Source organism: Porites lutea, chromosome 13 (assembly GCF_958299795.1).
Source record: "Porites lutea chromosome 13, jaPorLute2.1, whole genome shotgun sequence".
Taxonomy (NCBI): domain Eukaryota; kingdom Metazoa; phylum Cnidaria; class Anthozoa; order Scleractinia; family Poritidae; genus Porites; species Porites lutea.
Genome location: NC_133213.1, coordinates 20,973,131 through 21,044,368, shown reverse-complemented (window position 1 = coordinate 21,044,368; position 71,238 = coordinate 20,973,131). Strand labels below are relative to the sequence as shown.

Sequence of the window (71,238 nt, the reverse complement as noted above, 5' to 3'; positions counted from 1 at the left end):
ATACCTGGTCTCCAGTCCATAAGCTTCTCTGCTGATCCTCACTCAAACTATAAATGTCAGAGACCAGCTCCAAACATGGTGCCAAGTTTTTTTTTGTGGCTGTCAGCACCCTACCTCTGTGGGTGTGGCCACTATTTTCCTGTATGCACTTTCTGGCGCCAGTGTGCGATTGGTTTGTATATAGTCTCTCATTTCCTCACGTTTTGTAGAAAATATTTGTTGAATAAATATCTCTGATGACCAAGCATCTCACAATCACCGTGCACTGCACAATGCAAGTCGTCTTCAGTATTGGATAAAAGCCCCACTTTCAAACTGATGGGCTGATTTTCCTCGCTACATCTCCAAATTTTGTGGCATTAAAAAAAACCACTTGGCAGAGAGCACTTCTGGAATTCTGACCCAGTGAACTCTATTGTAGTTTGTAATAGTTATTGCTTGAATTTTGACTATTATAAACAAGTTTTTTACTATCATTTTTTCTGCAATATTCTTATCAGTTACCGGATTGCTTTTCATGATTTTTGCCAACAGTTCAGTTGTTTTTTGAACACATCTCATTCTACAACTTTCCTAGCCAGAAATAATGTTCTTCTTTATAATTTGCCTGAATTTCATTTTCTTGAAAAACTTTAAATTATGGTATGCGAACCTCTACGGTTGTTACAGTTTTCATATCTGCGATTAGCTGCACTGTCATGGATGTTGTTCGGTACTGCCACGACAGTTTCATAATCCGGCATTGTCACAATCGCCGATGTTGTTATGTTGTTGGGTTGTTTTTCGTGGTTATGTGGCTTTGAATTTGCCTTATGCTTGCCTTTTATGTCATTCATCTCCAAATGATCTGGCACAAACGCATTCTCATGTTGATGTGCAGGCTCGGAAAGTGATCTTGTTCGTTTCATGCATTTCCCTGTGTAACTATTTCGATTGTAACAGGCATTGTCGCACACTGCTGCTAATGACACTGATGATGATATTGGTGAGCCAGAGGGTGTGCAAATTGGCGAAGACTGCTTGGGAGTTCTTCTCACAGCTTCTCCTTTGTAAGAGTATTCCATTTCTACAAACTGTCGTGCCTGCCAAAAAAAAAAAAAAAAACACAAATTGACTCATTTTTCAACATAACATGTCAAGGCACTCAGTCAAGTTGCACAGCAGATATACAAAATAATTGGACACTAGATCCCCTCAATAAGAGATTCAGTAATTTAAGTGGTCTTTTCTGATGTCAAATTCTTTTTAAACAATTGCATTCCCCAAATAAAATCAACTCTAGGCAAACATTATTCACAGAATTAATTTTACCCAGATTTGCAAAATTAGAAGCTCTCCCTACTAAGGATGTATAAGATGATGGGGCAGATCCCTTTGTAAGACATTCAACAAGTGGTCTTACGTACGACTGTAAGGGGGAATTTTCTGCAGCTAGCGTTGCTCAAAGTTGACATTTCTAAGGCTGCAACAATTCTCTTACATTTTTCAAGAAAAACTGCACAGGATTTATAGAAGGCATTAATGTGTTGTGAATCTTGTCTTGCAATGGTGTCTGGCAGTGTATATATTATTTTAAGTATCACATGCACATACTGTTGCTTTCTCCAAGCACTGTAACAGATGAGTGTGTTGTTCATCAAGATAATTTTTCTCTTTATTGCTTACTGGAATCTGCGTCAACTCTAAACCAGCCCCCTGCATAGACAAAATCAGGAAATAATATGTTTATTATATTTAGTGCTGGTTTGCACTTTGATGTCCTAGCAGCCATGTTGGTGGTTAAGAACAAAACCATTTCTATTTCTCTGGGAACTAAACTCCGTTTTCACAGGGGTTTCAAAACAAGCCAGTGACTGCTGGAGTTCTGCCGGCTGCTTGATTTTAGGTCGCTGGCTACTCAGACCCCTCTACCCTCTGGGGCCTTGCAGCCCCTCAATTGTCGCAGCTGCCTACTTTTCCAGAGTTGGCCACCTGCTTTAAGACATTTTGAATCCCCTGTTTTTCATGTAAATAAATAAATAAATAACAATTTTTAGGTAGCACATCCACATAGTGGATGTGCTACCTGATTCCTGGTCGAATTGGAATTTGGAAATGTTGGTTTTTGAGGAGAGGGGAAAACTGGAGTACCTGGAGAAAAACCTCTCGGAGCAAGGGAGAGAACCAACAACAAACTCAACCCACATACGGTGTTGATGCCGGGATTTGAACCCGGGCCACATTGGTAGGAGGCGAGTGCTCTCATCACTGTGCCACCCTTGCACCCTGTCACCCTGTGAAATAACTTCAATTGTCCCACCAACCTGGCTGCCATGTCATATGGTTGCAAACCAACTAGAAGAAAGCTCCATCCATGAAACCAGTTTTAGAAAGACCCATTTGTGGAACATTATTTTGTTATTTCTCATTGGTCCACATTTCTACTTCACAAGATTGGCAAGAACACCAATGAGGCAGCAGATTGCATCAATTTCTGTGGGTCCAATTAATGCAGTCTTTCCCTCTCTTAGCCCATAAAAGATGGACCACACCACTTTTGGGGCTTAACCCTCTTGCCCTCTGGAATAATCAGTGTTGTTTCTTTTGCACCCCTTTGTAGTATTAATATCTAAAGGAAGGATGAAAGGGACCAGGGCCTTAGCTAGGTTTTTTAAGAGGGGGTCATTATTGCGAGTGCCCAAGGCATGAGCCCTGTAGGGGGGTCTGAGGTTTTCTAATTGGGAGGCTCTAAAATGCTATTTTCAGCACTTGTCATGAGATATGTCTCTGAAAAATCGACCCCGAATATGAAAATGGCAAACAATTGCAAGTCACTATAATCAAAATAACTGAGTTAAAAGAAAACAAATCCATCCAAAGCCTTGATGTGTCTGGCTCAACAGGTCAAGGAGGGGGGAGGGGGCAGTTGCCCCCCCTTGCCCCCCCACCCTCCCCTCCACTACCTATGGCTCTGGAGAGACACAGCTTACAGGGGGTCTGACCTGAAGTTAGGTCTCAGTGACCATGATTTATTATGTCCAGTTTTTTAACCCAGTCAGTAAGTGGCCCAGTGGAGAAATGCTCTATCAACCTTTTGATAGGGTGGTGGTGAAGGAATTATACAGATGTGCAACTGAGATGGTCATATCTTCATTTAGATTTGTATTTCTGCAGTTGACATTATTTGTCTCATTCCTTTCACGGGTTAAGATGAACTCAACAAATTAGCCTGCTCCCAATGTATTGGTCTTCAAAGCTCAATTGGAGACCAGAGGTCATGGGTTAATATCCTTTTGAAGCCCTGAAATTCTTTTTTGGGTTTAATTTAAGATTGATTAAAAGGCTATTACAACTGTAATGGTCATCCATTGTGTACTATCTTCATTTAAGAACACATCACTACTAGATACCCAAGTATTGTCTTGGATAAAAGGGATCTGGGATTCAATCTATTAACTGTATAAACCTCTTTTAAGTACCAATTTATATCACCATGCATTGATATTTTTTATTGAGCTGGTTCTTACTTACCAATGGAACATTGTCTTTGTCAGGGGGTGAAACCAAAGCAGTACCAGCCATTGTCTTTGAGATTGACACTCTTGCTTTCTAAAAATGAGTTACATGATTACATAAATTATACAGTCAGTGACCAAATTAATGGTGATAGCTTAGTTGTGACTGTACATTTTGTCAGAAATAAATTACAAATTATTAAGCAATTTATTATAAATTCTGCGTGTATTATCATGATAGTACATTACTTGCAAAAAAAGGACTGTTTATTTCAAACATTTTAAAAATATGTTCGAAACTTTTGCTCCAATTTTGGACAAAGTTGAACACAGTGATTTATCCATAATTTTTTTATTTTTGCCAGTTAGCATGTTATTTTATATTTCTTAATCATCTTAATTTATTGCCTTGGAGTAAAATTTGTATCCTTATTTTTGCGTACAAGGTAGGAATTACAGTAAAAAATTAGAGAATCTGTGAAAATGGTATTTTCACGTCTATTCTTGTATAAAAAATGTTTCACAATGGATAAGAAAATAACACAAATATCACTTGGAGGTGCTTTTTGTCAGAGCCTAGTACTTCTAGCAATTTTAAAAATTGATAATTTTAAAGTATAAGATCAGTGGCAGATCCAGACCTTTCAGATACGGGGAAGGGGAGTGGTCTCTAAAAAATTTTTTGGGGCCTCAGTTTGGTCTAAAAATAAGGGGGGCCCCCTGGATCCTGCCCCTGAAAATGGAATAGCATACCTTGTGGGCTTTTCGTTTGTCTGCTCTTTGGTTTTGTAGATATATCCTACTGAAATTTGATACAATAACTGGCACAGGAAGGGCAATCACTAGCACACCACTGAGTGAGCACAGGCTGCCAACTATTTTCCCTGGGGTTGTCTCCGGAACCATATCCCCATACCTGAAAAAAGTATAATTTATTATTTGAGATTAAGCTGAACTATAGGTTATCTGAAAACACACTGAAACTTTTATGAACACCTTGTCCACAGTACAGTGCCCATGACAGGTTGTTTAGTCATTGACAAGCTGTGGATAAAGATTAATCCCGACAAGCTTGAACTTTTTCACAAAGGCTTTATTTTCACAAATGCATATATAGTTGGATCTTCAACTAGTTGCATTCATTAGTTCATCTTCATCTGTCCCGGGTATATTATGAACCAATTTTTAAGCTCCCAGTTGGCTTGCTAGCTAAATTAGTTGGGGCACTGCACCAGTATTGCAGAGGTAAGGGTTTGAATCCTAGCAGGCCTTAATTTTTCAGGCTTTCTTTTCCCAACTGTAATGGTCTTAAGTAATAACATTTATTTGTTTATAATTTCTGCAGTTCAAATATATATGAAATTCATTTAGTCATTATTTCAAAGAATGACTTATAGATTGCTTGGATTTTTCATTCCTTTTTAGGAAGTTCCAGTTATTTCTTTGATCAGGATTCAAGATGAAGGAGAGCTTTTGAGGATTGCTCTCCTGAGTAACCAATCAATTTTCATTTGCCTCATCAACCTCTTGACTGCAGTTTTGCTGGGCTTCTCGATATGTTCATTGCGGCATTAACATTGGCCAGTTTGACAACTTTGTATGTACACTTAATAATCAATAGAAGTGAATAGTTTTAAATGATATGGTCAACTCTATTTTAACCCTTTTAAAGGCCAAGAGTGGCCAACATCAATTTTCTCCAAGCAATTCATAATAATATTAAAATTAAAAGGTTTTGGGAATTAATTGAATGATCACTTAGGGGAAAATGCTTTGATCTTGTAACAAATTCTCCCAACTAATTCTTTAAATGAATGTATGAAGATCAGTTCAGAGAATTTGTATGTGGACCCACGGGCTTAAAGGGGTAACAACTCCACGGACACCTGCCTGTAGAGACAGACAGTTAGAGTTGGTCCCTGACGTCATCCAGGCATTTACTTCCTCTCTTTATGAGGCTAACCTTAAATCAGGCCAAATTTTAGCAACAGCCAGTCATGAAAAAAATTAACATTTCCAGATCTCATGGAAAATTGTGATGAAGACTGAACAAGGTCAAACTCTTCTCAATTCAACCTGTCAACACAGCTCTCAGCAGAGTTGAGTGGGAATGACCCTATACGCAAATTATCAACAAATATATTGCCTTATGACGACGTTGTGTCCTTGGTTCAATTTTTTTTCTTTTGTTTTTGATATTTTGTGCGTTAATACACATGCACAATAATGAGACTGAACTAAGGAGAATAAAATTTGAACCAAGAATCAATTGAACCATAGCAAGAACTCTGAGGTAGGCATAAGTGAGTGATGATTAAGCCAAACAATTTTACAAAGGCCTATTATTTTCACTTTCACTTAGCCTTGATGATATCTAGCCTCATAATATTTATATAATTTTTACTATCTTAGAAACAAAAAAACACATTATGTAAGCATATTTATATGTTAATGCCATAACAAAGAGGTTTCGCAGGGTGAAATGAGATGAAAATACTTAATTGTTCTTGGATGAATCATTTCACAAAAGCACATCTATGTGTGACAAAGAGTGATGAAGATTAAAGTTTTTATATATCTATCAATATCATTTAATATTTGACGTGTTAGCTGACAACGCGGTATTGAATATTACAATGGCAATGCAAATGAAGGAAAAGAAAACGTTGTGAAAATCGAAAAACTGTGTAAAAATATAAAATATTCATTAAGGTATACTTTCTGTCATTGCATATGAAATGAGTTAAAACGAATCAAGAGAAAAAATAAATAGGAAGAAATGAAAAATTATCGAGCAAGCACTCAGTATAAATGATATGCAACAAGCGAGGGCTGGGAAAACAAAAGCCGACGTTTTAGAGTAATACCTTTCTCTGATCGGTGCTTAAGACCCATTAATTAAGTGTTGTTGCTAATCCATTTGAACGGACAAAGTCCTTGAAGTGCTTGGCTGACTTTCATGGTAGGATGGTTTTAGGGCCTGATAATTCATTTTGAAAAATTCTAGCGGTTACAGCTAAGCTCACCGAAAAACGATTCAAATGCACCTTAGTTAAAAGCTTGGAAGTAACCGCGAAATGTCACATTTTATTGGTATACGAAGGTAACTGAGAAGCATATAGAATTTAAAAAAAATAAAACTGAAAATACCTAATAATAATAAAAAACAACTGTGAACAACATGAAAGTCGTGAACAGTTTCATTTCGTTTTTTCCTTTTAAAAGTTTAAGTAGGGCAACTAAAAAGCTGAATATTTTGAACGCACAGAAATCGATTTAGAAGCCACAGTGCGGCATAATTTTTTAAGTATCTCTGTTTCTCTGTTTTACTAAAAAACCTGTGTTTCGCTGTGAATTATACACTTCCATACATCGGGACTAAACAATTCCTTACAGCTGCGCGCTAAATGTTCTTGCTGTAAATAAATTTCCTCGACTTCCTTGTTAATGCAATTCTGCTGCGACTGGTTCTTGTTTTCAATAACATCTATTTTTGCATAAATTTCTTGTAACATCTAATTGCAAGAATCTATCGATTTATAGTCATATAGTGGCCCAGAGGCCACCTACAGAAAATGAAATGAATTTGGCAAACACGCGACTTCCTTCTAGAAAATTAAAGCAATCGGGCGAAAAGATGTGCAAAATTATAGTCCTTGTTGTCGAGGTGATGCGTCTATCATAACGGTATACATAAAATTTTAACCCAATTGTCACGTTTTCGGCGCGTGGAGGAAGTTCTCCGAAATTTCATCAGAAATCTTAGCGGATCAGTTTCAAAAGCACCGAAAGACATTATCGCCGTTTTAGAACCGTAATTCATTAAGCTCTTATCTCAAAACCTATCGAACAAATATCACAAATAAACCAAGCTAATACACTGTTAGTAGATTTCATTCGAAGCGAGCCGATCAGACGTTCTTAAAAGAAGAAAAAAAAATAAAGTTGAAGAACGTACTTAAAACGCAAATGGTGCCCGCGCTTTTGTAATACAATACACCAGCTTTAAAGCATGTCATTCGACTATTAATTTTTTAACACAGGAAATTTTAAATTCGTCTTTTGCCATAGTATTTACCGTGTCTTAGCTTCGATGAACGAATAAAAAAAAAATAAACGTAGTTTGAGTCTGTTTTTTAGTTCGAACCGTAACGTGCATAAACTGTACAGAACATTTTCTGTTCAAGTTTTCATTATATGAGGATGTTGGAAAACAACAAGACGTAAATATATGCATTTTGCTTCAAAACATTATGTTTTGCATGCAAATTAAGCCATGTCTGTTCTTGCGTTTAAAAATATTATCTCTACGAAAGTGAGTTGCCCGTGAATTGTAACTTTTTTACGCTAAGTGTAATAGTTTTATCCATGGTAGACTGAGTTGTATGCGTCGATTAATGTAAGCTACCCGAGAAACAAATGTATTTCGTCTAGACCTCTAAATTAAAAGGAAAAACAGACAAAGTTAGTTTCGTTTTGGTAGACAACGCAGTAAAGAATGACATGGGCAGATTCAGATAATTTGCACAAGGACTTAATGTCTGTAGACAAATGTAAACACAAAGCTAGCCGCCGAGTTTATATACGTTTAGTCATGTGTAGTTCATTGAGAAAAAATTTTAACTTACCCTAATGTAGTCATTGTGACGATGGTGTACCAGAAACTTGCAGGAATACTTTCGAATTTTGTGTCGGGTTCTCCTTTTTCCACGTAATACATGACAGTAGCGAATATGATGACTGCCATAGACAGAGAAAATAGCAGGAAGCCAAGTTCAGAGGCACAGCTCTTGAGCGTGTATCCCAAGATTCGAAGTCCTCGCGAATGTCTGGAAAATTTGAAAATTCTGAAGATCCTAAATACTCTAAGAGTCACAAAAGCTCCACTTATCGAATTGTCAGGCATAAATAGACCAACATAGAATGGTAGTATAGCAACAACGTCGATAATGCTCATCAGATCTCGAGCAAATTTACATCGATCAGGCGCGGCGTATAAGCGGGCTAAATATTCAATGGTAAAAACTACAACACAGGCTGTTTCAAGCCCAAAGAAAATACTTTTATTGACTTCTCCAATGTTTCCACCATCCGCGGGTAGAGTTTCAACTACCGTGCTAATGACGCTCACAGCTATGAAAAAGCCCGTGATGTAATAAGCCAAAGAAGCCAGGGGACCGCTTTGTGGATTTTGAAAAGCAGTCCACATCTTCTCTCGGAAAGTCGAGTCAGTGTTCTCGTCTCCATTCTGTGATCCACCGTCTTCCAGTTTATCAGGCTCAAAAATTCTCTCTTCGCATTCTTTCTTTCTCTCTCGAAAATCTTCCCAGCAACAATCGTACACAACATCTTCGGAAATGCCGAAGAAACAGAGTTCGTCCTCGAAAGACTGCACGCACTCTCCTCGCGGGTAATGCAGTTTTCCATTGCGATAATAATTCAAAACATGCCGGAAAAGGTCGGGATCTCGATCAAAAAAGTATTCCTTTGTTTCCGAATCGAAAAAATAGTCTTTTTCGTCACTGCCTAGGAGAGTTTCCGGGAAACGGGACAATGTGTTTTGCCAAGTTTCAAATCGGCGTCCGCTAACGTTAATGGTGACTCGTTCGTCGTTTTTCTGTGTCTCTGGCGGCGGCGGCATCGGAGATGTAGCCAGAGGGACCCATCCTACAGCAGCCGCTCTTGCAAACGGCAACCACGCGCCTACATCCGTAGCCATGAGGAATTCGGAACGCCTCACATAGATAGAACAGATCCAAGTTCACATGCAAGTGGAGCATCTACTTCGGGCCGACAAGCGGCAGGTGAAAAACGGATGTCGCTTTACTGACAAACAACCACCTTAATTTATGCCAACGCTTGCATGGCCGTCGATGGAGCTATTTGCAACATTTGCTTCGAAAGAGGCAGCTATTCAGGCTATTATCGGCCCATGAAGCGTGTCGATCCGAGCACGTTGCTCGAGAGTAATTTCGATCAAACGTTCGATCGAAACGTGGAAACAAATTGCTTTTCAAATCAATCAAATGTTTTGCTCGCGGGGCTCAAATTGGAACGGGTTGTGAGAAGCCAAAAGCGTGAAATTACGTTAATCCGGGTATTGTCTTTTCAAAAACGAAACACTAGGTTCCTTAAATGGACGCAGCTTTAAGGCTAGCAGCCATTGTGCTCTCTCACCAGCTAGCCGTAACAAAGAAAGCAAAAACTGCTTAACAGGACGTTTTCACCAGGCGCTGGACTTGATGTTATTTTCAATTCTTGTTACGCGACTTGGGTAAGACTTGGCTAATTGCAAAGGATATTGTTAATTAGCATTGGATTAAACAAATTTAAAGTCCGCAACCAATGAATTTCAAGGAAGACCACTGCGTGTTTGATTGTTTATGAAAAACTGACAGGGTTTCTATTGTGCACCTGTCAAATATTCGCGCCAAATTTGCAATCGAACAAAACGGTTTAAAGAGTGAAAAAGATTCTACTTCATATTTTTGGGCATAAAGTATCTTTTCTCCGAAAAATGAAAAAAAAATTATTCTCGGTCATTTTAAATTATAGAAAAATGAACGTAATCGAAATTTCTGCGAACAATTTGCGAATTAGCAAGACCTTTCGTGGTTTTGGCTGGATTTTGTCTTCTACTGCAATCCAGGCTTAACAGTGCTAAATAAATAATGGCAAAACATTTCGTCGAAACCAAATAGAATATATATATTTGAAAAAAAAATTCCATGGGAGAATCCTCCCTTTTGTCTTTTTGTATCGGTCGCTAATCAATGGGAGTAAATTCGCCTGAATTCAATTACCGGAGATTCATCGTGTGGAAATTTGAAAAGGAAGTTGAAGTTGAAGCCCCTATAAAAATTTTATTTTAGTGGTATTTTTTTATGAATAGCTTATTCATCTTTTACGTTTTCTGTTTTAGTACAAAGAGTCCAGTCCGGTGAATTTTGATGGTTATTCTTTTTAATCCTTTCTTCGCTTGAGGTATTTAGCAAAACTGCCCTTTTTTGTTAGATGAAAAAGGACAACTTGTTTACTGATTTTTATAACGGTTTGCATGTAAATAGCTTCTGATGAAGTGTTTAGCATTCCGCATAATTTGAGGGAAGTTATATACAGCGAACGTTTGGTTTTTATACAAAACCAACAATAATATTTAGCATCTCGGCGAAGCTCAGTTGAAGTTAGATAAAAAAAATAAAAATAAAATGAAATGAAGAATAACAAAATAACTCAAACTTGTGAAGTCATGTTAATAAATTTGAAATTTGCTTGTCAAACATTTGAGAGATCTGATTTTTTTTTACTATTCTCAAGCGTTAATCGTGAAAATGACACGTGTGATATTTCAATTTAGTATGTTAAAAGATGCATTTTGATGGCTCTTAAAAGTCATTTAACGTCTTAAGCGTTCTTGTCAATTCCAAGATAATACAGAATCGGCAAATACAAAAGAAGAGATTACCGTCCTTTTTCGCAACTTGAAGATTTTCTTGTATGTTTGTTTTGTCTCGTTTTTTGTCATAATAAGTCCGTTGTCTTTTCAGTATTTTATCAGCCAAAATTTTGACTTAAGATGGTAATTAGTACCTCATGTATAACGTACAAATTAAAGTCTCCACCACATTCATTATGGTATAATTTGCTTTCAAAGTTTTGCTGCGTAGAAAGAAACATGTGGTTCTCCGCAACGGCTTGAAATTGATACGTTTGTTTTGCGGGCGAAACCCGTTATCATATAATCACTATAGAGGCCAATAATATGAGAATTTTTTTAAAAAAAAACAAGTTTATTTCTTCCATCGTGTGGCTGTTGAAGTTTTATTTTTCAAACACGTGCGTCCTTAAGTGTTAATTAATGTGTATTGCAACATATTACGGAACTAAATATGTCACCGCGAAGAAAAATTTTATCTCGTAGCTTGCGGGCAATCACGTAGAGACAATTTCTCCTGCTGTTAATGACGACTTGACAGTGACAAAAATAAATATCAAAAAGAAAAACAACAAAAAACGCACTTTATACGCTCATTTTTGAATACTTAACTTTCGACTAGCTTATGCACATATGAGCGTCTGGTAAAAATTGTCATATTGAATATCTACCTTGAATCAAAACGTCATGAACAGTGAAATTTCCTCTGAATAAAGCTCTTACGTTTCTCTCTATAATCTCAGAGTTGCAAGTTCTAAACTGAAATATTTCTTTCTTCTAATTTGAGAATACGGTCCGTGAGACGTGACCGACTATGATAGGTACCTGTGAAGAATCCCGTTACATTCCGTTCAGATGGGGGGGGGGGGGGGGGGGGTGGGTCATCCAGACCCTGAGATATTAGGGAGCTTAAGCAAAGACGTTTTTTAGCAACGGACGTCAACCGGAAGTGAGGACTTTTCCCTTGTAATATGCCTTGACGCTATGTAATTTGTATTGCTTAGTTTCTTTACTCTTATAGAGACGATTTGACTGAAAGTTTGGGCAAAACCATCGCCCAGAAATGAAAAAGGGCAACTTCCGGTTGACGTGCGTCGCTCAAAAACGTCGTTGCTTAAGCTCCCTAGTGGTGGGGTGGGCGCCGGTCTCAAAAAAAAATTTTGCTTATTTTTGAACGTTTGACAAGGTGCTGAGAATAGGTTTTTATTCATTATGCTAGCACATTTAGAAGATTATCTTTCGATTTATTAAAACCATTAACTAAGAACTTTTAGTAAAATCCAGCTAGTGGTCTATTTTCAATGCTGCGTTCTGATTGGTTGAGCTACTACTAGGCTATATGTCATAGCCCTCTAGTAGCGAAAACCGCGGGCTTTTTGGCGGCAAAAAAGACTTAAAGTCTAGCTGTTAACTAGCTAAAAATTTTTCATTCTCGATATTTTTGACCAACTAGTTGGATTTTACTAAAACAATTATTCCTCGAGCCATTCGGGTTCGAGGAATAATTGTTAAGTATACGTTGTTGTTATACCACTTACACGTTTTTGCCAATAAGCGTTAAAACTAATAAATAAGCCTCTGTATTTTTAGCATAACGAAGCATTTTTATGAACGACTTTTGGGGGAGACCGAGCATTTTAGTAAAAAAATGGAGCAATATGGTGAAGCATTTACTGGGGAACAGATAAAAGCATAAAGTAGGAAATCCTTGCTAAGAAGCCTTACCTTTTATCATTTTCTGTAAATTATTACTGGGCCGGTGAAATAACCACTATGATCAGTAGCCTCTCCTCAATTGCGGAGATTCGTTTTATATTAATTCGTGATTTTGGACAGTCACTATCCACAGAATTCGTAGAAAAAGCTTCAAATGACTCAAAAATTCAACAAAACGGGTCGCCATAACTCAAATTACAACTGCTTGGATCGTAAGTAGCCGTTTTATGATATTTGAAAAATCTTTACGTAAAGACGTAGCTTTGAGCAGTTTTTTCTCAATTTTAAAAAAATCCTTTTTCACTTTTTTCAGTGACTAAAGAAACGTCTCAAGAGAGGTGTTGAAATACATTTTAGCAATTTTGCTGAACTATAAATTGACGCCCATTAAGGAACTTGGTGAAGAGAATGAATTGGCTCGTTCATTGTACGCAGTTGAAAAGAAAAATTGTATTTATTCTTTGTTTTCTATTAATTTAAATGCCTCTGTACACACAGTTAGGACAAGACGCTGTAGTGACATTCATATCCCGAAAGTCAACTTAGAGTTCGCCAAGAGATCTTTTTATTTTACCGTTGTGATAAAATTCAATGGTCTTCCTCAGCATATTAAATTAAAAGGAAACCTTTACTCATCAGAGGGACACCAACATGGCGCTTCCATACAAAGCTCTATAAAGTTAGGTAAAACATTTCTCCAAATATCTCGCATACGAAAAATTGCACCGACCTGAAACTTGGCGAAGTTCTTTGTATAATGATTTACCTTTTTTTATTTCCCAGATTCTGGACTTAATTTAATCTATGACATCTATTTGAGGGCTTTAATTTTTTTTCGATGGCGTGACAGTGAAAACCAGTAACTGTGATGGGTGTGCAAGTACTGTACGTGAATTTCTATCACCCAAGTGTTTCATGTTTTCAATGAAAGTGTTAAACCTAACTGACAAGATGTTGATTCTTTTTTTCAAAAAATGCACTGGCCAGGTTCGAACATCTATTTCTTAAAAGCCATATGACCAACCGAACTTTAAGAATTTTCCCGAAATTAATCTAGTAACATTTGTATTGATAGTGGTGACAGATTTGTGTTCAAGACATGATAGTTCCACATAGAATCATTTTTTGATAGGTGTCTTCGACCAATTTTGTTCATTTTCATCAATAAAGACAATTTTTAATTTTGATAAACTTTGCCCCTAGTTTGACAACCTCGTTCCCAGGGTTCTAGGATGATAAAATGTCTCAACTGTCGTTCCCAAATTAAATTGCTTCTTTATCCTTTTTTCTCCTGAGATCAGTTGAGTAATTTGCCCTCGGAAAACGCCGAAGCGGAAACAAAAAGTTTCTCCTTGAAATTTTAGAAACGTTCTCAGTATTTTCCAGTGGTGTCGATTACTATTGCCATGCAAGGTTTTGTTTCTGTGGATGAAAACCTAACGTGAATCCTAATTCAAATAAAAGCTACCGAGCAGTACTTTCCTGTGGTACAGTTTATTATGCTATAAAAGGTGGTTCTAACTTAAATTTGAGTCTCCCGAAGAAATCCTGAAGTGTGACCATTCAAATGAAAGCTACTGAGTAGTACTTTCCTGTGGTTCCGTTTATTACACTGTACATGTACAGGGTGGTTCTAACTTTTAAGTCTGTGGATGAACTCCTAAAGTGTTACCATTCAAATAAAAGCTACTGAGCAGTACTTTCTTGTGGTACTGTTTATTATGCTGTACAAGGTGGTTCTAACTTTTGAGTCTGTGGATGAAATCCCGAAGTTGATCATTCAAATAAAAGTTCCTGAACGTCACTTTTCTGTGGTTCTTTTTATTACGTTCGCTGTACGAGTTGGTTGTGGTGAAAATCCCAAAGTGTGGCCATTCAAATGAAAGCTATTCTGAGAAGGACTTTCTTGTGGTACCTTTTGGTGGGTTTATCTTTTGAGCCTGGGGACAAAACTCTAAACTTTGACCATTCCAGTGAAATCTCCTGAACAATACTTTCCTATGGTGTTCACATTTATTACGCTGTAAAAGGCAATTTGTTTGTTCCCTTTGGTTTTCACTTTTTGTACCTTGAAATTTCAATACGAATCGTGTTCACAATAAAATTGCTTGTGTGCTGATGCAATATCTAAACTGAAAGCCACTGAACAGTTCTTCATGTGATGTTGTTTAATACGCTCTCAGTTTGGGTTAAGGTGTTGTTTCTTTGATCTCACTCAGTTTGGATCTAGATATAAAACTGATTCAAGTTTTGGCCATTCAATTACCGAAAGCTACACTGAGCAGTAATTTCTAGTCTACAATGTCTGGTGCTTCAGTTAGCTTTTCATATTGAGTATGACATTATTTATTTATTTTTTATCTATATTCCTTTATTTTTAAGTACCACGTTTTCAAAAAAACGAGGCTATGGGCCCTTTAGGCTGAGCCAGTCGAGAAGGCCTTCAACTTGACTGTGAAATGTCTCGAAATGAGCCTAGTTTAAACAAAAATAAAAAAAAAATGCAAATGTTAACGGTGCCGTCTGCGGACATGTTCGTCACGTACACCTTGTGTCAGTTATATTATTCAGTTATATAGCGTTTAGGTTCAGGTCCCGAGAAAAAAAAAGGGACAGACATATTTATAAAACGAGCTTTCTACAGTATGACACAATGTTTTTTTTTAGTACCCAACAGGTATCAGTTAAATTATTTTCTTTTTACTCGTTTTGTAGTCTTCTTGATAACAGCTGTCTAGAAATAGCTACGTGATGTACCGAAAAACATATTCATTTTTTGCGTTAAGTAGTTTCAACCATTGCTCGTTGATTGTGGTTCAGCGGCGACATTAATTTGGCACCCTGCCTCCTGCATGACATCATAGTGACGTCAAGCGTGGGCGTGCAATGACTAGTTGTTAATTAGACACGCGAAGTGTGTGGTTTGTAAATGGGTTTTGCGGTCATGTCGTATTAATCCACTTTGCACTTTGCGGCATCAACGAAAATTGAAAAAGAATTGGGTTAAAGAGACCGATGTTTTGCTATGACAGGTGAATTTTGTTGGCAATTAATGATCGTTTGCGATGCATAAAACGGTTAAAAACATTGTTTTTGTATAAAACAACTTCTTCGAGTTCCTCCTTTCTGGTTCGTTCGATAGATGCCTGCAGATTGTTGTATACTTAGTTTAGTAATTAAAAGCCCACAAAACAAAACGCATGTAGTACTAGTCGCGGGATACGTCAAGGGAATAAAAACAGTTTGGAGTACAGCCCGAAGTTGTAAATTTTTTTGCAGTCTGCCTGTTGACCTCTTTTATGTCGTTTGATTTATGTGCTTGACTTTGCAAAGGAAAGAACCTGTGAGAAGCCTAAATCAGGTTTTATTTTTATGGAGAGTCACTCTAATAAATTCAAGCTTTTTTTCTGAAATATTATCTTGCGGACAGCTTTATTCGTGAGTAATGAGGTAAAGGGGGAGGAAACGACAAAACTGTGGCGCGTTTTGAGGGTGAAAATAAAGTGCATGGTTATAACACCAATTTAAAATTGCCAAATATATTGTTATCCTTCGTGATTATTTTCAGTTAATGGCCCTGTTGACATGCTCCCTTGCAATGAAATCCTTTCGTTGCGTCAGGACTTTCTACTGAAGTTAATTTGAGAATAGGTCCTTCCTTTTGAAATCGTTTCCCACATGTTTTCAAGCTCACTTACGAAAGATGTAGGTGCAGGATTATGTAATGATGAAAACAAATAAAGCATTTTTTGAGTATGATTTTTTTAAAAGCCATCATTACTTTTGAAATATCCTTCCACGCTTACTTGCGAAATGTGTAGCAGTAGGATTATTTGATTATTTAAACAACGGAAGTATTTTTTTTTGAACGAGTTATAAAACCATCGCCATCTTTACCCTTGTCAATTTTAAGAATGCGCTTGTCTGATGCACTTCCCCCAACAGGAAACGCTGTTGCTGACTTTTGAATCCACCTTGCGAACTTTCACCAGGCGCTACCTACCTTATAGGGCGCGGAAAGAGACTGAAAGCAAGCCTGCATGGTTACTAAGCCAGTATGAACCAGAGAGAAGTTCTACTCAAATTGCGACAGAATCTGTACATGCTGCGCGTTTTACCGACCCAACACAAACTTGATAACTTCTTTGCAGCAGGTGACTTACATCCCGTGCGTGTCTGTCGTGTGACTCCCGCGTAATTTTATCCAATCGGAAGTAGGTATTCACGCAACTTGCAGCAACCTGAGGTTTGAACATGGGTGGTAAAACGCGCAACGTCGCTATTAAACTCGTTTTGCAGTGATGTTGCCAAAGAAGTTGCACGTTCTTGCTGCCCGCTTTACTTTAGCTTCAATATGATTTGACCAGGAGCGTAGATTTGACCTAACCAAATGTGCATTTGTAGTGTCTTTACTCGTATTAAAAAGAGACGATTTGCCCAAATTTTTGGGCAGAACTGCCAAAGAATGTGATAAGGTTACTTCGGTTGATGTTCGTCTATCGTAAATAGCCTGGGTGGCAAGCGTCTCAGTGCGGTTTCGGAGCAAACGAGAGATAAGACCGCGCGAATCATTTTTTGGATCTCAGTCCATTTTACGCGCGACCAAAACCGAAAATCTCGTTCCTCGTCGTTCGGCCCCTCGGTTTTTCTTTGTCCCGAAACCACACGGAAACTCTTCCTGCGCTGGCTATATCGTAAAAAGCGCCTCTTGCTTGTTGGATGTGCGTGTTATTCGCGCCACTGAAGGTATTTTTATATGAGAGGCTCGCATAACACGAAGACTGGTAAGTCTACAACAACAACACCAAGCGGGACGCAGGTGGTTCCGCGCGCGCTACGTGCAGTGGACTGGTCTTTTATGAGAAGCTATGACAGACGTGCCAAACACTCAAGCGGGAGTGTACAACAACATCAACGAGGGAAAGAGACACCAAGGACTTACGTAGCCTCCATCGCAGACGGTCTTTTGGCTCGTCACGCAGTCTAGCCTGAGCATCAGGCCTTCCTAAGGGGCTAGGGGAGAGGAGATTTTAGACGGGGGAAAGGGGAAGAGGAGCTCTCTCCCATCTTTCCCCTTTTCCCCAGAAACGCCTGATGCTCAGGCTACACGCAGTCCTCCTCGTGGGGTAAAGAAAGTCTGCGTGGGAGGCTAGGAGTTACGCAGGATGACCACGTTGAATATGCCCCGTAAAATAGACAAGGAACTACTGTAGGTCTTTTGCAGCGCACTAAAACTAGTCCTGCCTTCCACTAAGTTCCAGGATTAAGTTTTTCAACTCTTTTATTTAACCCCTTTTCGACTAAGAGATTATGTAATTTGGCGAGACAGGGGTAACCACCACTCTTATGGCTAAATTACAAGTTCTCCACAATAAGGCTGCGCGACTAATTTGAGATCTTCACTCGCGCGAATCTGCAAGCGACGCACTTCAGGGATTTTTACAGCGCCTGTCATGTCGGTCTGCAAAATAAAGGCCCAACACGGCCATGTGAAAAAGTCGAGGAAACGTTCTAGTTTTGTGGTTAATTCATATTTTAAAGACAGGCTTTTACAGCAGTGAGCCAAAGAGATGAAAAGTTCTAAACTATGTATGTGAAAGGGGTATTATTTCGCATTTGTCAATGAAAGGTTTACGAAAGGCAAAGGCTACCTTTTCTGTTAAAGAAGTGCCGTATCCAGACCTTGAGGTAAGGGTGGGGCCAGTCTCCATAAAAAATTTTTTGGCTCTTCGGTCCTCAGTTTTGTCTAAAAATAAGCGGGGGGCGGCCCCCCCAAGTCCTCTCCCCTAGATCCGCCACTGTAAAGATAGTGTATAAATAGACAAGGGGTTAGACCTTGGGGCAGAGCCTCCCTGTGTGAGACTTTGTTGAGTACTCCCCCCCCCCCCAGGTTTTTAGGAGTTCGAGTGGGATGTTACCGTGCAAAAACGATGAACTTTTGGGGTTACACATATAACTCCAAAATCAGAACAACTTTCTTAAAAGTGTCTCTCAGTAATCAGTATTCTTTATTGTGTACCGCTGATTGCTACATAACGAGTAAAAACTGCCCTACATTTATGTATGTTTGTATGATTAATGCTGCTATTCTTTACTGAACAATTCAGTTCTTGATATTAGTGCCTGTACTTAGCTATAGTGGTAAATAAATATCACTCGATCAATAAATATCTTTTTTTGTGTAAGTTAGAGTTGTTAATAAGTTAGTTATATCTACCTGTAAATGTTACATATCTTATACAGAGGGATGGGCAATATTGGACAAGACTGCAGATATAAACTTCCCTGCCAAAGACTATACGGTTTAAAGAACCCTACTAAACCCTTGCCTACAATACATAAAATCATATTTTTTTGAGTATTGATTTAGATACCTACTTCTTCAGACTTGTCTTTGGTATTACTCTGGTTCATGAATTGTTGAAATCATTACCTATGCCTTACCACATTACTTTGCATTGTATTTCTCAATTTCCAGTTTTCTCGGGACTGGTTTTGCATAGCCCTTTGTCACCACAGCAGAACTTTCTGTGCTATAGAAAGTTCATTTGTATAAGCCATCAGCTGCTATGTTATAGCTGGCGTGCAAGTTGAGTGGCAAGCAAAGAAGCTCCAAGAGAATACAGGAGGTAGCAGAAAATCTGGGAGGGGCAAGGGAGTGGTTGCATCTCATCGCATGTGCTACTACGTTTCACCATAATGTCCCTCAAATCAAGAGTTTACTTGCTGCCTAGCCGTGTTGTAGGTTTTCTACAAGTATTCCTGGGCCATTTACATAACTAGTATAAAGTGCAAAATTGGGAGGCATGTAGGTTGATTGAAAAAGTGTGCAAAGGTAATTATTAAAATAGGTCTAGATTTAAGTTTACAGTCTACAGTTTGCAAATGTTGCCACTAGTCTCACAGTTCAAAGGTGCTAACTGGCTTACCATTCATTGTTAGAACTGGCCGGCTACACCAGTCTGCTCATAAAATAATTAACAGTATGCATGGCAGTGAAGATGGGTTTCAAAAACAAAAAACTCTGGAGGAAAGCATATGTTCACTCTCAAATAAGCAGGTCCAGGCTAGCCAGCTCTAACTTTTTAAGCACCTAAAGATTCCTTGAAATCAAACTTAAGGTAACCCATTAAACTCCAGAAATGATCAACATCACAATTCTTCTTCTGAAAACCTTCAAAATCTTTCACAGCCTTTTAACACAATCCTTAGTCTTCAATCCAATTCCAATCTTAAGGCAGTGTGCCCAGGTTGAGTGCGATTACAGGAGAACAGAAAAGGTATGACAATAAAATGCCACTAACAAATTGATAGTCTGCTAGAGCAGTAGTTTATAAATTGAACAACAACTGATGTTCTTCTTTAATTCCATTCACAAAAGGGCATTCGGATGAAGCCCCTTAAGCGCTCGAGATTAGTTTAGAATACTATGCCTCAAAGAAAACACATACAGCACTGTAATGTTATCTCACAGTAGTAACCATTTGATTTTTCATTTTTCAAAAAATCAAATTACCGTATATAATGAAAATTTTAGATGTTGATCACTGGGTTTAAAGGATTTAAGTAAAACTTTATGCAGAGAACTATTATTTACTGAGTAGAGGGGACTTGTCCGTTAATGACATGGATCGTAGCTGTTGGAGCCACTTGAAGACCAGCCGGGCTTGGGGGTTCATGCTTCTTCAAAAACTTTATGGATGGCACTTTTTTCTCTGCTTTTCCTTTAGGGCTCTCAAATACCAGCTAAGATGAAAAATTAGCACTGTTAGTGACATGTATCTTCGTTTCTCTCATAGAAAAAGATAACTGATTAAAATGTAGCAACATGAATTTCCTGAACTTTCTTCACACAACTAATACTGATAAGATCCTTATAGCCTAAAGATAAGAAAGTATTGCACAGTTTTACACCCCTCCCTGTTTCAAAACCTCCAACCTGCGAATAGAGTCTTTCTTTGATTTCTTTAGTGGAGACAAAGGTATTTTTAACAAGAGGCGGCTTAGAAAAACGTAAGCTTAACGCCTTTCATTTGAATGATCACATTTACGAACTTCATTTAAACTTGAAAGTAAGAAGTTAGAAAATAAAACGGTTTTTTTAAGGAAAACCTTTGTTAAATTGGAAAAACAAATACGTGCTCGACCTTGAACTACCTTGCTCACCTCTCCAGGGACCGCACCATCGGGCACATAATTTCCTTCAGGAATCGCCAAACTGACAATCTGCGCTGGCTGTGGATGTGAACTTGCAACTGCAATTTCTGTGGGAGGATTTTCAGCGGAAAACTGATGGTGGACTTTCGGTACAACTGCAGCCGCGTTTACAGGGACAGCTGCCACTTCGTTCCACGAATGTCCGTGAGAGAACGAATATGGCGTCGGTTGCAGATAAGAATTGCCAAGGACAGCCGTTGTTGTATAAATTGGCTGAGAAGCTGAATGGGAATGTTGAGGATATGGGCTCTGCGACTGATAATGCATCTGTGGAGAATACGCACTTGGTACTAAGACGAAGTGCGGTTGCTGATTTACTGCATAGTACATGCTTCCATCCGATGCAGAGAACGCGTAGTAGCTGCCATGCCCAGCACCTTCGCCGGGTTCTTGTCTGTGGTAGTAATACTTTCCAAAACTCCTCTTGCTCTTTCTGCGGACTGCTTTACCAACGTTCAAGCTTTTCCCTCTGAATTCCAAGCCATCCTGGTCGCGAACTTGATCGGCTACTTCTTGTGATTCGAACGTGATGAATGCATATCCTTTGCTGAATCCGTTGCGGTCTCGCACGACCTTGCTTTCTTTCACCGTGCCAAAGTCTTGAAAATACTCTCTCAACTCGCTTTCCGTCGTCTCCGGAGAAAACCCTTTTACAAAAATTCGCTTTCCAATATCTAAATCGCCCATAATTTTAACTGAATAAGTAGAACACAGTCAGAAAGAAACTTACAGTGAACTGAGTGAAGAAAATGATAAACAAAATTGTGAAGTGCGTCGGGGCGTTTACGTCGCTTTGCGAATTGGGAAATTAGGCCACGTGATTCATTTTAGGCGCGATTTTTGCTCGCTCTCGAAACAAACAAACAAACTTTATCCAAGTCTTTCGAATTCGCTTATTTTTAGAAAACATTTAAAAAGAAAAAAAAAACCGCTCGCGCTTCGCGCCTTGGAAAAAAAACATTTTGAGCTCGACTTGTTGTCCCGGTATAAATACGCCTAACTCCGTGTTTATTGTTTATTATTTATTGTTTTGTTTGCCATAAATTGTACAAATCAAATAAAATCTACTTATTTAAACTATCATGGCGAGGAAGCCTAAGAGAAGCCACCGGGCTTATAAGGAATGGGCTCGCTAAGTTAGACAATTAGAACTAAATATTATCATAATTACACATGGGAAAATCAATGGCAGAGCTACAGTAAATCTTAAAATAAATATATTAGATAGTCGTACTAATCATAGTGTTTTATTGGTCAGAGACAAACGTTTCTTATTAGAGGACACCTCAAAGATGACGAAGTTTTTTTTTATCATTTTACTTTTTTTTCTTTTTTTTGATGAGAAATAATTACACGGTGACACGGTTATTTTTATTGAAGAAGGTTAAGCCCTCTCCGGTTTTCCCGAACCTATTGCAAAATTTGCAAAATAACTTGTTTTTATAGACGACATTCGCTACCCGCCAACCCGCCAAAATGAAATCTCGTTCCCGTAGTCACCCTCGTCATAAAAAAATGGTCTCTATGACGACAAATTGAAAGTTGAATATCTACTTTAAATTCGAGAAGGGATGTGTGTTCTAGACGTCAATCAAGTTGTAGAACAAACAAAAACATGAAAAACAACATGTAAGTTTATTTCATGTATATGAAAAAAAAAAATAGTCACGAAAGTTCACACTTGTTTTTATTCTCATGATTCGTCAATCCATCGATCGCTAAAAATAAAACTCGGGTAACATTTACAAAACACATTAAAGAAACAAAAAAATAGATGAATCACTGAAGGGAACTATTTAGCTTTAAATTTTTTAATAAATGCAAATGCGTTTCGTGAAAAACGACTTTTCAAGGTTTTTCCTTCAGTCATTTGCATTTTCACGATAAAATTCGCGTTTCATAGGAACCCATGCGTAAACGTCTACCGAGGGAGGAGGGGTTAGGGGAATTGTTTGAAATCCCAGATTGAAGTTGTTTTCTCTTACAACGCGTCTTTTCAGCTGTTATTAAATTGATAAAAGTTATTTTAGCCTATAAATGGGACCCATTTTAATATGTTTAACTTAAAAAGAAGTTTATAAAAAAAGTTTTTTATAGTTTTTGTTCCCTCCTTTGGTGGGTATGACATTTGTTTTTAAAATTATGTGACGTAAGCATGTGCGTGCTCCTGATATGTACAAGAAGTCGGTTGCACTTTTATCAGTGTCACACTTCGATGTGAAAAATTCCTAGCGTTTAAATTGTGCCGATTTTTCGGCTGATATCTTCAGATTTTCACGAAGGGACTTTAAAGGCGAACAATCTTCATTGCTTCTCTGAAGGATTGAAACTATTTCGCGGGAAAGGGAAATCGATTGGTAAACATTGGCATTGACAATCCGACGTGTTAAGATTTCTCATAACTTTTCGTTTCAAATCCAAGGCTGTTGTTCTCGAGGGAGTGAACTTTAAAGAACACCGACTGAATAAAAAGCCAAAGCAGCTTGGTTCATCGTGGTTGAGGATTCCTGAACAGACATCATCATGAGTCTTGAACAGCGCTTGTTGTTTTTTTCTCTTGTTGTCTTCGTGAGCGTTGTTTATTTCACCATGCCAGTTTCAGCGGCCGAGAAAATCGACTGCACCAAGTTTAACAAATCATGCAGCGATTGCACGGGGCATTCGGAGTGTTACTGGTGTTCTTCTACAGGAAAATGTAACAATTATCCCGGCTGGACGAAGATTGTCCCTCGAGATTGCCCCAGCAAGAAGTGGTACTACGGTCAGTGTCGGCTTTCGGGGAGTGTTCTCATAATTTTAATTCCATGTCTTGTCGGCGTCTTCTTGTTGTTTCTCGGCTGCTGCATCTACTGTTGCTGCTGTCGCCGTTGTCAAAAGTGCAAGAAAAAGCGCCTAGACAAAGAGGATGCAAAACTAAAGCAAAAACGGGAAGAAATGCGGGCCATCCACTCTCAAAAGCGAAGCGAAAGGGAAGTAAAGAGAGATGAAATTCGCAAGAAGTATGGCCTTCGTCCTGGTGGTTCGTCTGGATATCAGCGAATAGAAGATTCCTAAATATCGTATTTTGGATAACTTTAATGTTGATAGTACTGATAAAATGTTTTAATGTCCTCCGAGATTTCTTTTCGATAAAAAGATGTTATCCAACAGCGAAGAGAGGAACCTTAAGTACATTAAAAAGCTTAATATCTATTTTTTTTTTCTTTTCGAAATCTGCATGGAATGATATTGGCTTAAGTGTAGACAGGACGTTATATTCGAACAATGATCTATTTTAATCCCTATTTTCGCCAATTGCTAACCATTTATTGACGTTTACCTTATGAGAAATCATTAGTAAGCAATATAATTTTGGTGATTGTGTATTTCAATTGTCAAAATATTCTACGATCTGCATCGGTACCTCTAGTTCCTCTTTCTGGGTGAATGAAGGTCAATCGTGTTTTGTTTGCATTGTGTAAATTGTCATTGTATAATATAAACACGTCCTTGCTCCCTTGCTCTTGCACCGCAAAAAATTCGACCGTTTTCTTGCTTCGGATTATATTTCTGATATTTGAAGCAATACGTAAGCTTATAAGACTTAGTTCAGGCTGGCAGTTAAAAAAAATAAATAAATTAGTGGTGTAGTTGGTATATAACCTTGTTTTTATAAAAGACCGGGGATAATAAAAGAATTGCCTTTCAGATGTTTTTATAATATTTTTTCTAGAAATAAACTGACATTTAGTTGGATCAACAGTAGTGACCTACATCTTATTTCTCCTTACAATGTAACTGTCAAATAAAACATAAAGGCCTGGAGAATAAAGGAATTTGTCACAAAATAATGTTCATTTATCTTATTTCTCATTTTTATTTATTTCTTTAGACATTTCACCGGTTAGCAGTGTAGGAAATGTTCAGAGACGCTTGTTCAGGCCAAAAGACCAAACTGAGCCCCACAGAGCATAGCCGCAATGGCACTTCAGAAAACTTAGGGAGCAAAATGAGAAACATGGCACTGACAGCTAGCCTGTGAGCAAGCTCTCCTGGGGGTATATAGAATGGTTTCTCGAAAAACGTGAGTCTTGGTAATTTTGCCCCGATCTCGACATCTCGGAAGCATTTGTGCTAGTCTTGAAGTCTCGTTTTCAGGTGATTGTGCATCTCGAAGGCTCCAATTTTTTTTAAGTCTCGGTCTTGAATTTTGAAATCGGGGTCTCGCAAAGTCTCGAATTTACTACTCTGTACCCCTTGTCCTGTGGCTCCTAGGGGTACAGGGGTGGTGGAGGGAAGAGGGGAAGGAGCATCAGAGTGTCCTTGGGAGATTTTGCTTGCAGTCCACTTATTAATTAAGAGAGGGAGATTGTGCATGTCTTCTTCTTTATCCACCCTCCTCCCCCCCACCCCCCTCCATCACTTATCCCTGTCTGGCAGGTTAGCAGAAGCGAGATGCTGAGATATTTTATCTCAACCCAAAAGTAGGCCACCCATCCTAGCCTAGCCTGTGAACACAAGCTCTCCAGTTGGGGTAGGAGCAAGAAGTCAGAGAGCTTACTACTAAGCAGGCTAGTGATGACCACTGATAAATTGCTAGCTGGGCTTTCTTCCCGCAAAATGTCTTTTTTGTTAAGTAAAATGAATGACGATTTAGAGGTAGCACATCCACTTGTAGTGGTTCTTCATCTACCTGATTCCTGGTCAAATTGGATTTGAAAATCTTGGTTTTTGAGGAGAGGGGAAAACTGGAGTATCCAGAGAAAAAACTCCAAGACCAAAGGAGGAAACCAACAACCAACTCAACCCACATGTGGAGAAAAGAAGGAGAAATATTCAATATTTCATCAAAAAGTTACTCAAAGGGTTATTCTGTAACCCTCAAATCACTTATACAGATCAAAATTGAACAGCTGCAAACATTCTGTCAGCATAAGAAAAGCCGTAGAAACTTAGCGTAAGCCAGTGCTCTTTTTTGTATTGATTGTAGTGTAATAAAATATTATCCTTATATCATAGAGCTGAGGTCAGATTCAAATACTAGAGAGATTAAGATTCACGTTTACCGCAAACGGCAAACGTCAGACTTAAGTTGAGAATTTCTCAGAATAGAAAATAAGCAAATAAAAACAGTCCCGAACGATTCCTATGGTTAAAACTGGCACAAAACTACTTATTTTTTTGTAGAAGCAATAAAGAGTAAACGGAAAATAAGGGGAAAACTTGGTCACGTGGTACAAATTCACGTCTACCGTTTGGCGCAAACGTGAATCTTAATCTCTCTAATGAAAGTGAAATACCCCCATTCACACTGGGCTTAAACATATTTTAATTTAGGGTTGTTTGGTCGAACATGCCATTCAAAATTATATTAATAATTTTCTTGCTAACAGATTTTTTGCCGTACTAACCAATGAGCTCATGCAATGAAGCAGAAGTTAAAATTAACATGTATCCTATGTAAGAGCCAGTGTTTCAGTTTTGTGTTACTAATTTTTGTCTTTCAACATGGTTTAATTCAGTAAACAACAACAACAAAAAATGTTTTGCTGCTGTGTATGGGACATAAACTTGGACAATGCATCCGTTATACAGTAGTTGTCAGTGAAAATGGGCAACTCCAGAAAATATCCATACCCAACCATGGACGGCTTCCATGTTTTAACCCCCCCCCCTTGCCTTCGGAAATTCCAAAATGCATTACCCCCCCCCCCCCAATGCCCTTAGAATACCATAATCGTGAACCCCCCCTCCCCTTCAGAATTTCCGTTTTTTTTTTTTGGAAGTACATGTCTACCCTGTTTAGCTATCCCTTACCCCACCCTCAGGATGCATGAAAAAAGCTTGGAAAAAGAACTCCAGGCTATGCTAATCTTTAATGGGCTACATCGCAGACAATCAAAATCTGCGTCGAGTTTTCTATCTGAGTCTCGAGTGAAAAGTCCAGCTGCAACTTAAGCTACTAGTGTAATTTATTATTTTTATATTATCATTATTAACGTCATTAAACACCCATGCACTCCGCTTACTCGTCCCTTCTTTCATGTTGTTTGTTGTTTTTGTGTTTTTTGTATTTGCTGAATTATAACGAATTCTTCTTGTCAAGAGAAAATGCAAAATGCTGCGCTAGTAAACAGCATAAAAAAGATCAAGTTGTGCCCAGCTTTTTCCCATCACTTTTTTTTTCTCTGTCATTTTTCTCAAATTTCGTTTTTGTAATGCTTGAGTAGTCACGTGATAAATTGTATTTTTCAAACAAACATGGCGGCGGTTGGTACTGAAGGAAGTAGTCAGATCAAGCGCATCAAAGAGGCGTAAAATTAGTCGATCGTCCAACGCAAGTCAATTTATGACTTTAACTTCATTCGCTTATCAAAATGGACTGGGCGATAAGACTTTAACCCATTCCCTATCAGTGAGAAAGTGATGAATGGGAATGAGGGTTCGCGCCGTGACAAATTTTTCAGCAGGATTCCATTTGCTGTCAGTTTCTCTCCTGCGATCTTGAATGTCTGCACGCTGCAGTTACTATGGATGTTTACACTTGTAGGCGCTGTGTTTTCGTCTTCACAAGGTGGGATAGTCTGTATTCATGATTCCCCTTTTTAAATTCCCCGCACATTCCGAAGCTTAAAGTCGGATGTTTTTTTTATTTCTTCTGACTGCTCATCCACTGTCGCTTCTTGTAACTTAACCCGTTCAATGAAATACACTTTTGCTTATTCTAATCTCTTTCGCTATCCTACATTTATTCCAAGTTTTTTCCTACAGTCTTTTGTTTTGTTTGTTTGCATTTTGGGTAGTTTAGTCTTTGGTCATAGCAGGATTGAAATTTTAAACTGGTCGAATTTCAAAACTCGCTTACTAGAAACTGAAGCGTATAGCGACCGGATGTATATTAAATTCTCTCGTTACTACTCAACTAAGGCCATGATTTTTCCCTAAATCCATTAATCTTACAGAACCCAGTTTCTTAACATTACAATGCAAATGTACACCCGAGGTAGATCATTTACTAAATTATGCCCCGAAATTAATTATGCTGAAGCCAGTCGAAGCAAGTGTCAGTGAAAGGCTATTTCATTTGTGGTTTTGAATTAATTAATCTTTGGTTATGAGGAAATTGAGCGTGTCAGTAGGATTTTAACCACTTTTCCTTTAGGAGTAAATTTATTTGAATCAAAATAATATTCTTTGGCAATTTCACAACAGGTGCCTTGTAGATGTATGTTTAAAAAATTTTTTTTCAAGAAATCAAAACACCAAGGCAGCTGATAGTAAAATCAGTCAAGGCAATCATCAAATCTTGCCTTCCATGGTATTATCTTTTATCTCACATGTAATTTTGTGATGTTTGGTTTCGCAGAAGAGTGTTGTGGTTTGTACTGTTCTGTCAGTCCGATTTATTTTGACAAGTTGACTGTTTACCTTTGTTTCTTACAATAATATTAAGCACCCAATAAGCTCTTGATGTCATGTGTGTGGCACGTGTTAAAAGGGAATTCGGGCATGCTATCAGAGTGTGAAGGGGCACCTCTCGCACTCTCATACCCCCAAATTCCTCCTTTCCCCAATCTCTTTCTTCCTCTTAATGCCTGTCATGCAGGCTACTTATGATGGTGTACAAGCTCAGATGAACTCTATTAAAATTAATAAGTAAAGATTTTCCTTGGAGGCAGATCTTTCTTCTACTTTGTTTCATGCAGAAAAGGGATGCCCATATGTTTTTCTTCTTATTAACACTCCATGTAGCCAATCAGAATTGATCCTTATTGAATGTAGCCTGAATTTTACATGTAGCTGTCTCCTTCAGTCAAAAGTGAGTTTACGAAACAGGACGGCAGAAGATGACGGCAGAACACTCGTGTGTGACAAACGTGACAAGGCTATTTCTTACGTGTTTTGTTGTGATCTTCACTTAACATCAATGTTTTCTGGTCTTTTACAAAAAGATCTGTTTAAAGGAAGGTGAATTTTGGCGAAAAGTTATTTCGAGCAAAATTATTGTGAGGCTTGTCACACAAGTTTTGCCGTCTTCTTTCCTCTCCTGTCCTGTTGCGTAAGTTCACTATTAACTCGAGGCGACGGCTGAACTTCAGGCTACGTGCTGTCCAAAATTGATGTGAGCACTGTCCCAAATTTCTGGTAAAACAGCAGGATACTGAAGCATTGTTTCTGAGATATCCTTTTCCCTTGTGAAGCAAAGAAAGATATATCTGATCTGCATGCAGAGTATTAGAGAAGAAGTTTTAATCATGACCTACGACCAGCAGCATTTGAAATCCTTTACTACTCACCATACACCGGTACATGTAGTTTACCTCACTACTTCTATGCTGGAGATAATGACCAGTCTATCTTTTGTCTTTCTCACTCTAATTATTAACATTGTCGTGACTAATGTGCCATAAGACTTGTTACTTGTTAAAGTGAATCCATATTATTTCAGTTGAGACAGGAACAAGACATAAAGAGCATGACCCCTTAAACCTAACCTGCGATTTAAGTGGCTCCAACATTACTTGGTCTTGTGAAGGAAAACATACATGTAACATTGGCCATGTTTTGAGATTGGGATCCATAATGCAAAATGCAAGTGGAGTCTACAGATGTAATAACTCAACTTCTGGGGAAAACTATACCGTGACTGTAGAGTGTGAGTAAAAGCTTATACATCTATGTGTTTTATCTTTGTGTTTCATTTCCCTATGTTTTCTGTTCTAATTGTTTAAATATTAATTTTCTGTTGTCTTTGGGAAAACACAGGTGGCACTGAGGGAACAATTCCAGCCGATGTTACCAGAGTCACTTTGGGGGGAACCTTAAATGTTATTACTTGTGAAGTTGACGCTGCACCTTTGGAAACTAATGTTACCTGGTGTTTTGAAGGTAGAATAAAAGGTAAGCACACTTAAAATACAATATTAGCATCAACAAACTAATGTTATTAATATGTGTTCTCACTCAACAGGGCTGCAAATAATTTCATTTTTGGTAACAGATATATGTACACCAGGTCATCAGCCCAGAGGGCGGGGGGGGGGGATGGGTGTACTCTGGATTTTAAGTGATGAGGATGATCGAAGGATATTTTTGGGTTTGAAATTTTCAATTCCGGGTTTTTTTGGGGTCGGAAAATTTGGCAAGTATTTTTTGGGGCGGCTTGATTTAAGTAGGGATTTTTTGGGGTATTTAAAACATCTAAAGTTTGTATTAGTGCCCGCGTTTCCAGGCTGCAAACACAAACATTCCAAACATGATACATGTACTTTGTGCAGTTGATGTCTTGACTTGTGATGGATGGATAGATTTCATTCATTCTTTGTAAATGTGGTCTGTTCCACAGTAAACAGCTCTAATCTGACAATCAGCAATGTCAACTGTTCATCGGAAGGCATCTACATTTGTAGTCCTGTAAATAATATTTCCAATGGAACTACCAGTGTTACAGGTAAGAGATCGAAATCTTTCAAAAGGACAGGGTTATACGTGTACACATCAGATGGAGTACATATGTACACTGTAAATCTGAAAACCTAACTTTAAATTAATAACTGGTACACATGTATTAGAATACCCCTCCCCCACAAAATTCAAATATAATGAAAAAATAAATAAATATATATATATATCAATGACTAAACCCACCCAAACAAATCAAACAAATTGTTCCAGTCCTCAATAAGTTATGGGTGTTAAACTTAGGACATTATACATGCAGTCAGGTTTGTCAAAAGTGGCTTGCTACTGGCGAAAATTGCCACCTACTTGGTTAGTATCAGCTGGCTACTCTGCCTGGCATTTCTTTATGGATGACTTTTTTATAATAAAATATCCCTGGACTGGCTGCCTATTTTGACAACTCGGCCATCTACTTCAAAACTTTCTGACAACCCTGTGCAGTACATGCACAGACCATCAAACTTTGCTTTTATGATCATCGCAATGACAAAATATTCTTTGTTAATAGTAATGAAATAATTTATGCACAAAAATTCCCCAGAATGGTAGTATTAATCCAAAGAATAAATTATTTCAGATTTTGGGAAAAAATAACCTCAGCACAGAAAAGCTCAAAGCTCAGGTGATTTGGTAAACTTTCAAAAAAGCCTTTGTCCAGTTTCATATGGCTTGTGACCTTTTGTGACTTTGCTGCTCAGTCGGCTGCTTCGTGGCTTCAGAACTTGCTCCACTTGCTTAGAAACTTGTGAGGTTACTTGATCAGCGGCTCCATGGCCTAAAGGTTCGCTTAGAAACTATTGACAGAGGTCGACTTGCACATGAAACAAGACAGTCGAGTGATTTGGTGACTTGTACAGGAGAGCATGAGAGCTGTGTCGCAGTGATTTTGCATGTTTGATAAATAATAATGTAATTTAAATGTGTACTTCATTGTACCTCTAGGTACACTCAGCAGTACTACCATCAGTACTCCAATGGATGTTTCTAACACTGAACCACCCAACTCTGATGGAAAACCTGAGGTCCTTGCAATTGCCCTTCCTATTTTTGCTGGAATTTTGGTTGTTGTGGTTGCAGTTGGATGCTATCTTCGCTTTAGGTAAAAAAGATTCTGTTTATTCATGGTCAGGTTAATGTTTATGCTCATGTTTTTCAGAAGCTGAAGACCTGCCAGAGTACATACTGCCTTACATTGTTCCTTAATATATTGTATCAAAAACAGACTTGCCAAGTCTCTCTACTTTGTCGTGAGTCTCGTGATTTCACAATTTATCTCATGCTGTCAGGAGTTGGGAACTGATTTCTCACGCTTTATCGAAAAGTCAAACTCCAAAAATAACTTTCTAATCGTACATGTAGGGTTTGTTTTCAAGTCAGATATCATTAATAGATAGCCAGCTCAATCCAAAGAAAATGATATGTGATATGATATGGGACCTCCAATTCCCATAATCCCCACTGGAAGTCCTTCTTGTAGGAAATTTGAGACATCTCATGACTTTTTACCCATTTCTCACTACTTTTCTCAGCTTTAGGTTCAGAATCTCACATTTTTTGCCTTTTGGGGGTTGGCAAGTCTGGAAAAAAGAAATTGAAATCAACAGAGGCCTTCCTAAAGCTGTAGTACTACATACATGTACATCCTGTCATAGAAATAAGAAAGTCAAGGCTGCACTGTAAGAAAATTCAAAGCCCAATGCTCTGAACCTTTGAAATCCGGGGTGCCCAGCATAGGATTTGTATGAAAAAGTTAAGGTTTCATAGTCACTCAAGAGCAAAAATAAAGCCCCAGTGGCCGCCCGCAGGCACTGCTAGACCACAGCCCAAAAAAAGGTCATAAATAAGAGGTCTTTGAAAAGAGAAAATTATTGAGGGTTAATATTTGAAATAATGTTTGGAATTTTAAATATTTTGTTATTAAATCGTAATAATTTTAATGTGATAACTAATAATAATTAATATAATATTAATTGATGTTTTGCCAAGAATTTGCATAGTATTTGGAAACTAAATTAAAATGCATGTATTTACATTTGTGTATAACAAGAAATAATGGTTATAACAATGTGGTGGCGTAAACAAGGTGATGATGATTTAACCAAGGTGACAATGAAGCAGGACTCTACTCTTTATAACTGGGTCAGAGTTGCATTCAACTTTCCCCTTCGGGGAAGTGGTGTAGGTGGTGAGTCAGAGTTGCACTTAGGGGTAGGGGAGTATGGGGTAATTAATTTTTATTACACTGACGTACACTGTGTGTCCAATGGTTACATGTACATGTAAATCTAAAGGCCTTGGAGAAAGGCCGGAGGAGGAGGATGAAAAATTGTTGAGGAATTGAGACAACTGTGAAATCTCATGTTGCACTGGATTTTGAATCTTTCTTTTAGACATAGGAGACAGTGTTGCTGCAAAGCATATTGTAATGGCTTCTTCACAGTGCAGGATGAACCACCTCCTGCATCACCAACGAAAAGACCAAGTCTTACTAGTTTTTCAAGTAAGTTGTTCAATATTTTTTAGTTATGTCTCTTTAGATATATCTACTTAATAGCTGGGTTTTTGAAATCTCTACCGCCAAAGTAGACCTTTTACTTACAACAAGTAGTTGTTTTTGTTTAAAATTTTCCCTAAAGTAGCTCATCACTGTAAAAACTAATAGTGCAACCATTGCTTTTTTTCTTTGTATTCGTCTCCTTCTTTCTTTTTCTCTCTGTTTTTTCCTCCACATTTCTTCGTGTAATGTGATTTATGGACTTATTGAACACAAGAAACTTGCCTTTTTGGCCTCTTTCCAGTCAAATAGCTGCAATTTTTTAGGTACATTTTCAATTGATTTTAGTGTTGTTAGATACTATTGTCGATTTAAATGACAATGTGACATAAGTTTCAGGCTGTAGAAGCTTGAGAGGTGTAAGGCTTGAGAATCAGCAGGTATACAAACCTCAATACAAACAGAGTCAAACTTTTCTTTTCACCCAAGTTCAGGGATGTCACTGAGGGCTCGGGGCTTGGGATTTTTTTTTTTAGCATGAGTCCCGGCTTTTGATGTGCAAACATTTTTCTCAGACTTACAATAATACAGAATTTACAGGTATGTTTCAAGCATGAGACAAACATCAATTTCACAATTTATTATTCTTGACTTAGTAAAACTGTATAAAAAATAACATTGTTATAAATTTTACTTTTATTTTTTTTCTTTTCAAAATTTCTTGAATCACATTTTTTTTCCTCGTACATGTAGAAAAAAGAAAAATTATTGATGTACCTGGTGTTGAAGTTTATTAATGCATTCTGAATGACAAAAGTGTTTGGTCTGTAAGCATAGTTATGTGACAAGTGAAGTGAAAATGTGACTGAATCTTGTGGTATATAACAACAAACCACACACGGAATATTCAAGAACTCATCTGCATGTTAAAAAATTACACAGTCAGTGTTTAATAAATAATGCAATAATTAAGTTCTAAAATGCAATGGAGGGTGAATGTTGTCAGTGGAGATCAATGAACAACAATTTTCTTCAATATGGCAAGTACAGTGCATTTACCATAATTGTTTTAATCTTATCAGTTTATTTATGATTAGCTGCATTTTAGAACTAATTTCTGAAGTGATTTTGAGGAAACATTAACTTTTTAGAAACTAGACTTCCTTAATATGTCTAGACAAGAAATTGTTTCATTATTCTGGAAAATTCCAATTTACAATTTCAATATATGTTTTTAAAATTATATTTCTTTTTTGTAATGCAAAAAAGTTGCAGCATGCCATGTATAGACTAGTAGATTTACCTGTTTTACTTGACAAAAGTTTATAAAGCTTGATTTTATTGATTTGATGCTACATTTCCTGGGTATGAAGATAAATAAAAATTAATATTCTGCGAAAAAATTGTGTTTTAGTCAAAAAAATTTTTTTTTTATTGAGACTACTAGTTGACCTGTTTTCTTTTCTTTTCTTTCTTTACTGTTTTTTTTGTTTTATTTTTATCTTTTGGGCAATAATTAAGCTACTGGCATGCAATAGAATGCTGTTGGTATTTTGACAGAGGATTATTTTCTTCCGCGGAAATATTACTAATAGTTGTATTAATAACCCTTGATTTTCTTTCAGTCAGTTGTCTAATAATCCATACATGTTAAATAGTAGACAAACTCACAGAAAAACTGTCAGGTTATTTTAGTATGTTGTGGTTTAACTCCTATCTTCCTATTGTTTTTGGGTATAGTATTGTTTGATAATGGGCTTTGATAATGGAAAATAAAATTTATAAAGGTTAAAACTGAACCACAACATACTTGACCCAAAATTTTTGTGGAATCAGTTTTAATACAGCTGTTTTTGATAACATGTGACCTGCAATGTCAAAAACTTACTGGAATTTGGGGTTTTCTGTGAATTCAATCAAACTTTTACCATGGCATCCAATCCTTGCTTGTCAAATACTTTCAGGTCTTAATTTGAAGACAGCAATTTTGATTTCTACACTAAACCTTGCCAAATTTCTGTGGCACGATTAAGGCTTTTGCAAAGAGAAATCAGTAAGATGGAAAACCCAATCCTATTTAAAAAGTTTTTGACATCGCTGGTCTTGTGTTATCCGAAACAGCTGTAAAGACAAGTCTTGTACTAGAAATATGTTGTCGCAAAAATCTTGTGAAGCTGTATTTATTTATCATGAATTCAAAGATACATGTACATTCGAGGATAATTAGCTTAAACGAGTATTTCAAATTGCCATTTCACATTATTTCCGTGTGTATTCACTCTTGGGCTTAAAGGCCAATCGTTGTACCTGCCTGTCTTCTTCATTGTTTGTGGTGGATTTCAGATTGCCTTTCTTGCTGCAGTGGACTTTCAATCTTAAATCTTCCCCAACGAGGTTTTCAAGCCACTTGTTGAATGGAACAGACAGCGAATAAAGACATCAGCCTTTCATTAATAAAACATGATGGTGTACCACAGCATCAGCTATCATTCGCACTTGAAGTCGTGTTGCCTAGCAACCCAAAAATGCACCTTGACGTCACACTGGATGACGTCAACTGTGGACACCCAAGAGATATAAAGCATTAGTAAAATCCAACTTGTGGTCTATTATCAATGTTGCGTTCTGATTGGTAGAGCTACTACTAGGCTATATGTTATAGCCCACTAGTAGCGAAAAAGTGCCAGCTTTGAAAACCAATACAATGGCTGCTGAGTTGCGTTTTGCTAGCTAAGTTGTCTTTTCTCAATATTTTTGACCATCTAGTTGGATTTTACTAAAACAATTATTCCTCTCGCCGTATTGACTCTCAGCCTTATGGGCTATTGACTCAGAGCCCATTCGGGGTCGAGGAATAACTGTTAAATATTACTGACCTGAGTTTCTGCCTGGCTGTACAATCCACGTGATACACTCGCTGAGCACATAACAAATTTATAAATTCACTACACAAAGGCATCAGTTCTGCAACTCAATTCGCAAGGAATCAAATATATTTACTATATATTACTGTTCAAGAAAATTGAATATTATTTTTTGTTTGTTTCCTTATTACAGAAGCAAAGCATGGGGCAGTTTTGGTAGATGACTTTGCTCGTCATGTTAAAATTTTACACATGGATGGGGATTACAGATTCAGTCAAGAATTTGAAGTAAGTTAACAATGATATTCTTGCTCTTTTAAGACACCATTTTCCAAAACGGTTACTTCCATAGTGCCGTCTACTCACCTTAGAACTACAGTATTTTATAGCCTGTAAACCTGGGCTGCTGAGTGCGGTTAACCATTGGTGGTCAAAGTAGAAGGGAAAGGATGCGATTGGCTTACTCTGCTCGATCCATTGCTTATTTTTCTGAGGTCCAACTTACTCCTGATTCCCTAATATTTGTGCCGTATACCTGTACCCTCTCCTTTTTGCTTTTCGCTAGTACTACGAACTGAATACTCTGGTTGGGAACAAGATAGTGAACAGGCGCAGTAGTCCAGTGTTCCCCTTATCAGGTAGTAACCGGTAAAATTTATTGTCTGAAGCAAAAATTCTTACTGCCTGCAACTGCTTGAAAACTTACTAAAATTAAATAAGTTACTTTGAAAAATATGCAAGTTGAGATGCGATCTGATCAAGGTAATAAATAAATATATGGAAGTGTAATAAAGTATGCACAGCTTTTCTCTTTATGGGCCACACATTGTGGAAAGAGAGCGTTGAAGAAAGTAAAATTATTGGAATCAAACGTTTTCAATTGTTGTCTAAAGATAACGGCTGATTTGCGTAAAATAGGTCGTAAAATGAGGGAATGACGTTTCAGAGAACTTAGCCCCAGGAAAGTGCGCCTCTGGCACATATTTTTAGCCTTACCAGCCATGAATGGTCCCTTACCTGCTGAGCTCAAATTTAGGGAGAACACTGGTAGTCTTCCATTTGTGTAACAGATGGTAACTGTTACCCATGTATTCTTTCAAATTTCTAATGCTGCACAGAAAGCCGGAAGTCTATTTTTATTGGAGTTCCTGTTTTGTCCTCAACGAGAGCTCTTGATTCATGGTGCTGGCCAAAAGGATTGCAGCTTTGGGGACAAGAATGTAACTTGTGGGGGTGAATGGTCAAATTCATTACAGTACTGTTACAAACATTTCGAGTCAGTACTTAATCATAAAGCTTACATGTAATAATTATTGTGGTATTTTTACTGTAATATTTTTTTTTTCATCAACAGAGTTTAAAGAGTGTCCATCTTAAAAGCAGGTCGTGGGTACATAGTGAAAAACAAGAAAACCAATCCAAGAACAGATTTAACAATATTGTAGCTTGTAAGTTCAGTACACTGCAGTGTATTTTAGTTTTACAAGTTTATATTAAGTGGAGAACCAATATAATGAACCCCCATATATCAGGCAGACCCCTGCCCCCCATTTTCATAGCATCTGTGGTAGAGGACAAGAATATTACTCAATGATCATCATCATTAAAGTGCTTCTGCAGGGTGCAAGGAAAGTCATTTTTAAAGCTTGTCATTCAGGCAAGCTAAAGCTAGCATATACTAGCCCAAACGTCATTTCAGCTAGCCCCAAAAACGGTTTGATGAGCAGAATTGATTTTACAGTTCTTCTGTAATTTGAACGCCACAAAAAATTTCACTTGCCCGTAGGGCAAGGTAAGAACAAAATTCCCTAGCCCGATAGCAAAATCCACTAGCCCTGGGCTACCAGACACTACCTTCTTTGCACGCTGATCTGAGACAGAGTTTTCAATGTGCTGCCATGCGTCATCTGTTTCAGCAGACATTTTTTTCCAGTCTTCAATCATAAAATGTCAAGTGTTTTACCCATGTGTAAGTTTGCTCTTGTCCTTTTCAGATGACCATTCAAGGGTGATTCTTTCTCTAACAGAAAACGACCCTGAATCTCATTATATTAATGCCAACTACATTGATGTAAGTGACATATGATTATGAAATTGTGTTTAAAAGTAAAATGTGCCTATATTAAATAATGCCTCAACAGCTAGGCTACACATAGTTGTTAATAACTCTCTAGGACGAAATTTGACTTTGAGTTTAAAATAAAACACCTCAGGAAGCTTTATTTTACTTTTTTTCACCAGAGGATTTAGCACTGTTAACTTTATTGAGGAAAGTGAAGCCCTTTCTCAGTCACAAGATGATAAAACTTCTAACATTTGATAACTTGTTTCCGCCACTGCACTACGACATTCTCGCTAAAACTCGTAGTAGAGTGACCACGGCTATCACGTTTTCCCGCCAAAATGACACTGGTTCATGCAAGCGCACTACTTAGTATTGAGAAAGTCTGGTTCTCGTAGTCGTCCTCGTCTTAGAATCTAAAGCTCTCTAATATCCCTGGTGGGATGACTTCCCTTGGGACTTTGCCCACTCCCCGTTAGTTTTTACCTTTCTGCATGCCTCTTTACTTTCCCCTACTAAAGTACATAGTCTATGGACTATTTTTGCAACTTTTCATTGCCAGGATATAGTAAGATACTAGTACAGTGGAACTCCATTAATACGGTCACCAATGGGCCAAAAAAAGTGGCCGTAAAAACGAGGTGGCCGTTAAGGCGGGGTTCCACTGTAATAGGTTACGGAGTGTGGGCGACAACGATGGAAGGTCAAAACGCTCTTGCTCCAACGCTGTTCTTGGCGTAAGTTTGTTCAAAACACGCTTGATCAGACTACGAGTGATATAACGTCAAAACACGCGTTGTCAGATTGCTTTCTATATATTTCACTCATTCTTAGTGGAAGTTCAAACGAAGCTGGCTGAATACGTGCCGTGTATGCGTAATAGAGCAACTTGGAGATGGTCCTTGTGTCGCCCTCTATAAAAAGAGCTATTGTAAGAAGAGTCTTGCTCTCAAGTTATAAAGTATTCAATCCAGTCAAACCTGTATTAAGCTGACCTCTATTAAGCGGTCACTTACCAAAGTCCCGGAAATCATTTCCCTTAATTACTGTAAAACTGACCTGTATTATGAAAGCTGTCCCCTGTATTAAGCCGTCAACTCTATTAAGTGGTCGCGGTCACCTTTTCCGAGCTCCCAACGAATGATTTTTTATTGTCTTCACCTCAATTAAACGGTCCCTTTCAGAAGACGTACCATACTATTGCAACAGGTCGCACTGTGTATGGCATCAAGTGGTCTTTAACTTTTTTTCTTTTGGCCCAAGAAGACGTAGAAACAGGTGGGCGTCAATTTGTCGTGGGATAGATATTTCGGTCTTTGACTACCTTCATTTTCTTGAATAACTCGCACGTTTGTCAAACCTGTATTAAGCGGTCTGTAGCCATTCCCAAAGGGTGACCTCTTAACACTTGTTTGCCTGTAATTTAATCCACTGTTCTCTTCTCTTTTTTTAGAGCTTTGAAAAAGCTAATGCTTATATAGCAACCCAAGGTGAGTAAAGTTTCTATCATCATACAAAAAGTTGGACTGGCTAAATAATTATAATTAGGCCTTTGAAGTTTCAACTGAATTTTCTCTCAAACTTCAAAGTTATCGTTTCCTTAACTCTCATGCAGTTGTTTGTCTGACCCGCCTAGATTAGCATTTGCTACCTGTGGGTCAGTGTGATTACTTAAGTTAATTCTTACAATAAAGTTTTTGTTTGTTTGTTGTTGTTTAGAAAAAGGTATTGCAACCGAGAAGCCCTGGGCGGACAAGGTTGCTTCAGCTCAGCGATTTTGGCGAAAAATTTCTCACTTTTCGGGAAGAAAAATAGTCATACTACTGCATAAAAACATAGTAAAAAACAGCAAAAATACAACTCGAGTGGTGACAATTTGTTTTGAAGAATGTCTGCTAAATTGAACATCCTTTTATATCCTAAATTTGTCGAGAACCAGGCAAATGAAGGCGGAAACCGAACTACCTACCCCTCCCCTAAACCAACATTAACACTTAGTTCTCACTTATGGCAAAATATTGGCTTAGGGGAGGTGTATGTGGGCAGATTCCCAGAAACATATAATGATGCGAGTATGTATTAGCCTGTGTACAGAAGCCCCCTCCCCTCAGTAAAAATTTTTTGACTGAGGGAAGGGGGCTTCTGTACACAGGCTAACTATGTTTTTTAAGTAAGAATTGTTTTGAATAAATGTTAAAAACAATTCTTGGATTTGGTTTTTGTATGATCTGAAACATTTTGCATATTTTAAGCGGATAACACTCTCCTCCTCACACTCAATCTCATTCAATAATATCGTTAAATGTTTTACCCCAGTAACTACTTTCTAGTTAACAGTTCCTCGTTTTGTTCTCCCCTGTGTTTCAGGACCCGTGGCCAACACCATCAGTGATTTTTGGCGGATGGTCTGGGAGCAAAACTGTACAGTCATTGTCATGATAACAAAAATTATTGAAAGAGGAAGGGTATGTTGTATTCACCACTTTTGAAACAAGAAGAAAAATGGTTTAAGTTAACTTTCGCAAAAACGTTCGGGACTGTTGCAAGGGACAGGGGTAAAAATTGGCCAGTAGGGTCGACGGCAACGAAACGGGTGAAAAGCAATAGGCTTAGATTGGCAAAACAACAACTTTGCACGTGCATCACACTTTATTTACATTTCTTTGCCGTCACTGCACGACTACGATGTAAAAATGCCCAATTTCACGTTTTTAACATAACTTCAATTGAATGGACTGTATTGAGGTTGTTTGGGGGGGTCTGGGACGGTTTAGTGTCGAATGGGCTTTATGGGAATGTTTTGGGCGACAAGTTGTGACCCGGTTTTCTGTACATCTTGGTAATAGCTAATAAAAAAGTCATACTATTCCCAAGTCCCTTAATGCAATTTGACGCAACACTGTCCTAGTCTAACTCTTAGAAAGGACAGTTGACCTACTCAATTTAGTATTGTTGTGAAAGTGGAAATAATCCTCGCAGTTGAATAAACAACCCATGCGGTCATTTCCACTTTCATATCTTCATCGGCAGTTCAAAATATGAGTTATTTCATATTTCCATTGGTGTTTTTGCTGTAGATGGAAGTAAAATTACTAATGAATGCCGCACCCAATCAAAAGTATGCGGCGTTTATTCAAGGATTATAACAAAAACCCGATACAATGTTGTAATCTACATCATCCAGAGAATTACGATTCTATCTCAGCAAAAAGACATTCATGATTGGAACTTAAAACATCTTCCTGTCCTTAATAAGTACTTACATGTAAAAATGACTAATCGCCATTGTTGTGAGCGATTTAATAAATGCGATTTTGAAAATACATGTAAACGCCGCCTTGGGATAAACACGGCATCAAAAACGCTAAAAATTTAACAAGCGTTGCGGCGTGTAATCGAAAGAAACAAGCGGTAACTGGTAAGCAATCGCTTAGTCTGTAATACAGTCAAACTTAACCCTGCGTGACAGACACCCACTTGATACGGACACCTTATTATTACGGACAGTTTGCTTTATCCCTGGGGAACGAACGCCCTTATTTTTTTCTAAATTCAACCCTGTAAATACCGACACTTTCTATGACCCCCTCAGATTCCGTATAAACAAGGTTTGACTGTAGCAATGAAAGAAGCTATTTTGGCCTTAAAAAGACCTTAAGGCCCCGTTGACACTTGTCCGAGTATTCTGTTAAACAGAGGGTGTTTACAAGAAGTGCCGGATACAGACCTTGAGGTAGGTGGGGGGGCGGTCATCCAGACCCGGCAGTCTCCAAAAAAAAAGGTTTTCGGCCCTTCGGGCCTCACTTTGGTTTTAAAAGTAAGTGGGGGGGGGGGGGGGGGGGGGGGCTGGCCGGGCCCCTCCTTTAGATCTGCCACTGATTAGAGAGGGGTATCTAATAAAAACCTAACATCGTAGAGAGGGCGTTTATTAGACAAGAGGGATTCCTTTGAAAGGGAGTGTCAATTAGATCATTCACTGTGTATTAATTTTGTTACAGCACAAATGTACCATGTACTGGCCTTCCAAACAAGCAAAAACAGAAGTTCATGGTCCCCTTAGAGTGACATACCTTGATGAAGAAGCGTTTGCTCATTACACCGTGCGCAGATTTGAAGTAAAACCTGTTGAGCAGGGTAGCCATTACTGTCAGGTGCGTGCAGTAGCTAGAGGACACCGGTTATGCTCATTAGCTTTCTTTTGATTGGTCAAACTTAAAGATTTTATTCCTGGGCTCAAATGTTAGAAATCCTTCGTATTGCATAGTAAACAGTACCACAGGAAAGTACTGCTCAGTAGCTTTCATTTGAATGGTCACACTTGAGGATTTCATCCACAGACTCAAAAGTTAGAACCACCTTGTACAGCATAATAAAGAGTGCCACAGGAAAGTGCTGCTCAGTAGCATTAACTTGAATAGCCCACAGATGAAAAAGGTTAGAACCACCGTGTACAGCATAATAAACAGTACCATGAGAAAGTTTTTAGTAGCTAACATACAGCCTCTGTTGTTTTAACCGCAAGTTATTCGTGCTTACAATATTTTTTACCTACCAGTTATAAAATGTTGATTAAGGTCAGGATTAAACGTGGAACTTCACATGTGATAAAACTAAAGCTACTAAACAAAATCTATTGTTCTTGACCCTGGCCAAATTCTGATACAATAGCCTTTCGAACAAGTGGATTGCTCAAAGCGAATCCGAAAAAAAGAAATGATACATAGCATAAAAAATAGATAATTAAAATTAATTAATTAATAACCAATAAAATGTTAAGAAAGTTGTCGTTAATGATAGATTGAAGATATAACACCTCAGCTCTAGATCTGTAAAAGATGTCTTTTAGGGCGCTTTCCAAAAGTCAGAACTGATCGGTTGGGTCATAGCCAGACCAGTCATTTTGACAATGAAAAATGCTTTTTTCCAAGAGTTTTTGTTGAAACACATCCTCGGAGACCCAAGGGCAGATAGTGGGGGCGAGGGAAAGTCTAAACGGGTGGAAAAATATGGCACGAAGAAAAGTAAAGAACGGCGAGAAGAGCCCCTGGGGACAAAATCTTACCAGACCAGTTCCAAACGGTCACAGCCGTTCTGGATGCTGATTGGTGCCAGAAAACTTTTGTGTTTTTCTGCCCAGTCAGAAGCCAGAATGGCGGCGACCGTTTGGAACTGGTCTGGTAAGACATTGTCCCCAGGGATCTTCTCGCCGTTCTTTACTTTTCTTCGTGCCATATTTTCCCGCCCGTTTAGACTTTCCCTCGCCCCCACTATCTGCCCCTGGGTCTCCGAGGATGGTTGAAACACCATCTCCTTTGTGCATGCTATTTAGGATTTGACAGATCTGACTGGATAGTTTTGATTAAAAGTGAAATTCTCATTATGACTGGAATGGTCTGGCCGGTCAGTTATGACGAATGGAAAGCGCCATTAGATAAGCATAACATTTTGATTTAATTAACAGTGGTGCTGTGTTTATTCTTGCATGCCGGCATAGTTTAAATATACAACTCAGGTGGTTCCTTATGGAAATAACTGGGTAAGGGTCTTTCTAAAAACTTTTAACACTTCATTATTAATTATTTCTTTTTAATACCATTCGTGGATGTTTCTAACGTCAGCCCTTAATAGCGTGTTTACTAATAGAGCGTTTTCACATGACGTCAGGGCGGCCATATTGGTGTTACAAAACAATGAAACGACGGCCATGTTGGCGTTCCACACCAATCCTGTGGTACCGTATTTATTCGATTAACCGCCCTGGGCACTTTTTAAATTTTTGGACTTCGAGACTGGGCGCTTATTAAATTTTCAACATTTTCAGCAAGTGTAGTACGTTTGTTTTGCAACAAAACAATAAATGGTAATAACAAAACGCCAAGATGTAACAAAGCAAGGTTTCTGTAAAATACTCTGAAGAAAACTCCGCCTTCGGGGAAGTCTCTTATTAGAAGTTATTTAATTTAGGGGGGGGGGGGGGTCGCGGGGGAAGTGGATGGTTTGGGGTTGGGCGCTTTATTGAGTTTGAGTGGGATCGGGAGGGAGGTGCGGTGGGGTGGGCGCTTATTATCTTTTTCTGCCTTTAGGATGGGCGCTGATTCGAGGTGGACGCCAATTCGAGGTTGGGCGCTTATTCGAATAAATACGGTAGATAAACTCTTTCCTTGTGTAAACGCTTTCTTTTGTTCCCAATAAATTTGCACAGATGCTGACCGCTTGAGTGAAAACGCTCTATAAAGTAAGTGTGTACATTGCTGAATAAAGGTGCTCTTAAATACGGCAACGAGATCTTAACATTAAAAAGTTAGTTTAAATTTAAGCTCTAACTGATCTCCCGCCTTATTTTAATTTCCTAAAGTCAAGTAAACGGCAATAAAATATTGTTTAACAGGTTTTCTCTAACCTTAAAAAAATTCAATGCCTGTCGTTTCAGAGTAAAAGCCTTTCTCCAGATTGTGTCTTGTGATATAATGCTACATGCAAACGGGCGCAACGTTATTGGCCAACAACTCCCAACGTTGTTGGATGTTACATGTTGTGTCTGTTTGCACACCCTGTTGTATGTTGTTGGGAGTTGTTGCGCAAAGTTTAAAACCTGTCTAACTTTAAGTTACGTGCGGACGGACGCAACAACTCCCCTGGAGTTGTTGGCCAACAATTTTGCGTCCGTTTGCACGGGGCTTACGCTGTGTTTGTTCAGTTGAAGATTTTCTGTTGTAGTATGCTGCTGCCACCTACATTGCAGCATTCTACTAAACTAGTAACAGGGTTAAACGTTTTATCAGGTATCGATACACACTTTGTAAACTGAATATTCAGAGCACTCACAACTGTAATGACAAAAAAATACCCACAGCTTTATTAGTTCTTAAAATTGAAGTAAGGAAATATGCGTTTTAGTTGAAAATCTGCCCCTTTTTTCTGCTAATAGATTCAATATGTTTGGAAGCTGAAGTTTGTTTGTTTGTTTAGTTGTAGTACAGTTTGTTGATGTTTACACTGACCGCTCGCGCTTTAAACTAGAATAAACGTAGAAACTTTGCAGAGGTTAATAAGTTCAGTCAATCGAAAATGGAAAATAACTTTGTGACTACTTCGGTTTAGGTTCTGCAACGCATAGTAATTAGCTCAAAAATCGCGTCATATCCATTTTTTCGACCAGTCAGAATTAAAACCGAAACCAGTCGTGGCTTACAGGCACGTGTAAGCTGCATGTGTTGCTGCTCTATGATTGGTTCGTTTGTAATCCACTCGGGTTTTGATTGGCCTAATTTAAGGTACTTTGTTTTTCTCGTTGCGTCACTCAGTGGTCCAACTGCATGTTAACATCAGTGATGGTAATGTTTTCTGTACCCGGCTGCATGCATGGTCAAACTGCTTGGCCTTTTTTTACAGTTTGTGCTTGCGTTTGCTTTTCAACTAGCTGAGGTAGTAGTTGACTGTTGTCTTGTAAAACTCCCTAAAAATGTAATTCCAGAACGAGGCCTTGTATTATAATTTTCAGGTCTGATGCTAACATGCATGAAAGCTAACCAAAGCCGTTGTGCAGTGAAAATTCCAATTCCTTGTGCACACTACTTTTACACCGCGTTTTTTCAGTCCACTGCTGACGCTTTCTCTGTGCTGTATGTTTGTGTAGGATATGGCTGAAGACGAAGTGAAGCCGATGACAGTGTCGCAGTTCCATTTTACTGGCTGGCCAGATCATGGTGCCCCAGACACTGGCTGTGAATTTCCTGCCCTTAGCTTCATTCTCAAGTCTGCCACCGCCAGTCGGGATGGTGCTGGCCCCGTCATTGTACATTGCAGGTGTGATTCATGGGGGGATTAAGGGACCGACCCTCCCCCCACCCCCCTCCCTCCACAGACACATACACACTCCTTTTTTACTGTGTTATTTTCAGTAAAATACTATATACCTTACCATACCATACTCTACCTTTAAAATTTCATTGTAAATTTACCTTACAAAGTCAAATTCATTCGTATAATACAAGAAACTCGTGTAAATTTCGTCTGCCTTTCTGTCGTACTCGAACCAAACAATTTTCCGTTTTTTATCAAGGACCTAAATTTTACAACACCTTAAACACCAACATCATCAACGCTTCCTCACCTTTCTCCTTTAAAAGAGCACTTAAGGCATTTATTTGTAATAATTATTAGTATCCTCCAACAAAAATTTTGGGAAAAAGCCTTTTAATATTCAACATTTGTAAACTTCCGTAATATTGATTAGTTTAATTTTTCACCTCATATTATGTTGTATCCGTCGCCGTAATTTTTATACTATCTTTGAAAAATTGTAATTGAGGAGGCCTAATTAACATAAGCTCTATAGTTTCTTTTAGGCCTCCTCGCCATCTCTTCCTACATTTTTTTTTTGGCATCTTTTTGTAATTATCGTAATCGTGTGGCAAATAAATAAAATACCTAAATACCTAAATGTAGCTGCCAAGTATCCCGCCCTGATACCCATTTTCACATTTTCTGGATTCCCTCCTGTGATTGCCAGAAGGAGTGCATAATGCCCTTTTCTGAGAAGAGGACTGGACACAGCTTTTCTTGGAAGAAAATTTATTGAATGCAATTTCTTGGTTACGATATGAGTAGTTCGTCTCCTCAAAAGTTATCATCATCATTATTATCATCATCATAGTCATCCCCTTCCTCCTTCTCATTATTATTATTATTATTATTATTATTATTATTATTGTTATTATGATGATGATGATGATGTTCCCTACTCCTTGCAAACAGCGGTATGAACTCTGTATTCCACTTGTTGTATTTTGTGTTAATTCATTTATTCGTTTATTTACTTGTTTTTTAGCGCTGGTGTGGGCAGAAGTGGAGCGTACATTGTAATCCATAGTATGGTTAAAAGAATGCATGTCACAGGAGATATCAATGTCTTCGACTTTTTATCCCAGATTCGGCAGCAACGAAATCACCTTGTTCAAGAGGAGGTAAGTCGAGCTTGGTTTAAGTGTAAGAGTAACTTTAAACCCTGTTTTCACTCTTGCTGTAGGGGTTATAAAGGAGTTTGCATTCAGATTTATCTGAAGCACTCCACCTTGGAAGATGTTCAACTGGTCAAAAAACAGATTGACTGGTAACCCTTTCAACCTCCCAAAAGCGGCCAAGGTCAAAATTTGTTGAAAGTTCCATTTTCTAAACTGCTTAGAAACAAATATTATCATGTGAATGTTTTGCTGAAGAGGTTTCATTTGGGTGGCAACAACAAAGGATTTCATCCACAGATTCAACAGTTCGAAACACATTGCTGTACTCCATCATTCACTCATTATCAACACCAAAACCACCATAGTGATTATCACTATCGCCATCATCATGTTCATTATCATCATCATTATCATTATCGTCATCATCATCATCATTATCATCATCACCATCATAGTCATCATCACTATCATTATCATCATCGTCACCATCATCAGCACACATCATCGTCACCATCATCATCACCATCACCATCGTCACCATCATCATCATCATCAGCACCATCATCGTCATCACCGTCATCATTATCACCATCATTATCACTATCACTATCATCATCACTATCATCGTTGTCGTCGTCGTCATCATCAGCATCAGTTCAACGCCACACCGACTCGATTTCACGCAAATCTCAGTATGGCAGTCTACCTACTTATGTCAGTGGTTTTAATGAGTATAAATCCATTTTAGCAGTCGCTTAATCTTGTTTAAGAACTAGTACATAAAAACGCTCTTATTGCTGACAACATTCTTCGTTTAATTGCAAACAGTTGCATGAACAGGCTTGAGTCTCCTTCAGGTAGGAAAACATTGTACCTCGGTCTTCCTAATCAAAACTAACGTTCATCTTTCCTTTTCAGTGCCAATACATATTTGTCCACGATGCATTAGAGCATTACATTGAAAGCGGCTTCAAACTGGAGATTGCTGCAGATGATCTTAAAGACCATCTACAGATACTCAGGAAGAATCTATCAAGCCAAAGTCGCCTAGATTTAGAACTTGAGGTTTGTCAGGATTAAACGTATAGCCTTATAAAACACCTGTCATTTCGCGACGTTATCAACGGTTTGCAGCAAAATGATGACTGACGAACGAGCGCAGAAATTCCATACTGAGTTGATGACGTGTCACTAACCAGATCTGGGTGGTGCTTCTGAGTGGTTGAAGCAAATTTCTCTCGTGGTAGGACCAATCAGAATCACTACCCAGATCGGGGTAGCGACATGTCGTCAGTATGGAATTTCTGCGCTCCTTCCTCAGACGTCAATTCACGTGGAAAACGTTTGTAGCGTCGCGAAATGTCGTCTTTCTTTCTTTGGCTAGATTTAACGCAGATTAATGTTATCAAAACTAGGATAGTTTATTCAATACCACTGAAATTCCGTATGTTTTTTTTTCCGGAACGGAACGCATCAATCTGGCGATCGGAAGTTCTAGATCCAGTCCCTTTGCTATATTTTTTCTTCGTAGTTCCGAGTTTCTCTTTTAAGGTTCTTGTACATGTAAATAGCCAATACGATTGCCTCTTCGGAATTTGTAACTATTTGATTGGTGTGTCTGTATGTAGCCGAAAAAACCAAAGACCGCTTTCACTAAAAACAAAGGCTTCTACGTAGTCAAAGCCGAAAACTGAGGAACTTTGTCACTGGTCGTTGCATTTCCCTTCTTAATTTCTCCTTTGTTCACTCTTCAGTACCTTAATGCAGTTCAAATTAAACATTACAACCTCAAGCAAGCAAAACGCGGCTGCAATATGGCAAAGAATCGCTCAGTGGATTACATACCAGGCAAGTCGACCGTTCTCTTCTTAGTTTCATGCGATTAAAACCCTACTCGGGATTGTGACTCTTAAAAGAGACTGGTCATAATATTATTGAATGAAGACATTAAAAAAATGTGGTTTTGCCAACTAAGGTGATAAAATTGTGCACCATAAAAAGATTGCAAAATCGTTCTTGGCAGAGATATTATAGATATTATTAACAGCAGAACTGTATCCTTCTATGTGTAAACCTTCCCTACCGGAAGAGGTCTCGTCTATAAAAGATACGTCACAGACGGAACTAGAAGTCTGGTTAAGTCTGTCTGCGAGCCAGTGCCGAAATCCTTGTTCTGGGACCCCAGCTGTGTACCAGGATTTGAATACGAGCCATGATTGGCCTGTTAAAAAAGGCTATTGTTCGATTGGCAAATCAGCTTGAAGGGAAATTCATAACGTACTTCCAGCTATTTGTTGAGCCCGCTGGAGGTCCAGAACAAGGATATCGGCGCTGCTTCGCAAATGTTACTAGCCAGGCTTAGATTGCATCTGCGAAGCAGGCTTTTGAAAGTGTTGATCAAATAAAAATATTCTTCCTTAGCTGACAGCGCCAGAGTTGAATTGTTTCCACGTCCAAGAGAGGAAGGCTCGGATTACATCAATGCAAACTACCTCCCGGTAAGTGTGTCATTTCTCATTTATATACACCCAAAAGTAGAATTCTGAAGAAACAAACCTATTACTTTAAAATAATAATTGGTGTCTTTGTTAAGGGGCGTTTACACGGGCGATTTTAGCCTGCCATTTGTTGCGTGATAAGATGACTGATTTTCTTGCGGCCCTTCTAAGAGTTTCGCAAAAGAGTGACACTTCCATCACGCAAAGTTTCGACACTACGCAAATACCTTATGAACAGAAATTGTCTGTTTGTTTCGTTTCGTCATGCACGAAATTTCGACTTGCCTCCGATAAATCTCGTTAAAATTGCCAATTGTGAACGCGGGCGACTTGAAAGTCGCACTGGTCTGGTTAGGCAACGCATCTTACAGTTGGGTCTTGTAGCAATAAACTAACTGTTGCATTTAAGTATATAACTTTAACTACAAAACCAATAACTTCTTTATGTCTGCCTTAAAAGGTTTGACTGTTTCTTCCCTTTTGTACGAAAATTCTTAACTCTTTAACCGCGGCAGAATTAGTTCAGTGTGGAGAGCACCGGTCTGCTGAACGGGAGGACGCGGGGTTCGACTCTCGGGGCCGGACGAATAGTCAAGGTCTTTAAATAACTGGGAATTAAAGATCTTGCATTTGCCCTGCAAACGGCAAGACCTTTGTATGGCTCAGATTACCACGTAAACTGGCGGCCCCGTCTCCATTAGAAGCAAAAAATGACTTCTTCAATTAGTATTGTAGCGCTAAATACACTGGCACTCAAATTAAGTTTTTTTTCCCTTCAACAGGGATTTTGGAAGTCACAAGCTTACATAGCCACTCAATATCCCTTGGAAGATACGACTAACGATTTTTGGAGAATGGTTTGGCAGGAACACTGTCGTTCACTTGTCATGTTAGTAAGCAAAGAGGAACTTCAACAGGTACGATGGTTTTCTGGGAATGGGAAGGGAGTATTTACTTTTGTGTTACTTATGAGCAAGGGCGAGCTTTAACATATCCTCCCATGCAGACGTCGTCATGGTTTCGTCTTGCCTTCCTTTCCTTCTGGAAAAGATTGCGTGGCAAGCCAAGATAACTTCTGCAAGGGAAGGAGGTAGCTTTAACGATGTTTTAAGATGATTTTTTTCTTTTTGTGGGGAAAATGGAAGGAGGATTTTCTCATATTTACGGTCTTTGTTTCCAAAGGCAAGCTTTTACAGACACGATAGTTTTTGTGAGGCAGGGAAGAGAAAACTCTGGTTGTATAAGATACTAACTTTGTGAAGGGAAGGGAAAAAGAAACGTCCATCGGTAGTTCGCGCAGAGACCTTTTTTAATACATACTTTGTTTAACTAGAACCTTGGTTGTTTGCAGGATTACTATCACAGCTACCTTCCGCCGTCTTATGAAACAGCAAGATTTGGTGATTATGAGGTTACTGTTGATTCGCTGGAGACGCTTGGAGACATCGTAGTCAGAAAATTACGAATGGCAGCCATTAAGGTAGGTGTTGATATGTCACACAACACTAGCGAGAGACCCTAGTGATACACTCTTATACCGTGACATTCGCTATTTGGAGTGTCACGGAACACGTAAGAGAAGTCTTAAAGTGAAAAGTAAGACCTTTCCCAGGGCCTCTCCACTTAGCCTGAGAACGAGTTTGGTAACAAGCTCTCGAACGTCTCTTGTATTCGTGACGTCTTACTAACGGAAAGGAAATTAAGGGCCTGTTTACATGGAGAAGGGGGACCCCAGGTAGGTGAGGTAATCCGCTTAGGTGGGGTACCTCGCCTGTCCATATAATCTCTCATTTCAATTTAATCACGTTTACATGATAGGTGGGGTGACCATGTGAAATATTATGAAAACATGCGGGTTGCCGCACCTGAGCAGGTTACCTCACCTACCTGGGGTTTCCCACCCCCATATAAACAGGCCCTTAAAAGGCCAGTTCCATATTTTCAAAATTCATACTTGGCTTTAAGGCTGCTGGAAACAGTGCTAAAGAAATGAATTTTTACTCCAGCCTTGGAGCCAGTTATGAATTTTGATAATTCAAAACTGGTCTATACTGCTAATTTGCGTGCTTTAGAAAGCCTTTTCCATATTGAGCAAATAGACGTTTCCTCTTCACTCGTGACACACAAATTACGAGAGCTGGCTGAACAATCGTGTTTCGTTTTGTTCTATTTATTTGCCACACATGAATAGAAATGACAAATAATATAAGTACAAAAAAGAAGTGGCGAGGAGACCTAGCAGAAACTATAGGTAAGGCCTCCTCGTACTACGAGCTATGGCTATTTAAGTCAAATGTGGAACCAATTTAAGATCATTTTTCATATTTACTTAATAACTTAATCTTTAGTATTTTCTTAAAAGCGGAAAGGCAAATAGGTGGCTTCACTACAAGTTTTAAGGAAATAAGCAATTGTTCCTAAGCCTTCCAAAATAAGCTAAGACGAAATTGTCATGACCTATACTTTGCTTTTTGTTTCTTGTAAGGATCCAACCGAGTACCGAAATATCCAGCATTTTCACTTTCTTCACTGGCCGGAAGATGGTAATCCATGGTCTGGACAGACTATCCTACAGCTCATTCGCAAAGTTGATAGCTGGGAGGATGAAGTCAAATGGTCCGCCAAGCCCTTCGAGACAATTGGTCCTATTGTCGTACACTGCAAGTGAGTGTGAACTATGCCATGTTAACTGACCGATTATTTAACTTTTGAGGTGGCTTCGTGCTGGGTAACTTCAGATAGATTGTTAAATCTGATTCAGTATATGTTTCTAGGAGACTACGCACCCCTCCCTTAACACAACATTTTCCAGCACACAAGAGGTTAATACTAAGGTTGGTTAAGGGGAGGGGAGGGTGAACAGTTTGCTGACTACGAAAAAAAATAGTCTTTTATTATTCATTACAAATATTTCTCCGTTTCTGAGTGGCTTAATCAGAAACATCGCTTAAATATTGGACATATTTCTCTTATGCTTTACATTAAACGTTTTTTGTTTGTTTTCTACCTTGTCAGTTACGGGATTGGTCGTACTGGAGTATACTGTCTTCTACACACTATGTATCACCAAATAGCAAGAGAGAATACTGTTTCCATCTATCAAGTGGCACGCTTGTACAATTTCCAGAGACCAAACTGTATTTCAACCAAGGTAAGAAATTGTCTGTTTAGTCTAACGTTCGTTTCAGTTTTCTCTTCGGGGAGCAGTGGTTGAGTTTTTTTGTCGTTTCCTGTCCCTGTTTTGAGGTTTTTTCGAGTTCTCCGTGATTTTTCCCTCTCCTCAAAAACCAACATTTGCCCCTAATTTCAATTGGCCATGTTACAGTGATATAGGCATCCCCTTCTCATATTACCTTAGCGATCTGGGTTAGGGTTACAAGGAATGCCCATATCTCTAGGCTTTGGGAATGGGGATGCCTATATCACGAATCGTTTGGAGGGAGAGCAAAAACATGGCGGACAGCGGCAAGCCACCTATTAGAGGCGTTCTCAAGGTTGTTGTGTCTCAAGAAGACAAAAATGGCGCATCACGGTCTTCTCATGTCCTTTAATAGTGGAGGTAAGTTGCCTTTTTTGAAACTATAACAGTGATTTTGTTACAGATAGTTATGGTGAGTCCTAGGACTCATCTTGTGAAAAGTCACGAGTCCCAGTCCAGAACCAATGAGACCCAGTTAAAAAAAAACGAGCCCGAAATTGAAAATGCTTGGGCCTTTATGTGACCAGACAGTTAATCTGAAGTCAGACTCCAAAACTCTGTATTACAGTATACTGAAATTAAAATATAGTCCTTCTATTTAAAAGTACAACAAAGGCTAAAAGAAATATGCATCGTGAAACAACAACCATAATAACTGCTACAGGAATTGCACGAAGGGTATATTTCTACAAATACACATGTTCAATCGATCGATCTTTGCGTCCTACGGGACGCGTGCCTTGAATTATTTTGCGTCTTTTGGGATCTTTAAGCGTCAGGGACGCGGGACGCAGGACGCAGAGGTAACAAAATCACTGCTATAATTGCAGTTTGGAACACAGCACTTGTAGTGCGCCATGTTTGTATACCTTCATGCAGTCCTTCCAAACGGTCCCAAGAATCTTTGTGGTCGCGTATTGTACCCAGCTTTCCACTCAATGTGAACTTGGCGAATTCGATTAGGAATGGTATACAAAGGGCAACTTTGTGGATGTCACCTAAGTCATTATCAATTTTTTCATATAATGATACTTGAACTGCATGATTTTTATCTCAGTTGTGAAATGGTTAATATCAAAACGCATTTTGTTTTGAATTAGGTTACAAAAATTTCCGAGAACATTCCAGACACACCCCCACAAAAACTTGTCACCGCTACCAGTAACCCCCCCCCCCCCCTACCCCCCGCGCCTCTCCAGGCGCACGCGAATGATTCTTTGCAGTGCTGTGTTCCCTTGCCTCTATGATCAGCACTGCATATAACTTTCCTCGATGAGTTCCTTTTTTTAATACACATTTGTTGTTAATATTCATAAGGAACACTACGAATTCTGTTACGACACACTGGTGGAATATATTGAAGCCGGCTGTTCGTTACATCTTGTGTGACATGAGGTGCATTGCGTCACGGAGGCGAAATGCGGAAGGAAGGTGTGACAGACCAAGTTGCAGTTTTGCGGCCTGCAACGGAAAGGCAGTTAAGCCAAGAGAAAGTCACGCAATCTTGCGTTCAGAACCGTATGTCACGCCCCGCTTCTGTGCTTTTACGTGACAGTGCAATGGAGGCTGTGCTCGTTCAGATTGTAGTAGTTTAAATTCTTATTTCAAGTCTTTTAGTATCCCGATACTAGGTAGAATTCAGTCAGATGAAAGCAGTTGAGAACAAAAGGGCCCAAAACGTCATGCGCGATCAGAACTTTATTAGACTTAATCTCTCAGAGACTTGTCGTTGTGACTTTTACACAGGACCCCCAATTTAACAATGCGCGCACAGACAACCCATCACTGCTTTTTCGAAAACCCATCAGATGTTTTTGTTTATCTGGCTTTAATCAGTATTTCGTTAACAACAAAAGCTTTACCTTTAGGCTTGCCATAGTTTACTGAACCAAATAAGGGCAAATTTATCTTTGTTGGTTCAAATTTAAGGCTGAAAGCTTAATTTAGCCGTTAAAAGAAAATATAATCAAGATTATCATATTTAATAAATGATGATAGAAAATAGCTATAATGTTTAAAGAGTTATTTCTCGGGTAAATTTCAGTCGCCTTTTTTGCGTCATAAACCGATTGAAATCAAAATGGTTTTCTTTGTAGATAAAAATTTGAAATATACCGTGTTTTTTCAATCAAGCGCCTTGGGGCGTTTTTCAAACCAAGCCCAGTTTATCCATAACGGGTGCTTCTTTAACAGGATATTTATTCATCGCCTTTTGCAATCATACATCTTGCTGCTGTATCTAGAGTTTATAGCGGTATCAAAAACTACATGCCTGTAGGGCTTATTTGGTACTTTCACATTTAGATCCGGCATTTAATTGAGAAAACTCGTTATTTCAGTCGCCTGGATAGTAGCCTGCGTAGCAAGCATATCCGATCAAGTTAATACGTGAAAGTTGCAACTGTTGTGTCATCTTTCTCGACGAGCTCGCGCGGATACGCGGGCTACTCAGAGAGATGTTATCATAAAAGAGAAACCTTGCCATCCTGACGAGAAGAGTGGCTATGGAATTGCCTCTTAGAGAAATAACATGGTCGTTATGCGTAAAAATAGAGTTATGTATTTTAATTTTTAGATTTGCTTAATAAATAATAAATCGCATGACACCCGTCATGGCTTTTACTACAAGAGCTCTTTGTATTGAAATCCGAAAGCTGAACACTTACGCTTTCTGTGAAATTAGAGTGTAACACTGCATGGTAGTCTACCACCTTTTTCACGGTTAAAGTTACATCACTCTGAAACAAGGTATTTCTAACGTAAACTTCATTGGATAAAATCCTACAATGTGACAATTCAGAGGAAAGCAGTTTTTTTCCTGATAGAATTAGATTTAATGGAAGTTGAATTTCGTTGCTATTGCAACCCAAAGAAGAAGACCAGTCGGTTTATAAACGTTCAAAATTGTTAATTCTTTTGATATTTTATGTTTATAGTGTAGACAATTTATTTTTTATTTACTGTACAGTTACTTTTATTTGTGTACAAAACCGCTTGCATTTTAACGAAAAAGATTTAAAGTATGTAAGCGTCGAATCACTGACTGATGTAAATACGTTTTCTTAATTCCATGATCAATTAACTAAATAAAGCATTTCAAATAGATGGAGTTTGTTTATTGATGGTTGTTTATGACACTGCCATATTAGAGAGGGAGAAGACCCTAGGAAGACGACATTGACTTTCGGAGGCGGTTTGGAGACACCTGAGAAAAGAGCGGACATTTCCCGGGGTCATGTAGCAGCTGCCAGGAAGAGAAGTCACCAATGGTGCCAAATCCTGACCCCAAACAATACTAGAACAATTGCACGAATGACATGTCTTTGTTTTCTGCGACCAATCAGGAGAGACCTTACCAGCAGCTCCTACACAACTGATTTCCCGACGCCACCTACGGTTGTCCGCACAATGACGTCAGAGGAACGATCCCAGAATTCCATCCTGATGACGTCTCCCTACCCAGGTCTGGCTGGTGCTTAGGATTGGCTGAAAATTATCTTCTCAAGCTAGGGTGAAGGAGGAATAAAGGAATTTGAAGAATCGTATCTGAGGACGCAGAAAACATGTTACAGTGATGTCGCTATCAAGAACACTTTAAAAAAGGTAGGCCCACTCTCGCAATAGGCTATTTCCAAGACGCCTCAAGCGTCTGTCACAAAGGATACCGTAATGACTTTCATTTCGGAATGAGTTTCGTTCCAGAATGAAGTTGGTACTGTATCCACATGGTAAAATCGACCGGCTCAGCCTAAGCTCTTTTTCGCTCCAAATGTCAATTTTTCGACTTTTTGAACTTCTTGTTTTTATAGCATACAAAGGCGTTTTTTCGCTCTAGAATATCGTACAAGACATTTTCCTGGCCTATATTGCCTCAAAAAAAAAAGTTAGAAAAAAGGCCATTTTTCGACCAAAACCATGGGTTAACCCCTTTGGAAAAATGTCAATTTTTCGACTTTTTAAACTTCTTGTTTTTATAGCCTAGAAAGGCGTTTTTTCGCTTCAGAACATCGTAAAAGACATTTTCCTGGCCTATACTGCCTAAAAAAAAAAATTTGAGAAAATGGCCATTTTTGGACCAAAACCATGGGTTAACCCCTTTGGAAAAATATCAATTTTTCGACTTTGTGAACTTCTTGTTTTTATAGCCTACAAAGGCGTTTTTTCGCTCTAGAATATAACAAGACATTTTCCTCGCCTATATTGCCTAAAAACAAAAGTTGAAAAAATGGCCATTTTTGGACCAAACCCATGGGTTAACCCCTTTGGAAAAATGTCAATTTTTCGACGTTTTGAAATTCTCGTTTTTATAGCCTAGAAAGGCGTTTTTTCGCTCTAGAATATCGTAAAAAACATTTTCCTGCCCTATATTCCCTAAAAAAAAAAGTTGAAAAAATGGCCATTTTTGGACCAAAACCATGGGTTAACCACTTTGGAAAAATGTCAATTTTTCGACTTTTTGAACTTCTTGTTTTTATAGCTTAGAAAGGCGTTTTTTCGCTCTAAAATATCATAAAAAACATTTTCCTGGCCCATATTGCCTAAAAAAAAAGTTCGAAAAATGGCCATTTTTGGACCAAAACCATGGGTTAACCCCTTTGAAAAAATGTTAATTTTTCGACTTTTTGAACTTCTTGTTTTTATAGCTTAGAAAGGCGTTTTTCGCTCTAGAATATCATAAAAGACATTTTCCTGGCCTATATTGCCTAAAAATAAAAAGTTGGAAAAATGGCCATTTTTGGACCAAAACCATGGGTTAACCCCTTTGAAAAAGTGTCAATTTTTCGACTTTTTGAACTTCTTGTATTTAAAGCTTAGAAAGGCGTTTTTTCGCTCTAGAATATGATAAAAAAAATTTCCTGGCCTATAGTGCCTAAAAAAATAAGGTTGGAAAAATGGTCATTTTTGGACCAAAACTATGGGTTAACCCCTTTGGAAAAATGTCAATATTTCGACATTTTCAACGTCTTGTTTTTACAGCTTAGAAAGGCGTTTTTTCGCTCTAGAATATCATAAAAGACATTTCTCTGGCCTATATTGCCTAAAAAAAAAATGGAAAAAATGGCCCGTTTTAAACCAAAACCATGGGTTAACCCCTTTGGAAAAATGTCAATTTTTCGACTTTTTGAACTTCTTGTTTTTATAGCTAAGAAAGACGTTTTTTCGCTCTAGAATATCATAAAAGACAATATCCTGTCGTATAGTGCCTTAAAAACAAAGTTGGAAAAAGGGCCATTTTTGGACCAAAACCATGGGTTAACCCCTTTGGAAAAATGTCAATTTTTTGACTTTTTGAACTTCTTGTTTTTATAGCTTAGAAAGACGTTTTTTCGCTCTAGAATATCGTAAAAAATATTTTCCTGCCCTATATTTCCTAACAAAAAAAGTTGCAAAAATGGCCATTTTTGGACCAAAACCATGGGTTAACCCCTTTGGACAAAGGTCAATTTTTCGACTTTTTGAACGTCTTGTTTTTATAGCTTAGAAAGGCGTTTTTTCCTCTAGAATATCATAAAAGACATTTTCCTGGCCTATATTGCCTAAAAAAAAAAGTTGGAAAAATGGCCATTTTTGGACTTAAACCATGGGTTAACCCCTTTGGAAAAATGTCAATTTTTCGACTTTTTGAACTTCTTGTTTTTATAGCTTAGAAAGACGTTTTTTCCCTCTAGAATATCATAAAAAACATTATTCTGGCCTATATTGCCTAAAAAAGAAAAGTTGGAAAAATGGCCATTTTTGGACCAAAACCATGTCAATTTTTCGACTTTTTGAACTTCTTTTTTTTATAGCTTAGAAAGGCGTTTTTCGCTCTAGAATATCATAAAAGACACTTTCCTGGCCTATATTGCCTAAAAATAAAAAGTTGGAAAAATGGCCATTTTTGGACCAAAACCATGGGTTAACCCCTTTGAAAAAGTGTCAATTTTTCGACTTTTTGAACTTCTTGTATTTAAAGCTTAGAAAGGCGTTTTTTCGCTCTAGAATATGATAAAAAAAATTTCCTGGCCTAAAGTGCCTAAAAAAATAAAGTTGGAAAAATGGTCATTTTTGGACCAAAACCATGGGTTAACCCCTTTGAAAAAGTGTCAATTTTTCGACTTTTTGAACTTCTTGTATTTAAAGCTTAGAAAGGCGTTTTTTCGCTCTAGAATATGATAAAAAAAATTTCCTGGCCTATAGTGCCTAAAAAAATAAAGTTGGAAAAATGGCCATTTTTGGACCAAACCCATGTCAATTTTTCGACTTTTTGAACTTCTTTTTTTTATAGCTTAGAAAGGTGTTTTTTTGCTCTTGAATATCATAAAAGACATTTCCCTGGCCTATATTGCCTAAAAAAATAAAGTTGGAAAAATGCCCATTTTTGGACCAAAACCATGGGTTAACCCCTTTGGAAAAATGTCAATTTTTCGACATTTTAAACGTCTTGTTTTTACAGCTTAGAAAGGCGTTTTCTCGCTCTAGAATATCATAAAAGACATTTCTCTGGCCTATATTGCCTAAAAAAAAAATAGAAAAATGGCCCGTTTTAAACCAAAACCATGGGTTAACCTCTTTGGAAAAATGTCAATTTTTTGACTTTTTGTACTTATTGTTTTTATAGCTTAGAAAGGCGTTTTTTCGCTCTAGAATATCATAAAAGACTTTTTACTGGCCCATATTGCCTAAAAAAGAAAAGTTGGAAAAATGGCCATTTTTGGACCAAAACCATGAATTAACCCCTTTGGAAAAATGTCAATTTTTCGACTTTTTGAACTTCTTGTTTTTATAGCTTAAAACGGCGTTTTTTCGCTCTAGAATACCATAAAAGACATTTCTCTGGCCTATATTGCCAAAAAAAACAGGTTGGAAAAATGGCCATTTTTAAACCAAAACAATGGGTTAACCCCTTTGAAAAAATGTCAATTTTTCGACGTTTTGAAATTTATGGCCTAGAAAGGCGTTTTTTCGCTCTAGAATATCGTAGAAGACATTTTCCTGGCCTATATTGCCTCAAAAAAAAAAGTTAGAAAAACGGCCATTTTTCGACAAAAACCATGGGTTAACCCCTTTAAAAAAGTCAATTTTTCGACTTTTTGAACTTCTTGTTTTTATAGCTTACAAAGGCGTTTTTTCGCTCTAGAATATCATAAAAGACATTTTCCTGACCTATATTGCCTAAAAAAATAAAGTTGGAAAAATGGTCATTTTTGGACCAAAACTATGGGTTAACCCCTTTGGAAAAATGTCAATATTTCGACATTTTCAACGTCTTGTTTTTACAGCTTAGAAAGGCGTTTTTTCGCTCTAGAATATCATAAAAGACATTTCTCTGGCCTATATTGCCTAAAAAAAAAAGGGAAAAATGGCCCGTTTTAAACCAAAACCATGGGTTAACCCCTTTGGAAAAATGTCAATTTTTCGACTTTTTGAACTTCTTGTTTTTATAGCTAAGAAAGACGTTTTTTCGCTCTAGAATATCATAAAAGACATTTTCCTGGCCTATAGTGCCTAAAATAAAAAAGTTGGAAAAATGGCCATTTTTGGACCAAAACCATGGGTTAACCCCTTTGGAAAAATGTCAATTTTTCGACTTTTTGAACTTCTTGTTTTTTTTAGCTTAGAAAGACGTTTTTTCGCTCTAGAATATCGTAAAAAATATTTTCCTGCCCTATATTGCCTAAAAAAAAAATTGCAAAAATGGCCATTTTTGGACCAAAACCATGGGTTAACCCCTTTGGACAAAAGTCAATTTTTCGACTTTTTAAACGTCTTGTTTTTATAGCTTAGAAAGGCGTTTTTTGCTCTAGAATATCATTAAAGACATTTTCCTGGCCTATATTGCCTAAAAAAAAAAGTTGGAAAAATGGCCATTTTTGGACTTAAACCATGGGTTAACCCCTTTGAAAAAATGTCAATTTTTCGACTTTTTGAACTTCTTGTTTTTATAGCTTAGAAAGGCGTTTTTTCCCTCTAGAATATCATAAAAAACATTATTCTGGTCTATTATGCCTAAAAAAGAAAAGTTGGAAAAATGGCCTTTTTTGGACCAAAACCATGGGTTAACCCCTTTGGAAAAATGTCAATTTTTCGACTTTTTGAACTTCTTTTTTTTATAGCTTAGAAAGGCGTTTTTTCGCTCTAGAATATCATAAAAGACATTTTACTGGCCCATATTGCCTAAAAAAAAAAGTTGGAAAAAGGACCTTTTTTGGACCAAAACCATGGGAAAAACCTTTGGAAAAATGTCAATTTTTCGACTTTTTGAACTTATTGTTTTTATAGCTTAGAAAGGCGTTTTTTCGCTCTAGAATATCATAAAAGACATTTCTCTGGGCTATATTGCCTAAAAAAAAATGGAAAAATTGCCCGTTTTAAACCAAAACCATGGGTTAACCTCTTTGGAAAAATGTCAATTTTTTGACTTTTTGAACTTCTTGTTTTTATAGCTTAGAAAGGCGTTTTTTTGCTCTAGAATATCATAAAAGAAATTTTTCTGCCCTATATTGCCTATAAAAAAAAAGTTGAAAACATGTAAAAATGCTTAGAAAGGCGTTTTTTCGCTCTAGAATATCATAAAAGACATTTTACTGGCCCATATTGCCTAAAAAAAAAAGTTGGAAAAAGGACCTTTTTTCGACCAAAACCATGGGTTAACTCCTTTAAAAAGGTCAATTTTTCGACTTTTTTAACGTCTTGTTTTTATAGCTTAGAAAGGCGTTTTTCGCTCTAGAATATCATAAAAGACATTTTCCTGGCCTATATTGCCTAAAAAAAATGGAAAAATGGCCCGTTTTAAACCAAAACCATCGGTTAACCTCTTTTGAAAAATGTCAATTTTTTGACATTTTGTACTTATTGTTTTTATAGCTTAGAAAGGCGTTTTTTCGCTCTAGAATATCATAAAAGACATTTTACTGGCCCATATTGCCTAAAAAAGAAAAGTTGGAAAAATGGCCATTTTTGGACCAAAACCATGGGTTAACCCCTTTGGAAAAATGTCAATTTTTCAACTTTTTGAACTTCTTGTTTTTATAGCTTAAAAAGGCGTTTTTTCACTCTGGAATACCATAAAAGACATTTCTCTGGCCTATATTGCCAAAAAAAACAGGTTGGAAAAAATGGCCATTTCTAAACCAAAACAATGGGTTAACCCCATTGAAAAAATGTCAATTTTTCGACGTTTTGAAATTTATAGCCTAGAAAGGCGTTGTTTCGCTCTAGAATATCGAAGAAGACATTTTCGTGGCCTATATTGCCTCAAAAAAAAAAGTTAGAAAAAAGGCCATTTTTCGACAAAAACCATGGGTTAACCCCTTTAAAAAAGTCAATTTTTCGACTGTTTGAACTTCTTTTTTTATAGCTTAGAAAGGTGTTTTTTCGCTGTAGAATATCATAAAAGACATTTTCCTGGCCTATATTTCCTAAAAAAAAAATTTGGAAAAATGGCCATTTTTGCACCAAAACCATGGGTTAACCCCTTTGGAAAAATGTCAAATTTTCGACTTTTTGAACTTCTTGTTTTTATAGCTTAAAAAGGCGTTTTTTCACTATAGAATACCATAAAAGACATTTCTCTGGCCTATATTTCCTAAAAAGAAAAGTTGGAAAAATGGCCATTTTTGCCCCAAAGCCATGGGTTAACCCCTTTGGAAAAATGTCAATTTTTCGACTTTTTGAACTTCTTTTTTTTATAGCTTAGAAAGGCGTTTTTTCGCTCTAGAATATCATAAAAGACATTTTCCTGGCCTCTATTGCAAAAAAAGAAAAGTTGGAAAAATGGCCATTTTTGGACCAAAACCATGGGGAAAAATGTCAATTTTTCGACTTTTTGAACTTCTTGTTTTTATAGCTTAGAAAGGCGTTTTTCGCTCTAGAATATGACAAAAGACATTTTCCTGGCCTATATTGCCTAAAAAAATAAAGTTGGAAAAAGGGCCATTTTTGGACCAAAACCATGGGTTAACCCCTTTGGAAAAATGTCAATTTTTCGACTTTTTGAACTTCTTGTTTTTATAGCTTAGAAAGGCGTTTTTTCGCTCTACAATATCATAAAAGACATTTTCCTGGCCTATATTGCCTAAAAAAGAAAAGTTGGAAAAATGGCCATTTTTGGACCAAAACCATGGGGTAACCCCTCTGGAAAAATGTCAATTTTTCGACTTTTTGAACTTCTTGTTTTTATAGCTTAGAATGGCGTTTTTCGCTCTAGAATATCATAAAAGACATTTTCCTGGCCTATATTGCCTAAAAAAAAACGTTGGAAAAATTGCCATTTTTGGACCAAAACCATGGGTTAACCCCTTTAGGAAAAGGTCAATTTTTCAACTTTTTGAACTTATTGTTTTTATAGCTTAGAAAGGCGTTTTTTCGCTCTAGAATATCATAAAAGACTTTTTACTGGCCCATATTGCCTAAAAAAGAAAAGTTGGAAAAATGGCCATTTTGGGACCAAAACCATGAATTAACCCCTTTGGAAAAATGTCAATTTTTCGACTTTTTGAACTTCTTGTTTTTATAGCTTAAAACGGCGTTTTTTCGCTCTAGAATACCATAAAAGACATTTCTCTGGCCTATATTGCCAAAAAAAACAGGTTGGAAAAATGGCCATTTTTAAACCAAAACAATGGGTTAACCCCTTTGAAAAAATGTCAATTTTTTGACGTTTTGAAATTTATAGCCTAGAAAGGCGTTTTTTCGCTCTAGAATATCGTAGAAGACATTTTCCTGGCCTATATTGCCTCAAAAAAAAAAAAGTTAGGAAAAAGGCCATTTTTCGACAAAAACCATGGGTTAACCCCTTTGGAAAAATGTCAATTTTTCGACTTTTTGAACTTCTTGTTTTTATAGCTTAGAAAGGCGTTTCTTCGCTATAGAATATCATAAAAGACATTTTCCTGGCCTATATTTCCTAAAAATAGAAGTTGGAAAAATGGCCATTTTTGCACCAAAACCATGGGTTAACCCCTTTGGAAAAATGTCAATTTTTCGACTTTTTGCTCTTCTTGTTTTTATAGCTTAGAATGGCGTTTTTCGCTCTAGAATTCTCGGCTTGCACTGTCACGCAATGAAAAATAAAAATGCAAACCATTCAATATAGAAGGACTAGAATCTGGGAAATGAAAAAAGATAAATATACAAAAACCCTTGCCAAGAATTAGGTCTGTGAAATATTTCAAATGCGAGATATTGGGAAAAAAGGTTTACCTAAATTTATAAAGCTTTGTATGGAAACGCCATGTTGGTGTCCCTTTCAGGAACACCAATATGGCCGCCGGATACCAACAGAAACATTTGTTTTCGAGTTTTCCTACTAATGAGTGAATTCTTCGCTTGAGGAACTCATAAAGATTACAGTAATATTTATTCTGAGACAAGGAATGTTTAGATTGCAAAATCTCTCAAAATCGGTAATGTTTTTAACCCACATAAGAGCTTTCCCGGCCGCCAGCTAAATGCCGCGTCACGCAAAAGCCTGGAAATTCAAGCGTCCTCTCTCGCAAATCGAAGAACCCTTTCGAACCAAAAACTTGATTATGTAAAGATGTTTAGGTGCTGTAATACCTCGTGAAAGTACAAACTCAGAAGAATCGATAGTTTCTTAGTTTGATTTTTGGTGACGTCACGTGCAACCCAAGAATATGACAAAAGACATTTTCCTGGCCTATATTGCCTAAAAAAATAAAGTTGGAAAAAGGGCCATTTTTGGACCAAAACCATGCGTTAACCCCTTTGGAAAAATGTCAATTTTTCGACTTTTTGAAATTTATAGCCTAGAAAGGCGTTTTTTTGCTCTAGAATATCGTAGAAGACATTTTCCTGGCCTATATTGCCTCAAAAAAAAAAAAGTTAGGAAAAAGGCCATTTTTCGACAAAAACCATGGCTTAACCCCTTTGGAAAAATGTCAATTTTTCGACTTTTTGAACTTCTTGTTTTTATAGCTTAGAAAGGCGTTTTTCGCTCTAGAATATGACAAAAGACATTTTCCTGGCCTATATTGCCTAAAAAAATAAAGTTGGAAAAATGGCCATTTTTGGACCAAAACCATGGGTTAACCCCTTTGGAAAAATGTCAACTTTTCGACTTTTTGAACTTCTTGTTTTTATAGCTTAGAAAGGCGTTTTTTCGCTCTAGAATATCATAAAAGACATTTTTCCGGCCTATATTGCTAATCAAAAAAAAGTTGAAAAAATGGCTATTTTTGGACCAAAACCATGGGTTAACCCCTTTGGAAAAATGTCCATTTTTCGACTTTTTGAACTTCTTGTTTTTATAGCTTAGAAAGACGTTTTTCGCTCTAGAATAACATAAAAGACATTTTCCTGCTCTATATTGCCTAAAAAAAAAATTTGGAAAAATGGCCATTTTTGGACCTAAACCATGGGTTAACCCCTTTGGAAAAATGTCAATTTTTCGACTATTTGAACTTTTTTTTTATAGCTTAGAAAGGCGTTTTTTCGCTCTAGAATATGACAAAAGACATTTTCCCGGCCTATATTGCCTAAAAAAATAAAGTTGGAAAAATGGCCATTTTTGGACCTAAACCATGGGTTAACCCCTTTGGAAAAATGTCAATTTTTCGCCTTTTTGAACTTCTTGTTTTTGTAGCTTAGAAAGGCGTTTTATCGCTCTAAAATAACATAAAAGACATTTTCCTGGCCTATATTTCCTAAAAAAAAAAAGTTGGAAAAATGGCCATTTTTGGACCAAAACCATGGGTTAACCCCTTTGAAAAAATGTCAATTTTTCGACGTTTTGAAATTCTTATTTTTATAGCCTAGAAAGGCGTTTTTTCGCTCTAGAATATCGTAAAAACATTTTCCTGCCCTATATTGCCTAAAAAAAAAAGTTGAAAAAATGGCCATTTTTGGACCAAAACCATGGGTTAACCCCTTTGAAAAAATGTCAATTTTTCGACGTTTTGAAATTCTCATTTTTATAGCCTAGAAAGGCGTTTTTTCGCTCTAGAATATCGTAAAAACATTTTCCTGCCCTATATTGCCTAAAAAAAAAAATTTGAAAAAATGGCCATTTTTAGACCAAAACCATGGGTTAACCCCTTTGGAAAAATGTCAATTTTTCGACTTTTTGAACTTCTTGTTTTTATAGCTTAGAAAGGCGTTTTTTCGCTGTAGAATATCATAAAAGAAATTTTCCTGGCCTATATTGCCTAAAAAAAAAAGTTGGAAAAATGGCCATTTTTGGACCTAAACCATGGGTTAACCCCTTTGGAAAAATGTCAATTTTTCGACTTTTTGAACTTCTTGTTTTTATAGCTTAGAAGGGCGTTTTTTCCCTCTAGAATATCATTAGAAACATTTTTCTGGCCTATATTACCTAAAAAAGAAAAGTTGGAAAAATGGCAATTTTTGCACCAAAGCCATGGGTTAACCCCTTTGAAAAAATGTTAATTTTTCGACTTTTTGAACTGCTTGTTTTTAAAGCTTAGAAAGGCGTTTTTACGCTCTAGAATATCATAAAAAAAAATTTCCTGGCGTATAGTGCCTAAAATAAAAAAGTTGGAAAAATGGCCATTTTTGGACCAAAACCATGGGTTAACCCCTTTGGAAAAATGTCAATTTTTCGACTTTTTGAACTTCTTGTTTGTAAAGCTTAGAAAGGCGTTTTTTCGCTCTAGAATATCATAAAAGACATTTTTCTGGCCTATCTTACCTAAAAAAGAAAAGTTGGAAAAATGGCCATTTTTAGACCAAAACCAAGGGTTAACCCCTTTGAAAAAATGTCAATTTTTCGACGTTTTGAAATTCTCGTCTTTATAGCCTAGAAAGGCGTTTTCTCGCTCTAGAATATCGTGAAAAACATTTTCCTACCCTATATTGCCTAAAAAAAAAGTTGAAAAAATGGCCATTTTTGGACCAAAACCATGGGTTAACCCCTGTGGAAAAATGTCAACTTTTCGACTTTTTGAACTTCTTGTTTTTATAGCTTAGAAAGACGTTTTTCGCTCTAGAATAACATAAAAGACATTTTCCTGCCCTATATTGCCTAAAAAAAAAAGTTGGAAAAATGGCCATTTTTGGAGCAAAACCATGGGGTAACCCCTTTGGAAAAATGTCAATGTTTCGACTTTTTGAACTTATTGTTTTTATAGCTTAGAAAGGCGTTTTTTTGCTCTAGAATATCATAAAAGACATTTTCCTGGCCTATATTGCTTAAAAAAATAAAGTTGGAAAAATGACCATTTTGAAACCAAAACCATGGGTTAACCCCTTTGGAAAAATGTCAATTTTTCTACTTTTTGAACTTCTTCTTTTTATAGCTTACTAAGGCGTTTCTTCGCTCTAGAATATCATAAAAGACACTTTCCTGGCCTATATTGTTAAAAAAAAAGAGTTAAAAAAATGGTCATTTTTGGACCTAAACCATGGGTTAACCCCTTTGGAAAAATGTCAATTTTTCGACTTTTTGAACTTCTTGTTTTTATAGCTTACAAAGGCGTTTTTTCGCTCTAGAATATCATAAAAGACATTTTCCTGGCCTATAGTGCCTAAAATAAAAAAGTTGGAAAAATGGCCATTTTTGGACCAAAACCATGGGTTAACCCCTTTGGAAAAATGTCAATTTTTCGACTTTTTGAACTTCTTGTTTTTATAGCTTAGAAAGGCGTTTTTTCGCTCTAGAATATCATAAAAGACAATTTCCTGTCGTATAGTGCCTAAAAAAAAAATTGGAAAAATGGCCATTTTTGGACCAAAACCATGGGTTAACCCATTTGGAAAAATGTCAATTTTTCGACTTTTTGAACTTCTTGTTTTTATAGCTTAGAAAGGCGTTTTTTGGCTCTAGAATATCATAAAACACATTTTTCTGGACTATATTACGTAAAAAAAAAAGTTGGAAAAGTGGGCATTTTTGGACCTAAACCATGGGTTAACCCCTTTGAAAAAATGTCAATTTTTCGACTTTTTGAACTTCTTGTTTTTATAGCTTACAAAGGCGTTTTTTTCGCTCTAGAATATCATAAAAGACATTTTCCTGTCGTATAGTGCCTAAAAATAAAGTTGGAAAAATGGCCATTTTTGGACCAAAACATGGGTTAACCCCTTTGGAAAAATGTCAATTTTTCGACTTTTTGAACTTCTTGTTTTTATAGCTTAGAAAGGCGTTTTTCGCTCTAGAATATCATAAAAGACATTTTCCTGGCCTATATTGCCTAAAAAAAAAAAGTTGGAAAAATTGCCATTTTTGGACCAAAACCATGGGTTAACCCCTTTGGAAAAATGTCAATTTTTCGACTTTTTGAACTTCTTGTTTTTATAGCTTAGAAAGGCGTTTTTCGCTCTAGAATATCATAAAAGACATTTTCCTGGCCTATATTGCCTAAAAAAAAAAAGTTGGAAAAATTGCCATTTTTGGACCAAAAGCATGGGTTAACCCCTTTGGAAAAATGCCAACTTTTCGACTTTTTGAAGTTTTTGTTTTTATAGCTTAGAAAGGCGTTTTTTCGCTCTAGAATATCATAAACGACATTTTCCTGGCCTATATTGCTTAAAAAAATAAAGTTGGAAAAATGACCATTTTGAAACCAAAACCATGGGTTAACCTCTTTGGAAAAATGTCAATTTTTCGACTTTTTGAACTTCTTCTTTTTATAGCTTACTAAGGCGTTTCTTCGCTCTAGAATATCATAAAAGACACTTTCCTGGCCTATATTGTTAAAAAAAAAGAGTTAAGTTAAGAAAAAGGTCATTTTTGGACCTAAACCATGGGTTAACCCCTTTGGAAAAATGTCAATTTTTCGACTTTTTGAACTTCTTGTTTTTTAGCTTACAAAGGCGTTTTTTCGCTCTAGAATATCATAAAAGACATTTTCCTGGCCTATAGTGCCTAAAATAAAAAAGTTGGAAAAATGGCCATTTTTGGACCAAAACCATGGGTTAACCCCTTTGGAAAAATGTCAATTTTTCGACTTTTTCAACTTCTTGTTTTTATAGCCTAGAAAGGCGTTTTCTCGCTCTAGAATATTGTAAAAAAACATTTTCCTACCCTGTATTGCCTAAAAAAAAAAGTTGAAAAAATGGCCATTTTTGGACCAAAACCATGGGTTAACCCCTTTGGAAAAATGTCAATTTTTCGACTTTTTGAACGTCTTGTTTTTATAGCTTAGAAAGCCGTTTTTTCGCTCTAGAATATCATAAAAGACAATTTCCTGTCGTATAGTGCCTAAAAATAAAGTTGGAAAAATGGCCATTTTTGGACCAAAACCATGGGTTAACCCCTTTGGAAAAATGTCAATTTTTCGACTTTTTGAACTTCTTGTTTTTATAGCTTAGAAAGGCGTTTTTCGCTCTAGAATATCATAAAAGACATTTTCCTGGCCTATATTGCCTAAAAAAAAAAGTTGGAAAAATTGCCATTTTTGGACCAAAAGCATGGGTTAACCCCTTTGGAAAAATGCCAACTTTTCGACTTTTCGAAGTTTTTGTTTTTATAGCTTACTAAGGCGTTTCTTCGCTCTAGAATATCATAAAAGACACTTTCCTGGCCTATATTGTTAAAAAAAAAGAGTTAAAAAAATGGTCATTTTTGGACCTAAACCATGGGTTAACCCCTTTGGAAAAATGTCAATTTTTCGACTTTTTGAACTTCTTGTTTTTATAGCTTACAAAGGCGTTTTTTCGCTCTAGAATATCATAAAAGACATTTTCCTGGCCTATATTTCCTAAAAAAAAAGTTGGAAAAATGGCCATTTTTGCACCAAAACCATGGGTTAACCCCTTTGGAAAAATGTCAATTTTTCGACTTTTTGAACTTCTTGTTTTTATAGCTTAGAAAGGCGTTTTCTCGCTCTAGAATATCATAAAAGACATTTTCCTGGCCTATATTGCTAAAAAAGAAAAGTTGGAAAAATGGCCATTTTTGGACCAAAACCATGGGGTAACCCCTTTGGAAAAATTTCAATTTTTCGACTTTTTGAACTTCTTGTTTTTATAGCTTAGAAAGGCGTTTTTCGCTCTAGAATATCATAAAAGACATTTTCCTGGCCTATATTGCCTAAAAAAAAAGTTGCAAAAATGGCCATTTTTGGACCAAAACCATGGGGTAACCCCTTTGGAAAAATGTCAATTTTCCTGGCCTATATTGCCTAAAACAGAAAAGTTGGAAAAATGGCCATTTTTGGACCAAAAGCATGGGTTAACCCCTTTGGAAAAATGCCAACTTTTCGACTTTTTGAAGTTTTTGTTTTTATAGCTTAGAAAAGGCGTTTTTTCGCTCTAGAATATCATAAACGACATTTTCCTGGCCTATATTGCTTAAAAAAATAAAGTTGGAAAAATGGCCATTTTGAAACCAAAACCATGGGTTAACCCCTTTGGAAAAATGTCAATTTTCGACTTTTTGAACGTCTTGTTTTTATAGCTTAGAAAGCCGTTTTTTCGCTCTAGAATATCATAAAAGACAATTTCCTGTCGTATAGTGCCTAAAAATAAAGTTGGAAAAATGGCCATTTTTGGACCTAAACCATGGGTTAACCCCTTTGGAAAAATGTCAATTTTTCGACTTTTTGAACTTCTTGTTTTTATAGCTTAGAAAGGCGTTTTCTCGCTCTAGAATATCATAAAAGACATTTTCCTCGCCTATATTGCCTAAAAACAAAAGTTGAAAAAATGGCCATTTTTGGACCAAAACCATGGGTTAACCCCTTTGAAAAAATGTTAATTTTTCGACGTTTTGAAATTCTCGTTTTTATAGCCTAGAAAGGCGTTTTTTCGCTCTAGAATATCGTAAAAAACATTTTCCTGCCCTATATTGCCTAAAAAAAAAACTTGAAAAAATGGCCATTTTTGGACCAAAACCATGGGTTAACCCCTTTGGAAAAATGTCAATTTTTCGACTTTTTGAACTTCTTGTTTTTATAGCTTAGAAAGGCGTTTTTTCGCTCTAGAATATCATAAAAGACATTTTCCTGGCCTATATTGCCTAAAGAAAAAAAGTTGGGATAATGGCTATTTTTGGACCAAAACCATGGGTTAACCGCTTTGGAAAAATGTTAATTTTTTTACTCTTTGAACTTCTTGTTTTTATAGCCTAGAAAGGCATTTTTTGGTTCTAGAATATCGTAAAAGACATTTTCCTGGCCTATATTGCCCAAAAAAAAAAAGTTAGAAAAATGGCCATTTTTGGACCAAAACCATGGGTTAACCCCTTGCAAAAATGTCAATTTTTCGACTTTTTGAACTTCTTGTTTTTATAGCTTAGAAAGGCGTTTTTTCGCTCTAGAATATCATAAAAGACATTTTCCTGGCCTATATTGCCTAAAGAAAAAAAGTTGGGATAATGGCTATTTTTGGACCAAAACCATGGGTTAACCGCTTTGGAAAAATGTTAATTTTTTACTCTTTGAACTTCTTGTTTTTATAGCCTAGAAAGGCATTTTTTGGTTCTAGAATATCGTAAAAGACATTTTCCTGGCCTATATTGCCCAAAAAAAAAAAGTTAGAAAAATGGCCATTTTTGGACCAAAACCATGGGTTAACCCCTTGCAAAAATGTCAATTTTTCGACTTTTTGAACTTCTTGTTTTTATAGCCTAGAAAGGCGTTTTTTTGTTCTAGAATATCGTAAAAGACATTTTCCTTGCCTATATTACCTTAAAAGAAAAGTTGGAAAAATGGCCATTTTTGGACGATAACCATGGGTTAACCCCTTTGGAAAAATGTGAATTTTTGGACTTTTTGAACTTCTTGTTTTTATAGCCTAGAAAGGCGTTTTTTTCGTGCTAGAATATCGTAAAAGACATTTTCCTGGCCTATATTGCCTGAAAAAAAAAGTTCGAAAAATGGCCATTTTTGGACCAAAACTATGGGTTACTTTATCCTAGAACGAAAAAACGCCTTTCTTGCCAGTTACGCTGAC

General features: G+C 37.4%; 4 protein-coding genes across 5 annotated transcripts in view; 2 read left to right on the top strand and 2 right to left on the bottom strand.

Moving 5' to 3' along the window:
* Positions 1-10,253, bottom strand: part of LOC140922679 (potassium voltage-gated channel protein Shal-like) — a 10,971-nt gene extending 718 nt beyond the window's left edge. Inside the window, exons 1-5 of the mRNA XM_073372671.1 lie at positions 8,123-10,253; positions 4,248-4,410; positions 3,511-3,588; positions 1,594-1,695; positions 1-1,082 (exon numbers count right to left, since the gene is read on the bottom strand). The exon at positions 1-1,082 is cut by the window's left edge and continues 718 nt beyond it. Coding sequence (XP_073228772.1) covers positions 633-1,082; positions 1,594-1,695; positions 3,511-3,588; positions 4,248-4,410; positions 8,123-9,213 — 1,884 coding nt within the window. The 5' untranslated portion in view covers positions 9,214-10,253 and the 3' untranslated portion in view covers positions 1-632. The remainder of the gene's footprint in view (positions 1,083-1,593; positions 1,696-3,510; positions 3,589-4,247; positions 4,411-8,122) is intronic.
* Positions 10,254-20,010: 9,757 nt separating this feature from the next.
* Positions 20,011-21,644, bottom strand: LOC140923268 (uncharacterized). Of its 2 annotated transcripts, none has more exons than XM_073373351.1 (2): positions 20,803-21,644; positions 20,011-20,391 (listed from the first exon to the last, which is right to left on the bottom strand). In XM_073373351.1, exons 1-2 carry the CDS (start codon positions 21,547-21,549, stop codon positions 20,239-20,241), a joined length of 900 nt encoding a protein of 299 aa, XP_073229452.1. In that variant the 5' UTR covers positions 21,550-21,644; the 3' UTR covers positions 20,011-20,238. The 2 variants fall into 2 exon arrangements, with proteins under 2 accessions (XP_073229452.1, XP_073229453.1); XM_073373352.1 differs by having other exon boundaries at positions 20,016-20,391; positions 20,812-21,642.
* Positions 21,645-23,020: 1,376 nt separating this feature from the next.
* LOC140923064 (pituitary tumor-transforming gene 1 protein-interacting protein-like) lies at positions 23,021-24,671 on the top strand. Its single transcript, XM_073373121.1, has one exon. The coding sequence runs from the start codon at positions 23,386-23,388 to the stop codon at positions 23,914-23,916; it is 531 nt and encodes a 176-aa protein (XP_073229222.1). The 5' UTR covers positions 23,021-23,385; the 3' UTR covers positions 23,917-24,671.
* A 2,417-nt stretch (positions 24,672-27,088) lies between these two features.
* LOC140922891 (receptor-type tyrosine-protein phosphatase epsilon-like) lies at positions 27,089-55,488 on the top strand. Its single transcript, XM_073372929.1, has 22 exons — positions 27,089-27,415; positions 29,291-29,497; positions 29,608-29,742; positions 30,188-30,292; positions 31,246-31,402; positions 32,694-32,803; positions 35,855-35,949; positions 37,016-37,109; positions 37,656-37,732; positions 39,177-39,213; positions 40,091-40,188; positions 41,722-41,874; positions 45,360-45,529; positions 46,554-46,689; positions 47,605-47,751; positions 48,441-48,534; positions 49,108-49,184; positions 49,967-50,101; positions 50,536-50,664; positions 51,670-51,848; positions 52,200-52,335; positions 53,701-55,488. The coding sequence occupies exons 1-22, from the start codon at positions 27,268-27,270 to the stop codon at positions 53,770-53,772; spliced, it is 2,691 nt and encodes an 896-aa protein (XP_073229030.1). The 5' UTR covers positions 27,089-27,267; the 3' UTR covers positions 53,773-55,488.
* The last annotated feature ends 15,750 nt before the right edge of the window (positions 55,489-71,238 follow it).

Coding starts and splice junctions, on each gene's coding strand:
- LOC140923268 (XM_073373351.1), bottom strand. CDS start 21,549: ATGGGCGATTTAGATATTGGAAAGCGAATTTTTGTAAAAGGGTTTTCT. Junction 20,392..20,802: donor TCCCTGGAGAGGTGAGCAAG/GTAGTTCAAGGT, acceptor TTTTCATCTTAG/CTGGTATTTGAGAGCCCTAA.
- LOC140922891 (XM_073372929.1), top strand. CDS start 27,268: ATGAATGGGAATGAGGGTTCGCGCCGTGACAAATTTTTCAGCAGGATT. Junction 31,403..32,693: donor GGATGCTATCTTCGCTTTAG/GTAAAAAAGATT, acceptor TCTTTCTTTTAG/ACATAGGAGACAGTGTTGCT. Junction 39,214..40,090: donor TGCTTATATAGCAACCCAAG/GTGAGTAAAGTT, acceptor CCTGTGTTTCAG/GACCCGTGGCCAACACCATC.
- LOC140923064 (XM_073373121.1), top strand. CDS start 23,386: ATGAGTCTTGAACAGCGCTTGTTGTTTTTTTCTCTTGTTGTCTTCGTG.